Raw genomic sequence first — 72089 nt, 5'->3', positions numbered from 1 at the left:
GATAAACGTTTTAACAGTCTGCCTACAGTAAACGGAGTGTTACTATTAAGCATGGACTCTCCCATGTTGTACTCTATTTACCTTTGTTGCATAATACAGACCACAGACACATGAAATGAGACTGTTTCCGGTTTATTAACTCAAAATCATATTTTCTTACATCCCAAATAACGCTGTAATCCGACCCATATTTACAAATAAATGTCCCTTCAGTCCCGATCAAAAAGTAACAGGCAAACAGACGAACAAACAAAAAACTCCTCCTGGTGAACCCCACGCGGGATCCTCTCTCTCCCTGGGCGATCCTTGTCCATAAAAAAATGGTTATTGTCCGTACTTTTTTTTTCGCGTCACGGGTCCCTCTTACTCTCCCCAGTTTCCCGTTTTCCTTCACCTGTCTGCCACCGCTGTCCTTGGCGTCTCTCCTCCCCTGATGACAGTCCTTCGTCTCCTTTCACTCACAGCATGTCAGCTGGCAAAATAGATCACCCGACCCCCGCTGTCCTCACAACAATATAAAATAAAATATTACAAAGAATGCCGTCGCCTTGAGCGGCCTTTCTCTATAGGTAATAGGCATTAAGGGACAATGTTTATTTACAGGAAGACATTTCTATATGGCAATACACCATAAAATCTAAATAAAAAAAAATACTTATGTGGTAGTGCTTAAACGTGGGTGGAAATACTTTGATTCTCAGGTTTGGTGTTTAAACACTGCACCTTAAATAACATTAGTAAGCACCGAGTGGCAAAAGCAAAATCCACTTTGTGTAACGACCGTAACTCAACAAATCTATCAATCTATAAAAACGTCAACACAGTACAAGAGTTTACATCACACACAAACTTAAACTAGTGTCACACGGCACTGTAGCAAGTGTTTAATTACCGTACCGACTGTTTTTCTCGCTAGCTAGTGCAGAATGAATGACGACCGGTATGCGCCATACTGATTCTCTGCTCCAACATTTGTCCGCTGTGATTGGTCAAATGTTGGAAATGTTGGACAGTGGGGAAGAAATCCGCTAGCTCAGTGGTCCCCAACCACCGGGCCGGGGACCGGTACCGGTCCGTGGGTCATTTGGTACCGGGCCGCACAGAACGACTGAGCAAAAAAATATATTATTCATTATCTGAGTCTGAAAGCTGTTTCATTTATAAATCGATCAGATTCATCCGCCTGTGCCTTTAAGCACCTGCAGACGCTGGTCTCGGTCACGGGATACGGCCCCAAAATTAAGCCTAAAAGCAGCAAAAATAAATAAAAAACAAACGTCTTTGGAGAGCTTCTTCGGAAAGGGGAAAGACCTAACGAGGGGACAGAAGAAGAGGAGCCTACCCCTTCAAAGAAAAAGAAACCTGCATTTAAAAGACTATATCAGGAGTCCTATTTAAAATACGGATTTATTGCAACAGGTGATTCTCACACAAGTCCGCTCTGAGTGACATGTGGCGAAGCCTTCAAAACTGCTTTGGCACTTAAGACCAAGCACCCTGCATTAAAAGACAAGCCATGGAGTTTTTTGAAAGAAGAAAACGTGAACAAGAAGGACAGAAGCAATAAATGACGGCCAAAACAAAATGACGGAGTGGACTGGACATAAGAAACACGCTTCGGGTGTCATTGTCTCCCATTATCCCCAGATGGGACCGCCTCATTGCTGAGAAAGCTCAAAGGCTCCCACTAATTAAGCATAAGAGTAAGTTGTCATTGTATGCACTTTGTTTTTATTTTATATATTTTTTTCTGTGCCGGTCCGTAAAAATATTGTTTTACATGATACCGGTCCGTGGTGCAAAAAAGGTTGGGGACCGCTGCGCTAGCTGATTGGGTGCACCTCCAGCAATTGAAGGCTTGTGATTGGCTCTTGTGTCCAACATTTTCCAACATTGTACGGACGATCCTTCGCCAGCTGGCATTCAAGCTGGGGAACATTCGTCCGTCTAAGATGGGGAAGAAGGGGGGAGAAGAAAAGAAGAGGAAAAAGAGGGGAAAAAGGGAAAAATGAAAAAAGAAAGGAAAGCTGTGGAAACATATCTAATTTATGTACGTATTTCAGGATGCAGAAACTCAAATTGACACTTTTAGGATTTTACTTTGGACCACAGCTTGGATTCGAACCGGCGACCACAGGAATGCTAGTGTTGATCTGCATCTGCTACATTTTTGGCATCATTTTTACAAATGGACATATGGATAAACGTTTTAACAGTCTGCCTACAGTAAACGGAGTGTTACTATTAAGCATGGACTCTCCCATGTTGTACTCTATTTACCTTTGTTGCATAATACAGACCACAGACACATGAAATGAGACTGTTTCCGGTTTATTAACTCAAAATCATATTTTCTTACATCCCAAATAACGCTGTAATCCGACCCATATTTACAAATAAATGTCCCTTCAGTCCCGATCAAAAAGTAACAGGCAAACAGACGAACAAACAAAAAACTCCTCCTGGTGAACCCCACGCGGGATCCTCTCTCTCCCTGGGCGATCCTTGTCCATAAAAAAATGGTTATTGTCCGTACTTTTTTTTTCGCGTCACGGGTCCCTCTTACTCTCCCCAGTTTCCCGTTTTCCTTCACCTGTCTGCCACCGCTGTCCTTGGCGTCTCTCCTCCCCTGATGACAGTCCTTCGTCTCCTTTCACTCACAGCATGTCAGCTGGCAAAATAGATCACCCGACCCCCGCTGTCCTCACAACAATATAAAATAAAATATTACAAAGAATGCCGTCGCCTTGAGCGGCCTTTCTCTATAGGTAATAGGCATTAAGGGACAATGTTTATTTACAGGAAGACATTTCTATATGGCAATACACCATAAAATCTAAATAAAAAAAATACTTATGTGGTAGTGCTTAAACGTGGGTGGAAATACTTTGATTCTCAGGTTTGGTGTTTAAACACTGCACCTTAAATAACATTAGTAAGCACCGAGTGGCAAAAGCAAAATCCACTTTGTGTAACGACCGTAACTCAACAAATCTATCAATCTATAAAAACGTCAACACAGTACAAGAGTTTACATCACACACAAACTTAAACTAGTGTCACACGGCACTGTAGCAAGTGTTTAATTACCGTACCGACTGTTTTTCTCGCTAGCTAGTGCAGAATGAATGACGACCGGTATGCGCCATACTGATTCTCTGCTCCAACATTTGTCCGCTGTGATTGGTCAAATGTTGGAAATGTTGGACAGTGGGGAAGAAATCCGCTAGCTCAGTGGTCCCCAACCACCGGGCCGGGGACCGGTACCGGTCCGTGGGTCATTTGGTACCGGGCCGCACAGAACGACTGAGCAAAAAAATATATTATTCATTATCTGAGTCTGAAAGCTGTTTCATTTATAAATCGATCAGATTCATCCGCCTGTGCCTTTAAGCACCTGCAGACGCTGGTCTCGGTCACGGGATACGGCCCCAAAATTAAGCCTAAAAGCAGCAAAAATAAATAAAAAACAAACGTCTTTGGAGAGCTTCTTCGGAAAGGGGAAAGACCTAACGAGGGGACAGAAGAAGAGGAGCCTACCCCTTCAAAGAAAAAGAAACCTGCATTTAAAAGACTATATCAGGAGTCCTATTTAAAATACGGATTTATTGCAACAGGTGATTCTCACACAAGTCCGCTCTGAGTGACATGTGGCGAAGCCTTCAAAACTGCTTTGGCACTTAAGACCAAGCACCCTGCATTAAAAGACAAGCCATGGAGTTTTTTGAAAGAAGAAAACGTGAACAAGAAGGACAGAAGCAATAAATGACGGCCAAAACAAAATGACGGAGTGGACTGGACATAAGAAACATGCTTCGGGTGTCATTGTCTCCCATTATCCCCAGATGGGACCGCCTCATTGCTGAGAAAGCTCAAAGGCTCCCACTAATTAAGCATAAGAGTAAGTTGTCATTGTATGCACTTTGTTTTTATTTTATATATTTTTTTCTGTGCCGGTCCGTAAAAATATTGTTTTACATGATACCGGTCCGTGGTGCAAAAAAGGTTGGGGACCGCTGCGCTAGCTGATTGGGTGCACCTCCAGCAATTGAAGGCTTGTGATTGGCTCTTGTGTCCAACATTTTCCAACATTGTACGGACGATCCTTCGCCAGCTGGCATTCAAGCTGGGGAACATTCGTCCGTCTAAGATGGGGAAGAAGGGGGGAGAAGAAAAGAAGAGGAAAAAGAGGGGAAAAAGGGAAAAATGAAAAAAGAAAGGAAAGCTGTGGAAACATATCTAATTTATGTACGTATTTCAGGATGCAGAAACTCAAATTGACACTTTTAGGATTTTACTTTGGACCACAGCTTGGATTCGAACCGGCGACCACAGGAATGCTAGTGTTGATCTGCATCTGCTACATTTTTGGCATCATTTTTACAAATGGACATATGGATAAACGTTTTAACAGTCTGCCTACAGTAAACGGAGTGTTACTATTAAGCATGGACTCTCCCATGTTGTACTCTATTTACCTTTGTTGCATAATACAGACCACAGACACATGAAATGAGACTGTTTCCGGTTTATTAACTCAAAATCATATTTTCTTACATCCCAAATAACGCTGTAATCCGACCCATATTTACAAATAAATGTCCCTTCAGTCCCGATCAAAAAGTAACAGGCAAACAGACGAACAAACAAAAAACTCCTCCTGGTGAACCCCACGCGGGATCCTCTCTCTCCCTGGGCGATCCTTGTCCATAAAAAAATGGTTATTGTCCGTACTTTTTTTTTCGCGTCACGGGTCCCTCTTACTCTCCCCAGTTTCCCGTTTTCCTTCACCTGTCTGCCACCGCTGTCCTTGGCGTCTCTCCTCCCCTGATGACAGTCCTTCGTCTCCTTTCACTCACAGCATGTCAGCTGGCAAAATAGATCACCCGACCCCCGCTGTCCTCACAACAATATAAAATAAAATATTACAAAGAATGCCGTCGCCTTGAGCGGCCTTTCTCTATAGGTAATAGGCATTAAGGGACAATGTTTATTTACAGGAAGACATTTCTATATGGCAATACACCATAAAATCTAAATAAAAAAAAATACTTATGTGGTAGTGCTTAAACGTGGGTGGAAATACTTTGATTCTCAGGTTTGGTGTTTAAACACTGCACCTTAAATAACATTAGTAAGCACCGAGTGGCAAAAGCAAAATCCACTTTGTGTAACGACCGTAACTCAACAAATCTATCAATCTATAAAAACGTCAACACAGTACAAGAGTTTACATCACACACAAACTTAAACTAGTGTCACACGGCACTGTAGCAAGTGTTTAATTACCGTACCGACTGTTTTTCTCGCTAGCTAGTGCAGAATGAATGACGACCGGTATGCGCCATACTGATTCTCTGCTCCAACATTTGTCCGCTGTGATTGGTCAAATGTTGGAAATGTTGGACAGTGGGGAAGAAATCCGCTAGCTCAGTGGTCCCCAACCACCGGGCCGGGGACCGGTACCGGTCCGTGGGTCATTTGGTACCGGGCCGCACAGAACGACTGAGCAAAAAAATATATTATTCATTATCTGAGTCTGAAAGCTGTTTCATTTATAAATCGATCAGATTCATCCGCCTGTGCCTTTAAGCACCTGCAGACGCTGGTCTCGGTCACGGGATACGGCCCCAAAATTAAGCCTAAAAGCAGCAAAAATAAATAAAAAACAAACGTCTTTGGAGAGCTTCTTCGGAAAGGGGAAAGACCTAACGAGGGGACAGAAGAAGAGGAGCCTACCCCTTCAAAGAAAAAGAAACCTGCATTTAAAAGACTATATCAGGAGTCCTATTTAAAATACGGATTTATTGCAACAGGTGATTCTCACACAAGTCCGCTCTGAGTGACATGTGGCGAAGCCTTCAAAACTGCTTTGGCACTTAAGACCAAGCACCCTGCATTAAAAGACAAGCCATGGAGTTTTTTGAAAGAAGAAAACGTGAACAAGAAGGACAGAAGCAATAAATGACGGCCAAAACAAAATGACGGAGTGGACTGGACATAAGAAACACGCTTCGGGTGTCATTGTCTCCCATTATCCCCAGATGGGACCGCCTCATTGCTGAGAAAGCTCAAAGGCTCCCACTAATTAAGCATAAGAGTAAGTTGTCATTGTATGCACTTTGTTTTTATTTTATATATTTTTTTCTGTGCCGGTCCGTAAAAATATTGTTTTACATGATACCGGTCCGTGGTGCAAAAAAGGTTGGGGACCGCTGCGCTAGCTGATTGGGTGCACCTCCAGCAATTGAAGGCTTGTGATTGGCTCTTGTGTCCAACATTTTCCAACATTGTACGGACGATCCTTCGCCAGCTGGCATTCAGGTTGCAGTCTCCACTGGAGGCGTGGGTTCAAATCCCACTCCTGACAGTTCTGTTTATTTCCTCTGGAGGGGAAATAAGTAATCATTTAAATAATTTATCCTCTGGAGGGGAAATAAGTAATCATTTGAGACATTGACTGACTGAGATTCTAACCCAGACCACAGAAGCCAATTGGATGAGTTCATCTGATATGATGAGACATTACACCAAACCTACAGAGGTTCTTCCTGTTTTTTTTTGCCACTGTTGCCCTTAAGGAGGTTCAGTCTCTGGCTCTGATTGGATGACGTCACAGGCTGCTGTCAGGTTAGGGATTTAAGTCCGGAATTTTGTCTACCATTCTGGAATCCTGTCCACCATTCTGGCATGGATGGATGTCTATTCTGGTATGCTGCCGCTCGTTCTAGATTTCTGCCTTTCAATCTGGAATGATTTCTTTCAATCTGGAATGCTTTTCATTCCAGAATGCTGTCTTGCTGACTTTTGTCCCGGAATGTTGCCTTCCATGTCGGAATGCTGACTTCCATGACATCCCAGGCCGCTGTCGGGTTAGGGGTTTAATTCCGGAATTTTGTCTACCATTCCGGAATCCTGCCTATTATTCTGGAGTGGGTGGATGTCTATTATGGTATGCTGCCACTCATTCTAGATTTCTGCCTTTCATTTGGGAATACTTTCTTTTATTCTGGAATGCTTTTCATTCCAGAATGCTGTCTTGCTGACTTCTGTTACGGAATACTGACCTCTGTTCCAGAATACTGACTGTTATTCGGGAATTCTGCCTATCCTTCCGGAATACTGATGTCTATTCTGGTATGCTGCCACTTATTCTAGATTTCTGCCTTTCATTGCGGAATTTTGACTTTCAAATTCAAGTTCAAATTAGTTCAATTACCATAGCTTATCTGAGCATAGTCTATGGAGTTAAGTCAACCCAGCATGTCATGAGCAACAGAGAGCAAAACAACACAGACTCTGCTGCTGGGAGTGGGCTCACCTGTATGTGCGCCCATGTGTCAGCATGTGTGTTTGTGTGCGCACACGTTTGCGTGTGTGTATGCGCATCAGGCCGCTGCAGACAGCTGCAGTGAATTTTAAAAACACCACCATGTAGACAGAAACGCATAAAATAAACTGATAGCAGAGATGGCACAAGAGGACTAATGGGTGGCGCTGCCGCGAGTGCCGCAAGTTTCTAAATTCACACTGTTGTCCTGCTTGTTGTGTAGTCCGTGTTGTTGCTAATACACCAGTAAACATTCACCCCTTCACACACACACACGCAAATGTTCTCTTGCTGCCTCATATATCCACCCACTGACAGTTAACATTAGCTGTGTCCCAATTCAGGGTCTGCATCCTTCGGAGGACGCAGCCTACGCGGTCTCAGGAGGCCGCGTCCTCCTGAGGATCCTCCGGAGGATCCTCCACCGTTGGTAAATGGGACGGTCTGGCCTTCAAATCACTTCCTGATTGTGGCGCGACGTCATAAATTTTGCCCCGGGAAAAACAAAAGCAGCGACAGCGACACAACACGGACACACAACAAGCAGGACAACAGTGTGGATTTAGACATTTGGAATTTTTTAATATATTTATTTGTTGTTGGAGGAAGAGGAGAGGCGGCTCCAGCGGCAGCAAAACCTGTGACGGCTCATTTTCTTCAGGCTGGGAGAGCGCAGTGGGGAGGTGACGGTAAGCTGCTGTTTAACCATATTATTGATCATAATTAATATACCGGTTACTGAGCAAACGCTAGATATATAACCAGTAGATAGACAAATATGATTAAATGTCATTTATATTTTATTCAATCGTAAGACTTGATACAGGGTCTGTATTAAACCACTGCTTTAATGTGTCATTAAGCATCAGGTCTGTCACTGCACCAGAGAATTACTGCTGGGTGGAGGAGAGTGGGGCTCCCTGCAGGACCAGCTGTCTGTCCTGGAGGAGGTGTACTGACCATCATCACCTTTGGAGGGTGAGGATACATATTTTATAGCTTTTCATATTTTAAGCTGCGTTGGAAGCCGCTCTGTTGAAGTTATTATTTTTATTTTTGCCCTTTTTAAAAACATCTTTAGTAACATGGCAGCCGCCGATCGTCAGCTCTGCAAACCCTGATGGACGATGTGGTGGACAGAGGAGACAGACACCCCCCTCCCCCAGATGATGTCCCACTCACAGCCAGAGGACTCCAAGGTCTTCACCGTGGCATCATCCAGTCCAGCAGCACCAAGGACTCCTGCTCAGCTAAACATTTATATATATGTTCTTTGTGAATAGTACTTTCTGCTGATCTTTATAAATAATAAACTGCACATTTTCATAATGCCCACTGGTAAATAGTTAGAAATGTTCTGTGTCTTTGTAAATATTGTACATAACAGAACAATAAATGATTTACTGTGGTCACTGAGAAGTTGTTCAAAAGTTTACTTCAATTATAAATAGGTAATGAAACACATGATGTAACAAGGTGAGAAGAGTTTAAGAACACAGAGACAAGAACGATTTAATATCATCCTTTAATTTAATAAGTAACATTTAAATAACACAGAACATAAAATCACTGCTGTCCACCATCCTCTCAATGAGCTGAGGTCTGTCCGTTCTTTCTCTGCTCTCCCTCTCTCTCTCTCTCTCTCTCTCCCTCCCTCTCTCTCCAGCCTCATCTCCTCCGTTATCAATTGTCAGGTTTCTTCTGTTTCTCTCTGCTCCTCCTACAACAAAATGACAACAGGCAGAATGACCGTTTGATATAATAACGATAATATTGCTCCTCACGTGAACTATACTTTATACTATACTACAGTAAACAACAAGAAACAACATTCAATCAAAGCGTTTAGTTTTAGCACCTCGTATCAACAGGACGTCATGTTTGTAAATATAAAACTCATTTTTTTAATGCCACTGTCACTACTAGCATTTTAAAACTCTCGAACTAATGCTCTTTACTTACATTTAAATGTGAATTCGGCACTCCTGCCGCTGCCGCTCGCTTGGTCCGTCGTTGTACTATTGGACAAAAAGTAGGCCCGCAAAGCATTGTGGGATATTTAAGGCCACGAAGGATGGTAGCGATGCGTCCTCCAAATTCAGGCAAAAGGAGGACGCATTTGGAGGACGCATTTGAAGGACCCTTCGACTTTTGGCGAATTGGGACAGCCTTCGCGCAGCTTTGTGACGTAAGCGGCCTTAAAATGCGCACTCCGAAGGATGCAGACCCTGAATTGGGACACAGCTTTTGTCAGGGGGTTGTTAGAGGGAGGACACAAATGCAGACTTAGCCGGAGGTGAAAGCAAACTCAGTGTTTTATTGCAGGCTAGGTTCGGTACACAGAAGTTCAGTCCGCGAGGCAGAGGTAACACAAAGGGCAAGGCAAAAACAGTAGTCCGATCAAAACAGGTGATACACAGGAAAATCCAAAACTTACTCGAAAACTCACTGGGGAAATCACAAGAGCAGAAGGCTACTTGGATGGCTGTGTCGCAGGATAACTCACAAAACGAACTGGCAACAAGGGGCAGGAAACACACAGGCTTTATACACAGGAGGGCGGGAAGACAATTGGACACAGGTGAAGCACATTAGGGTGGAGCAGGTAATCACAGGAGGGGGAAGGGAGCACACATGAGGAAGGGGAAGTAAACAGAACTGAAACACAAGGGGGAGATCAAGTTTCCAAAATAAAACAGGAAGTGACTAGTAAAACTAAAACTAATACAAACAGAAAATGAACTACAAAATAAAATACCTGGCTGAAACCATGACAACCATGGTAACAAGATCATCAGTGCCCACCTGTCAGTGATCAGAATGTTATGATTAATTGGTTAATGTTACCTGAAATCCATTGGGGTCTACAAATTCAGTTCAAATCAAGTTCAAGTTCAAATCCTGCCAACAACGACACACGTTTTCAGATGTGTCTCTTGCCCAGATAACTTCTCAGAATTTGGATGGGGTGTCATCATTGACACTAAAAACTATGGACAGAGCTTCCGTGACGTCACCCGTTTGTTTCTGAAGAGCCGTTTTGAGGCTCGGTGGGAGTGTCAGCTAACAGATGAGTCACCTGACCACCTGGCTTTTGGTATAAATGTGGCAGTGCTACAAACAGGAAGTAAAGAGTGATGCAATCCATCGGTGATATTAGCACAACAATGATTCTTTTCCATTTGTCTAATACAATATTTAGCAGCATAAAGACTGTTTGAGGCCTCACAAAGTGAGGAAGGTCTAAAAGTATGAACTAACCTTCAGCATGATACCTTGATGCTTCACATCAGTCTTTCTGCTTCTCTTGTGCTGTCTGACATCTACTGAAGTCTCACTTTCTGTTTGAGGAACATACTCTTCCTCACTGATCTCACAAAGTGATGAAGACTCTTCTGATGTGTTTTCAGCCTAACATGAATGAAAGGTTGATTATTATTGTTCATGTCTTGGATGTTTAGTAGTTGTCAGATCATGGTTTGGAAGAGGCTCCACAAAGAAGAACATTTCAGTGCCTGTCTAAATGAACCATCACAGTGGACTTGTGTTTGTAATCAGCATGTCATTCACTGCCATGCAGCCAGCTGTGTAGTAATACTGCTGATAGAAGTGTCAGTGAGAGCAGCAATTAATTCAAATTAAATTAATTAAAATTAGTGAGAGCAGGGAATTCTGCCTATCATTCTGGAATACTGATGTCTATACTGGAATGCTGCCACTTATTCTAGATTTATGCTTTTCATTCCGGAATTTTGACTTTGACTTAACTTTCTGTGATAGCTGTCTGTCAAACGGAGACTCTGGGCGGCGCAGATTTACCTTCGAATGAAATGGAAACAAGTAAAGGAGCACCAACACCAAACTGGACAGGACAACCTGGACAAGACCATGCACTCATGGACAGAACCAACCTGGGTCATCAGACTCTTCATTGTTACCTTTTCCTAGTTGTTGTGGCCGAGTGGTTAAGGCGATGGACTTGAAATCCGTTGGGGTTTCCCTGCACAGGTTCGAATCCTGCCAACAACGGTTCTTTTCATCTCCAAGATCACTTTATGCTCCTCCATGTCTGAGGACACAGTCCATCTGACACTTCCAAAAACTGTCATTTTAAAATTGCTGGACCGAGAGCAACTGGTGTGCAATGAGGAGGCAAAGGATAAAACGTCCCAGCACATTTCAAACCCAGTTTCACCCTGAGGCAGAGACTGCTTCACCTTAAGGACAAAACACCTGGGAAAGGCAGATCTCAAGGTACTACAATAGTCAGAATGATTCATCATGTGGTGACCAGATGAAAAATCTCATCTCTGGCTCAAGACTTGTTGAGATAGCATAGACAGACACACTCTCAGTCTGTCCACTTCAGTGTCAGTGAAGATTTCAGATTGTTTATTAAGTGTTCATCCTTGAGCTTTTCCAAACTTGTTGTGGACAGCACACTTTTCATGTCAGGATGGCCGAGCGGTCCAAGGCGCTGCGTTCAGGTCGCAGTCTCCACTGTTTTATCTTATCTTATCTTCTCTTATCACTCTCTGACACAGTGCTCGAGTAGGAAATCTAGTGGTGAAAAAAATGAATTGCGGTGTGTGTTATTGGTTCATGGATTGTTTGGGATTTGGATCTCCATGCACATGCACACTAGTGTAGTCTCTTTGGACCACACTACATGGTTGAATGGTTTCAGGCTGACACAATAAAATACATTACACTTTCAGTTTCACTGCACGAAGTTGTTATACAAAGTGACATTTGAGGTCAGGGTGTCCGCGGGGTCTTAAAAAGTATTAAAAGTTGATGAATCAATAGTGGGAAAATGAAGGCCCTTAAAAAGTATTGAAAAGTCTTAATCTTAATTTGAAATGTGTGTGCAGAACTCATACAGCCCTCTCACTGCAGCCTCACACAAACAGACAGACAGACAGGGTTTAAAGACGTTTCGCTGCTGAACAGCAGAATCCGCAGTTCAGGTGAACATGCAGTGGAGGAGCAGGATTTGTTGCTACGTGGGTTTTGCTAATTTGCTGTTGACCTGAATGAGTGACGATAACGAGCCGGTCATGTTCAGGGAGGGGGCGTGATGTGCTCGTAGCTTTATAACAGACTGAACAGCAGGTCTGAGGACAGTGTTCTCTGACCTGTGTGGTTCATCCATGAAGGCTGAGTCACTCTGACTGACAGCAGTCAGCTGGTTTAAGGAGTTATAGAACATGGTTACATGACGAACGCCCATTTAAAAAGTATTGTTATTATCCTGCTATAGTGGACCATTGTCTGCCAGGATGATATCTGCATACAGCTAAAACTGTAACAGACAGAATGAAGAGTCTGTCAGCTGGAGCTCAGCTTTAGAAAGAGAGGAGACACTGAGGCAGAGGAAGAGAGGTGAGGAAGATGAGAGAAGAGATACTGTAGCTGCATTAGAAACGTGTTGAAGAAAACAAAATATATATCTCAATCACAACTATTAAATAAATAATAGTGTATATAATTTTAATCATTTTAATTCACATTGGCACATTGGTAAAAAAGAAAAAGAGATAAGACCATGTTTCACCTCTTTCTGAGCCTCATTAGTGCAGTAGGCAGCGAGTCAGTCTCATCATCTGAAGATTGTGACTTCAACCCTCACAAGGGGCACTTGTTTTAGAGCCAGAATACAGATTACAAAGAGCACACTGTATGTTTACATGTCATCCAGGTCATGTTCATAGAGAGCGTCTGGATTTTTTTTTTCTTCTTTCTTTTTCAAGTTTTTCTTGAAGATGTTTCTCTGCTCCTCCAAGCAGCTTCATCAGTTCTAACTGTTTGGTGGGAAAAATGGTTTATATGTGGTGGAGGTGGGTCTGGGTGAAAGTCACTCTTCCAAGCATGTCCATGCTTGCGTAAGTGTTCATACTAAAGTCACACTGTTTCTCAGCATAAACCACAGAATGGCCCGTACGGGGATTGAACCCACCGACCTTGGCGTTATTAGCACCACGCTCTAACCAACTCAGCTAACCGGCCCTGGAAAAGATTAACACACCTGTCATTTCGTCGGAAAACAAAAAAATGATAACCCTAGACTAACAGACTTCAAAAGGAGCACTGAACTAGTTCAGACGTGAAATCGCTGACACCAAGGTCACCCTATTTTCTGAAGTAAACATATTGTGAGTTTCTGTAGTTTACATCGAGACACCTGGACTGAAGGATTGTTTTTTGAACACTTCTCCAAGGCTACGTTCAGACTGCAGGTCTTAATGCTCAATTAGGATTTTTTGGTGAAATCCGATTTTTTGGAGTTTACAAAATAATATGTGACTGCTACCACTCTCCTGTGTGAACGGACTGTGGCCCTGAAGTGACCCGCATGCGCAGAAGAGGACACGACATCACACAATGTGTGCTTGTGTGGCTTTGTTTACGTTAATGTCCCATCGTAGCCAACATAATTATATTCAAATAATATCAAGAAGAATGCTGAGAAGGAAGAGCGCAGTAGCTGCAGCGTCTGTACAGAGATGCGTGTGGGTGCGGAGTGGTGGGACAGTGATGTGACTGCTTTTAGCGACACTGACTTCATTCATAACATTCAACATTCATAACTTCAGAATGTAATATTAAAAATATTGAGACATAACTTCAAATATGTAATATGAGGACTTAAATCATATTTCATACATAAATCTGACCAATTAAAACAGATTAAAACAGAAGTGATTAAATAACATGAATTATATGTGACAGATTCATTATAAAGCAGTTTTGTTATTTGTTACATGTGTGTAAACTTTATATATAACTTCATATTATAACAGTGGATTTTTCATAGTAACCAGTTGTAGGTCAGCTACAGTTTATAGTTAAATGTCAGAAGCTCATAAATTGATGTTTTATTTGCTTTTAGCTTCCTTAAAGTTCAGAATGTTTTATGTGCTTGTTCTTATATTTAGTCATCAGATGCGTCATGTGACATGTCCTCCAACATTCCAAGACGTGCATGTTAGGTTCATTGTCTTTGTCTTTCTGTGGCAGCCCTGTGATAGACTGGCCACCCATCAAGGCCTGTCTCCCACTGACAACTACTATAGACTCCAGCCAGAGGTGAGAAACCATTTTGAAACCAAACATGTGGCAAATGTTTTAGTCAAAATAACGATTTAACTGTTCACATCAGAACCCGTACAGGTGAGAAGCCTTTATCTAGCACAATATGAGGGAACTGTTTCAGTTATTTTTAAAATTGAATGCTATTTGTCACATGAAGGATGCATAGATAAGAAGCCATGTTTGCCAAAGAGGAAAATGTTCTGAAACATCTGTGTGGAAAAGTTCCTTTGGGGAGTTTTGCTTGAGTCAATGATGTTATATCCAAATGTTTCTGAAACGGGTGAAAGGACAAAGAGACTAAACTGGACAGAGTAGCAAAGTTCAGTCTGCACACAGCTGACAAGAGAAAAACACTCTACAAGCGATCTCAGGAACAGGTGCACAGTTTTGTGAGGAGTGTGAAAAGCGATGTCTGCAACGTAAGATGAGGTGGGAGATTGCTATGCATAAACGGGGATCTGCTCGTGCAGTTGATGGCTGTATGCACAGTTTTTGAACAAAATGTACTAATGACGTATTCCCTTAAAGCTTAATGAATTATTTTCAGGGTGTCTTCTATGTAATAAATATATATAAAAAGTTACAATGCTATGCGTATCCATAACGTTTTAATTAGGGATGTCCCGATCAGGTTTTTTTGCCTCATTTTGAGTATCTGCCGATACCGTGTGTGTGTGTGTGTGTCCAGAGTGCCACGCTAGGAGATTGCACACACGCAGCAGCTCATCAAGGTCTCGAACCAGGATCTCTCGAGCCAAAAGCAGCTGTCATACCCCTACACTACAGGACACAGAGCCACCCTGCACAGAAGGAATTCACTTTGAGAGTCCTAATAAATATATTCGAGTCCTGATCGGGAGGTAATGTCCGATTCCGATCGAGTCTGAAATCACGTAATCAGTCTCAATTTCCAATCACGTGATCGGATCGGGACATCCCTAGTTTTAATAGATCGCTCACTCTCTGTCCTCCTGTTTAAGGAACACTTAAGCCTCTTAAAAGTCCTCCTCTCTACTCTTAACCTTAGGACCTCTAAGGGCTTGTGAATCACTTTGATCTTAACTAGGAGTTAGGCTTAAATATAAGAGGACATTCTTAGAAACTCTAGAATTATAAGAATGTTCTTAGAATTTCACCACTAAGGGAAACTAATAATCTTTGTGAAGACGGATCCTGTCACACTCTAATCAATGCTGCTTATATATTAGGAATGTATTCTCATGTTTTTCTGTCTAGCAACCACATCTTCTTAAAAAATGTGTCACACTTAGCAACGAGGTCAAACCCGCCTCCTCACTAAGATCAAAGTTTTAGTCTGCTCCTTTCTCAGAGTCGCTCTGCAAGTGTTCTTAAATCATGTAAGCTAGGAGTTCATTCTAAGATTTTTTAGGCTAAGATAAGAGGGAATTCTAGGAATCTTTGTGAATACGGCTGAGCCACTCGGGAAAGACCTTGAGTATTCCTTTAGAGACTTCTATCTCTTCCAACCTAAATATGTACTTTCATGTAAGCAGTTTCTCCCTGGGATTCATAAAGTATTTCTGACTCAAAGGCTACAGCCATTAAGACAGATTTGACTAATTTTCACTCCCTCCCTCTGAGGAGGAGACAGGTCCTGAAGTTATAAAACCTGTGGTCCACTCGACCAGCACATGCTGAGGTTGAAGTTGCACAACCTGTAAAAATAACACCTAAAAGTTCATATAAGCTTTTCCAAAGACAATATGCCATAAGGCCAGAAGCAGCTGAGGGCATTAGACCATAAAAGCCTTCCTAGTATCAGCTGTTATAGAGCGTGTGCTTATTCACCTCTATTTCCTGTTAAAACGACTGCTCCATCTACAGAATGGAGAATGGTTCACAAGGTCCTCAGAGTCAGATATTGTTGTATGTACACTGTGAAGTGTAATAAGTTGACATTACTTAAAAAAGTTTGGTAACCGATTGCCTCAAAATGTCTAGTAAAGTATGTCATTAATTTTCAGTCAGTAAAGCTGAAAAAGATGCGTTTAGACTACTCATGCCATGACAGTAAACTCAGTATGGTGAAGTCAAAATAATTAGTTTGGTGTACTATAAAATATCAGTTCAGATGACATAAAAAGTATGAGTTATGTTAAGTAAGCACTACTCAAGTCTGAGGAAACTGATGCCTCAGTCCCTGAATGGAGGATTTGCACCATGAGTGAAGGTGGTTGGGGGAGCAGTGAAATGTCTACAGATCAAAAAATAAAAACTATGTTTTAAGGTAGCCGTTATCATCCAAGATATTGTTGTGAAATGTATGTGTGTGTGTGTGTGTGTGTGTAGAATGTAAAACTACAACACAAGGGCCACATCAGGTGAGGATGGGGGTTTACACACGCACCCAGACCGTGCTTTGTTCTGATGTTAACACGTACACATGTGTACCCTAACAGCCCTTCTCACTGATGGTACAAATCAATGTTTCAGCTATTCACTGCACTGTAAAATGTAACAGCTGACACTACGTCCCTGAATGGAGGGACCATGAGTGAAGGTGGTTGGGAGAGTAAAGATACGTCTACAGACAAACAAAAAGACTATAATTACCTTTAATTTAATATTGTCTTGAACACACTACACAGATCAATTCAACTTTATGACCACACTTTTATAGTGTCACTCAACAATGCTTAAAGTGTCTTTTTTATTTTTATTTACCAACACCTGTGTGTCAGTAGTAGGCAGTCTTGCATACTACAGCATGCAAGACTCCAAGACTTAGAGCTCCACCTCAGTCTGCATAGCCACATAGGTGGGGAGGGGGCCTTAGATAAACCAGCCAGACCTTCACCTGCCTTACTATTAGCAAATACACATATAAACAACAGCCCTCCTCACTGATGGTGCAAATCATGACGTGTGTCTTGTGGATCGTTCTTCATCACTCACAGTTTTTCAGTTAAGGTTACTCGAGGCTGATGAGTTTAATACTTTCTACATTAGAACGTTTTATTAACTAAATGTATCTTAGTGGAGTCAACAAAGTAAGTACATACGAGTTAAGACCACTTGATATTTTTAAGTACTGTTACAATTACATTTTACAGTGTAGATGATATTCTTATATATATCAGACCTCATCAGACATGAAGTTTCAAGCTGATGTGTTGATGAAGCATATTAAAGAGAACATGATTTGCATTAGTAATATAATTAACATGAATCATTGTCATTTTATTGATCGTTGTTTTCATTACTTCATATAACAGGAGGGAGTGTGTGAACAAACCCTATCTGTGTTTTTGAACAGTTGTCCTGGAGACTCCCAAAAATGTGATGTGTTGAGCTTGTGTTCTTAGTTAAAACACGATCAGTGAAAATGCAGCATGTATCCTCCCCATATGTGTTATATGGGACATGTATCCTCCCCATATGTGTTATATGGGACATGTATCCTCCCCATATGTGTTATATGGGACATGTATCCTCCCCATATGTGTTATATGGGACATGTATCCTCCCCATATGTGTTATATGGGACATGTATCCTCCTTGCAAGAATAAAAGTACTTGAGTAAATAACAGTTGTTATATTGGGTTTTATTCCTAACACAGAGACACAAAAAGTAGCAGGTGTGTATAATGTTGAGAATGAAATGAGCTACATGGAGGGTGTTACTGATGTGTGACTAAAGTCAGCCTTCCTCCACCTTTCATTGAAAGGGGCTGCTTTGTCTAAATGTTGTCATGATCCCTGGTCTCATGTTGTTCTTGGTTTTCTGTACTGTAATCTTTTTCCTCACTTCTTCTAGTTTGTTTTCCTTGTATTTCCTCTTTTATTCTGAAAGTCTTGTCTTCCTCATGTGCCCTCCGTGTTTTACTTCCTGGTGTTTTCCCTCCTTTGTGATCGCTCTCCCCGCCCTAATGTTTCTCACCTGGTCTATTTAAGTCCTGTGTGTCCTTTAGTCCTTGTCAGTTTGTCTTTTTGCTCTGTGTTGTGACCATATTAGGAAGCAGAGGACAGAGCTGGGAAGCAGTGAGGGGCAGATACCTCTGTACATGTGTGGCATCCCTGTGTCCTGATGTGTTTTTCCTCTAGTCTCCCTGAACCTTCCGTTCTCTGTGTTTACTCCAGGGATCACAGTTCAGGTTATTTTCCTGATGGACGGTGAGTTTTTCTTCACACATCAGGCAGCTTTGTTTCCTCTGAGCTCCTCATTTGCTGTTATTTTGGTGACCAAATAAATGCTGTAAGTTGAACTTTAGGCTGTACAACAATGAATATCCTGTTTGGTCAGGTTATCGGTCAGTTGAATATGTTTTAATGTAGGCACAAACATCCCTTTAATAAGAAAGCAGCATGAGTTCCACTAGGTGTCAGTAAAGCCTGGAGAACTAACTGGTGGTTAATATTTGAATACAAATGTGTTGGCATGCTGTCTGTTTTTAATCCACCATTCAACCTAAGTATAATAGTGACTACATGAACGTCTCTTCATTCAGACAGCATTGTTCACTAGAACACTGTGCAGTGACACAGCTCCCCATCAGCTTCAAGTAATGTTCTCACTGTGTCACTCATTCATGTTGGTCTGTAGGTGGAGCTTTTACTGAGCAGCAGCCAGGTTCAAAGTCTTTAATGCAGCCATAAAATGGTGGAAACCTGTGCAGTAACATGTTATCATCCATCACTGATTAACAAGCAGAGATCCAATGCAGCTGTAGAGATTGAGTTATGATGCACAGATGGTGTTCAGGAATCATATGAACATTTCTAACAGCATTCTGAGGCCGTCTCTCAAAATGAAGTGTTTCCAGAAACCTGCCTTCATATTATATAAACTGAGAATACCTCATCTGCTCACTTCTTTCATCCACCCACAATCAATCTGCTCAGATTATTCATTTTCAGGATCTGGACCACTGTGCTGGCAGAACAACCAAAGCATTGATGTGTCTGATCGTATCAAATAATAATTTTCTGCAAATTTGTAAATCTGTTCTTTGCTTCTGTCACAGTCTCGCTGTGGGTTGTGATCTAACTACACAAAGTCCTCACACAGTTTATTCATAGTAACAGTCAGATAAGAACATCAAATGTTACATTTATAGCGAGTGTAAATGATGTTTGGAGCTGATGGATTTGTTTTCACTGAAACACACTTTATTAAGAAGGTGTGTTTCTCCTTCCTTACGGTCAGATCAAGGTCTGTAACTGTAACTGATAAGAACTCTGTGCTGGTTCAGTCTGTGAATGTTTGACCTGAGCTCTTTGTTCCAAAGGTCAGAACACTGTCATCATGTTTCCTTAAAGAAGCCTTGAGTGTGACGGTGAATCCAGAGAGCTCAGCCTTTCTGTGCATCAACAGAGCGTTGAAAAGCTCCTGCTGTGAGTTCCATGTTTGTTCTTTCTCTGCTGTTTTCCTGCTGATGGACGTCACCTTCACTCCTCGGCTTCATCCAGATTCTTTTCTCCATCAGGAGGTAACAAACAGCAGTTTATTGATGAGTGTTGTTGTGTTACTGTGACTTCAAGTGTTTGCTTGTTGTGCTTCATTTGGAAGATTTATTGTATCTGTTCGTCTCGTGCCGATCATCTGATTGTTAGAGAGCTTTGTGTCATTCTAACAGACAGTGTGATTCAGCTAGTGAGAGGCGTTCACTGTCCTGTTGTGGAGGACTGCTGGCTGCTTCATACAGTCATTAAACATGTTCCAGATGTTTGAAAATGTTCACAGTCAGCATGAAACAGAAAGTCTGTCATCAAACTGCTCTTTGTAGAACAATGCAGCATCTGTTAACACTGTGTCTGCATCATGTGTTCAGTCAGACACTTTTGACTTTTTACATTCTCACTGTGTCACTCATTCATGTTAAACTGTAGATGGAGCTTTTACTGAGCAGCAGCCAGGTTCAAAGTCTTTAATGCAGCCATAAAATGGTGGAAACCTGTGCAGTAACATGTTATCATCCATCACTGATTAACAAGCAGAGATCCAATGCAGCTGTAGAGATTGAGTTATGATGCACAGATGGTGTTCAGGAATCATAAGAACACTTCTAACAGCATTATGAGGCCGTCTCTTAAAATGAAGTGTTTCCAGAAGTGATGAGCTGAAAACTCTCAGCTGTTTTTAAAGCTTGGAGAAAGATGGAGGTCCTGCTTATAAACAGTCCAAATGCACTTTTTATGAATCCTACAAAAACATAGTTTTATAGATAAGTTACAATCCAATGTTTCAGGCATCATATGAAATCTTTAATGTAAAATGCTTCTTCACTGTTTATCATGACGTTATTTCTACACTCTCTGTACTCTGACCCATGTTTACTTTGTCTCCATCTGCTGGTAGAATCCAGAGTGACAGTGGTATTCAGTGGTGTAAGTGTTGGGGGGAGTGTTGTGTTTGTATGAAGGTGTGTGCTAGCAGGTCCCAGGTGTCTTTTTAGTCATTTCATTTTAGTCTTTTAGTCTTTAAAAACGTGAGGTCAGTCCTGATCCGGTCCTTTTGGGATGAAATGAAATAAATGATTAAACATTCCAGTCATTAAGTCACAGCATCTGCTCACGTAAACAGCTGCAGCCATTTGAAATCATTTCAGTTATTTTTTGTACGCACAGCACCCCATGTTGACAGGAAACATTTCTGCAGATGAAAAAACAAAAAGTGAAATATGATTCAGATGGTTCTAACCTTCATCTGAGTCCAGCTGTGTTTGATGATGCTGATTGGACTTGATGAGGAAAGACACACACCTGTCTGTATAAGACTTACAGCTCACAGTGCATGTTAGAGCACATGAGGAGCATGAGGTCAAAGGTCAAACTGACTCTGACTGTCTGTGGGACCCTTTGTATTTTTCATCAACAGAAAAATGATCCAACCAATTATTGTTTTAAACTGAGACTCACTGGCCCTGGCTCATTGACTGTGATGAACATATATCTGAACACATTTTCATTGACCCACACACACACATTTCTATTATATACAGGATGTTTGGGTCTACTGGACCCAGGCATATAAAAGTGTGAAAAGTGCAGTGTTGTACCCTCATACCTGGGCCTGCTGTTTTACAGTCCCAGGTAGTGAAAGTGATCTCAGTGAGTTGTTGGATCAAATAAATGTAATTATGTGCAGTTTCATTAACATTTGTGTGTTTGGTTTTAAAACCTAAACTTAAAATGTAAACTTGTTGAAGCAACACAAACCAACTAAGTCAATTCAACACAACATTGTTGAGTAAACTGACCGATCACCAACCTGATACCTACACCTGACACCAGGTGGCAGCACTTGGCTGTGTGACATGCACAGTTCCCCTTTGATGAAGTTGTCCAATTTACTTAATATAGTTATGTCGACAAGTTCCACAGAACTTAGTTGTGTTCAATCGAAATAACTAAATTATGTGAAGCTAACAAGACTGTGTTAAGTCATTTCAACATAATCTGACATTTATTACACTGACACACCTAACACCAACTAAACAGCTCACATTTCTACACTGAAATAAATGTGGATTGATATTTCCTTAAAGAGCTTGTCACGTTTTGCACTCAGAAAGTGCCTGTAATCTTTGTTCAGGAGTTTAAATTAATGAGTAAACATTAAATTAGTACATGTTGAGTACAGTCTTCTCTCTGTACACCACACACACCTCAGTGCGAGTATTTGGCCTCTCTGACCTTTGACCTCTCTGACCTCACAAAGAGGGCAGAGTCCAAAGGTCAGCACCAGTTCCTCTTGAACACACCATAAACCAGCTGATAGACTGATGATCTTTATTCTTTGATTGATCCCAAACTGGGAATTTTTTTAATCTGAGCCAACAGTCAGTTTAAACCTGTTCAGAGTTCCTAGGAAGTCATGTGACCACAGAGGTTCCTCCTATGATGAAGTATAAACACCCTGAACACTGACTGCTCTCTGCTTCGTCACAGAAACCAACAGCACAGGTAAGACTCACTCACTGTGAAGGAATAATGAGAAAATGCTTCCAACATGTTGAGTGCAGAGTTTTAATGTGGACATTAGCTGGATAGATCAATAGGAATCAATGGCTTTATGTTATCATGTTCTATTATAAAGGTGACATCATAAGGTCACAGGTAAAGTATAAAAGTGTTGATGAAGAGAGAGAAAAGGCTCAAAAGCCTACAAGTGGCTGCTTAGTGCCAAAACCACAGATATGTTTGCAGCACACTGTAGCAGCAGCAGGTGCAGGGCCCACATCAGTGCAGAAGCAGGTCCATGGAGTGCACAGGCCGTCAGAGTGCACACAGCTTTAATGAGCAGCAGAGTAGTAACACAGAGGGAGGAGGAGGAGAGACGAGAGCCAGCAGGGACCGGAGCAGGAGTCAGAATAGCTCCTGTCAGCCGGTAGAAGTACGGGAGCAGTAGATGAGTGACTGTTGCCTTTGTTGCTTTGTTTACAAATCGTGCTATGACTTGTTGTCATGGTGACTTGGTGTAAACAGCACATTACATTTAGCAGCATTTCTTTGACGGCCACTTTAGCTTCAAGATGGGAATGGTGGCCCTGTGGCCATCTCTCCCCAGATGAAAAGCTCTGAGTGTTACAAGAATGTTTTTAGCATGGCCACTCTCTTCCATGTAGTCTACTGTGCTTTATTTCATCTTTGAACAGCACATATATGCTCTGGTATGCATAACTTATAAATAACCATGGTGGGCCGCCATGGACAGAAATGCCAGGGCCACATTTTAGTCCCAGGTCAGCCCTGATAAAGAGAATGTAGGTTGGTTGTAACAGGATCAACTCATTGTAAACTGGTGTTTAGAATTTCAATAAGTCAGCTTATCAATGTGCAGCTGTGAGGAGGTTGTAGCCTACTGAGATGTGAGTGGAGCTGGATGGTGACTTCCCTAAGTGTTGCCAGGCAACAGATTCCACTGGGCTTGGTTTAAGATGTAGTATGTTTTTATTGGAAAATGATACAGTATTAAATATGGAGCAAAAATGATCTGAAGGATTCAGATGTGACCAGTCATCGATCTGTGCTGATCTGCAGTTCATTGATTGCTGAGCTCCATCTAGTGGACAGACAGTAGAAGTGAATCAGGAAATGTCTTTCAGACACTTGATGACTTTTATAGCAGATGAACAGCTGTTTCAGAACAAGTTGTGTTACTGTAGTGTTTTTCTGTTCCAGTCACAGCAGACTGTAGAACTCTCAGGTCACATGATCAGTGAGGAATGCAGGGAGTGTCAGAACCGGTCTGACAGCTGGATGACACTGCACTCATCACTTGTATCTACTGTTAACCCATTCATGGCCACAGTGGAGTTTGTATGATTTGACAGCATTTAAACACCTGCTGTGAAAATGTCGGTTTGTTCTGAGTTCATCAGATCAGACTACTTCCAGGACTGACGCCATAGAGACATACTGTAAAGACAATCAAATGAACTGGACCTTCAAGGAGGGTCAGTGGGTGCCTGTGGGGGGACAGGGCACCCTGCTGATATAATGGTAGGAGAAACACTGTTGTCTACAGCTCTGATTATCAGCCCTACACACTACAGTGTGGACTAGCTGCACCACCTGCTAAACACAAAGGTTGTAGGTCTGGTCTTAAAGGTGGAGGTGGTGTCTGCCTCTTTAATCCAGATTTACACCTGGTTCCAGAGTGAGGGCTCCTGGTGATTAAAGGCTTCCCTACAGGGATTCATAAAGTACCGTATTTTCCGGACTATAAGTCCCACTTGTTTTCGTCCTTTGGCTGGGGGTGCGACTTATACTCAGATGCGACTTATATATTAAAATATAGAATTAGTCAGCCTGTGTCCTGACGTCTCATCACAGATGTGATGGCAGCTGTTCTGTCCCTCTCCTGACTTTCTCTAGCTTGTCCACACTTTGAGCTCCGAGCATTCATGGAACGTGTGCTTGCAGCTGAGCCTCAGACCTCACCTGGCAACAAGGAATTCTATTTTCTGATTGGTCGATAGGTCGCTAAGTCCAGACAGCTATATGAGCGCACAGCAGTCACCTTTTACTCATTTGCAGTATATTCATAGGAGTTTCTGTGCGGTGAAGCTCATCATTTCTCAGTGAGGACTTGTTGAAATGTCTCACTCTCAGTGCCCTGCAGCCGCACCATTTAAGTTAAGAGGAATTCAAGAGGTTGGTGCACTATTAGTCATAGTCCGGTGGACTTGTACTCGGTGCGCCCTATAATCCAGAAAATATGGTCAATCTTTCAGTCAGTCTGGTTCTGACATCACTCCGGCCACATTGCAGAGGTGGAGCTGCTCTGCTCATGATGTCACTGCTGCTGTAAAAACACAGACACAGACATAAGAAGTGCACAAAGTGTTTTGCAGTCATGTAGCATGTGATGCAAAGCTGACAGATGAAAGTCATGTCTGAAGCAGCACAGTGCATTTCCATCTGCTCAACACAACAACACAGGTCAGAGTCACACTGTAACTGATGCTTCACAACAAGTTGTGTAACTTCTGGTGTTTTTCTTTACAATCAGCCCTCAGGTCTCATGATCAGTGAAATATGAAGGAAGTGTCAGAACCGGTCTGACAGCTGGGTGACTCTGCACTCAGACCTGTTCTATCCACTGTTAACCCATTCATGTCAGTGTTGTATCAGGTGTCCTGTTTTCAAGGAGTGGTTTCTGTGGAATTATGTTCATTGTTCATTTTCTGTCAGACAGACTGCAGCAGAACCAGCAGCTCTACACATGAAGGTGGAAACTTCTGAAAGTCAGGACTGATTCAGTAGGTGAGAGTCTGTCAATATCTGATCAGTTTGATATTTACTGCCTGTAACTGATTGATCTTTATTGTAGTTTCAAACTGAAAATCAGAACAAACGTCTGTTCTACAATCGCTCCCTGTATGAAATTCAGCAGCTTTAATACAGGGAGCATCAGGACTGGTCTGATGGCTGCATGACACTCTTTGTTCTACTGTATTTGTGTGAAGGTGTGAGCTCTGCTATGAGTCAGTGTGAGGACAGAGAGGAGGGAGTCCCTCCCTCTAAAAGCCCTCTGTGTGGGGACCATGAGAGCCGGACCAAAGCTCAGAGGTAAGAGGACCGTCTCTGACTGTCCATGACTCTTCTCCATGTCAGAGCTCACACTCACATTATTCACACATCTGTGTGTTCAAGAACAAAGCAGCAGCACACTGCACACTCTGCTGGACCTGGACCTGGACCTGGACCTGGACCGGTCGATGGATGAGCCCATTTATTTCAAAACTGTATATTTATGCAGAAATACAGAAGCTTTTACAAGCTTTCCAACACTACTGTAGCTGTTAGGCCTATATTTAGCTTGGACCTAGTCTCTTCCTCCTTCAAGTCTCAGGGTCCTGGTTTGTTTGGGTCCTGCATGCACACACCTCAGTCATGCACACCATACACTGCTGATTATGCTGACTTCACAGCCTGTACAGAACTCTAATGTGGATTCTGTATATCACCAAAATGGAGGTCCGAAACCAGACGGAATGATGATTCTGTCTGGACCCTTTTCTGATAATTCTGATAAATTCATGAGAATAAATCTTTTCATAGAGCATTTTATTCCCACGGTCGCAGGGACAGTCGGCGTGTCTACTCCAGTCTACTCCAGTTATATATGATTATAATATGACAATAACTCCCTGCGCATCAGAGCAGAGAGGAAGAGACGGGGTTGACAGCACGGCTTGTTCCAATGAATGAAGGTTGATGGGGAAAACCGTTGTTTTAAAGTAACACTGTGGCATGAAATAAAATAATATAAGTAGCGACTCAAAGCACCACTACAAAACAAAGTGCCTGAAGTCCGAGTTGCGGGGCGCAAAACAACCGAACTGCAAGCCCAGTAAAGTTTGTTGGCAGAGCAGCCAGTACAGCAGCAAAGAGTAGTGAACTTCAGACAGCACCAAAAATAAATAGTAATAGGAAGGCAAAAAGTGAGATGCTCTGCTATGTTCTTTCCTCACTCACTGCCACACTACCGACTAGCTGCGTGCAGGAGGCCTTCTTTTATGAAACACGCCCACACCACAGGTGGCTCACTAACAAAAATCAATCAACAAGTCACAAATCAAGTGTATCACAATGAAGCAAAGGGGGGAAATACATTACTAAAGAAACAATCATTGAGAGCACCGTTCAACAGATGGGCCCATGCTCACATGCTGTCGTTGAGACATTATTTGAAGGAAAACAAAAAAATACACAAGCTGTGTGAAAAATTGGCAGAGCTTAAAGCAGCTCCACCATGCCTGTAAACATTTCCTGCATTGAAAACTGACAATAGATATTACTGAAACATATGAACATGTGGACATAGGGGAAGCTAATAAGACACAAGCTAGACATCAGTTCAGACCTTTGACTTGGAGGAAATGTGAACAGCTGGACCTCAGGGACTTTAATTGAACCCCTTGGTCTAAATCAATGTGAACATATGATGACAGTGGAAGTGGAATGGAACTCTTAAAGCTGTGCTTCAGTCATTAAAGCAGCAGCAACAGGTTCAACATGAGCTGGATGTGTGGAGTTGGGATAGTTTTCATTTTTAATACAACAATGCTTGTTTGTCACCAGTCTGTTGACTGTTGTGTATCTGTTTAAAGTGAAAACACATCAAAACACTTAGTGAAGTGATTGTGTTGTTAAATGCTGATGTTTCTGTCACAGACTGCAGCAACCCAGTGTTCAGACTCCTGCTCAGGACGCCATATTTATGGTGAGTACAAACAGCTTCTAACTACAACACAACAGTCCTGGTGCTCTACAGAGACCCAGAGCCTGACCCCTGAGCAAGCATTCACAGAGACAGAACTGTGGTAGTAATACTTATAACTACAGCAGCTGTGCATACACAACACTTCATATCTAATGTTGTAGATTCAAGTAATACATGTATGAACATAAGCTGTAATATCATGAAACACTAAACTGTTATTCTGCTCCTCAAAGTCTGAGAGTTTATACTCTGTTGTTCTGTTCCAGCTGCTGGAGGAGAACATTGTCAGGTTTGTGAAGGATGAGCTGAAGAAGGTCCAGAAGCTCCTGAGTCCAGATTACCCAGAATGCTCAGAGAGTCAGAGGGAGGATGAGGAGGATGAAGAGCAGAGGAGCAGCAGAGAGTCATTAGTGCAGATCACAGTGCACTTCCTGAGGAGGATGAAGCAGGAGGAGCTGGCTGAGCGTCTGCAGAGCAGTAAGAGGATTTGAAGAGCTTTAACATGATGGAAAGAGGAAATGAAGTTTACATTTACACACTCTGCTGTTAATATGATGCAGACATCTGTGAATTCTTCTGACTGAAAACACAAACTGTTTGTCTACAACTGATGAACAGATTTCATGGAGACAGAAAATATTTATTTGACACATTTATTGTAGCGTTCACTTATTAATGACATTTATTGTTTGTTCAGGAACTCGTGCTGCAGAGTGTGGACGTAAACTCAAGTCTAACCTGAGGAAGAAGTTCCAGTGTGTGTTTGAGGGGATCGCTAAAGCAGGAGAGCCGACCCTTCTGAACCAGATCTACACAGAGCTCTACATCACAGAGGGGGGGACTGCAGAGGTCAATGAGGAACATGAGGTCAGACAGATTGAAGCAGCATCCAGGAAAGCACACAGACCAGAAACAAGCATCAGACCAGAAGGCATCTTTAAAGGCTCACCTGGAAGACAGGAACCAATCAGAACAGTGATGACAAAGGGAGTGGCTGGCATCGGGAAAACAGTCCTAACACAGAAGTTCACTCTGGACTGGGCTGAAGACAAAGCCAACCAGGACATCCAGTTCACATTTCCATTCACTTTCAGAGAGCTGAATGTGCTGAGAGAGAGAAAGTTCAGCTTGGTGGAACTTGTTCATCACTTCTTCACTGAAACCAAAGAAGTAGGAATCTGCAGCTTTCAGCGCCTCCAGGTGGTCTTCATCTTTGATGGTCTGGATGAGTGTCGACTTCCTCTGGACTTCCACAACAATGAGATCCTGACTGATGTCACAGAGTCCGCCTCAGTGGATGTGCTGCTGACAAACCTCATCAGGGGGAAGCTGCTTCCCTCTGCTCGCCTCTGGATAACCACACGACCTGCAGCAGCCAATCAGATCCCTCCTGACTGTGTGGACGTGGTGACAGAGGTCAGAGGGTTCACTGACCCACAGAAGGAGGAGTACTTCAGGAAGAGGTTCAGAGAGGAGGAGCAGGCCAGCAGGATCATCTCCCACATCAAGACATCACGAAGCCTCCACATCATGTGCCACATCCCAGTCTTCTGCTGGACCACTGCTACAGTTCTGGAGGACATGTTGGAAACCAGAGAGGGAGCGGAGCTGCCCAAGACCCTGACTGAGATGTACATCCACTTCCTGGTGTTTCAGACCAAAGTGAAGATGATCAAGTATGATGGAAGAGCTGAAACAGTTCCACAGTGGAGTCCAGAGAGCAGGAAGATGATCAAGTATGATGGAGGAGCTGAAACAGATCCACAGTGGAACAAAACCAACAGGAAGATGATCAAGTCTCTCGGAAAACTGGCTTTTGATCAGCTGCAGAAAAGAAACCTGATCTTCTATGAGTCAGACCTGACAGAGTGTGGCATCAATATCAGAGCAGCCTCAGTGTACTCAGGAGTGTTCACACAGATCTTTAAAGAGGAGAGAGGCCTGTACCAGGACAGGGTGTTCTGCTTCATCCATCTGAGTGTTCAGGAGTTTCTGGCTGCTCTTCATGTCCATCTGACCTTCAGCAGCTCTGCTGTCAACCTGCTGGAACAACAACAAACAACATCTCTGTGGTTTAAGGTCTTTAGAAACAAACCTGAACTAAAACACCTCCACCAGAGTGCTGTGGACAAGTCCTTACAGAGTCCAAATGGACACCTGGACTTGTTCCTCCGCTTCCTCCTGGGTCTTTCACAGGAGACCAATCAGACTCTTCTACGGGGCCTGCTGACACAGACAGGAAGTAGCTCACAGACCAATCAGGAAACAGTCCAGTACATCAAGGAGAAGATCAGTGAGAATGTGTCTGCAGAGAGAAGCATCAATCTGTTCCACTGTCTGAATGAACTGAATGATCGTTCTCTAGTGGAGGAGATCCAACAGGCCCTGAGATCAGGACGTCTCTCCACAGATGAACTGTCTCCTGCTCAGTGGTCAGCTCTGGTCTTCATCTTACTGTCATCAGAAGAAGATCTGGAGGTGTTTGACCTGAAGAAATACTCTGCTTCAGAGGAGGCTCTTCTGAGGCTGCTGCCAGTGGTCAAAGCCTCCAACAAAGTTCTGTAGGTGGATTTATGAACCATTTCAAACATGGCTGATTTTTATATGAACAATAAAACATTGACTTTGTGTTCATTCTTTTTTTTCTCAGACTGAGCAGCTGTAACCTCTCAGAGAGAAGCTGTGAAGCTCTGTCCTCAGTCCTCAGCTCCCAGTCCTCTAGTCTGAGAGAGCTGGATCTGGATAATAACGACCTGCAGGATTCAGGAGTGAAGCAGCTGTCTCACGGATTAGGGGGTCCAGATTGTAGATTGAAGACTCTCAGGTCAGGATCCAGCTTGTTGATCATCAGTTAAATTCTGCTTCATGTTCATGTTGAAGATCTGTTGGATTTTCATGTTTTGTACCTCCAGTCTGTCGGGTTGTCTGATCACACAGGAGGGCTGTGCTTCTCTGGCCTCGGCTCTGACCTCCAACCCCTCCTATCTGAGAGAGCTGGACCTGAGCTACAATCATCCAGGAGACTCAGGAGTGAAGCTGCTGTCTGCTTTACTCAACAGTCCAGATTGTAGTCTGAAGACTCTCAGGTACACAGAGACCACAGAGCATGAGTCCTCCTCAGTCTGTCAGTTTAGCTCATATATCCACAGCTGTTGATGGATGGACTGAAACTGCAGAGAAGAAATAATCACTGATCCCTGATGTTCATCTTCCTCCATCATTAAGTGTCCATCATGTTAACTTCACTTTTCTTTATACACGTTCTTCATGTCAAAATACAAACAGACTGATTTTCAGTCACACTTAGTGCAGATCAAATACAAAATGATGCCCTACTTATTAATGTCCTCAGCTGTAAGAACCACTGAATTATTTCCACAAACAAATGTTCCTGAAACAATCCATATGTGAAGCTTCAGAGGAGACAACAACACAATGGTAGAAGGAGGAGTTCCTTCAGTCAGAGACAGAGAGCAGGGAGACACTACAATATTATCACTGTAAAAACTACACACAGACATGAGTGAATGTATTTATTTGAAGTGTGTCAGAAACTCTTCCATCCATGACACATGTGAACCAGGCTTGTGTTTGCATATAGAGTGAAAGGAACAAACAGTCAGAGACAGTGTGGCTTGTTTGCTGCTTTGGATAAATGCACAATGCTGAGATCAAACCTACACTGTTGCTGCATGAAGAGGATTTTACAGTAAAGCACTGACAGAGAGCAATATTTCACAGAATGGAGGACATGAATAAACACAGAGCAGATCAGGAGAGACTCTTCTGGAGTCGACACAGATGAGTTTCAGTCTGTTTGTGTGTCTCTGACAAACTGAGGAACTCTGCTTCATGTTGATCAGCAGTTTGGACTCATGTTGGTTAGAAAATCATTCTGACTGTGTTTCTTCCTGCAGGGTGGAGCATGGTGGAGAGCAGTGGTTAAAACCTGGGGGGCTGAGGAAGTGTAAGTTTGACTCAGTCTTTCCTCATGTTATTGTGCATGAGTCAGTGTTCTATCAGTCCATCAGAGCTGTTGTAGCGCAGCCTCGGCGGTTGGATTTCTTTGGTGTTTACTGGAGTTTATTACTCCCCAGCAGGAGTTTTAGGTTCCAGCTTTGTCATTGGTTTTCCTTTTTTCTCTTGTTAGGGAGCTTTAGTGTGTTGTAGTGTCTCTGTTTGTTTGGGCACTGCTCAGCTCTGAGTTCATGAACTGCAGCCTAACACTGAAACCAGCCTGTGTAGCTGCCGATCTGAGAGTGGGGACGAGTGGGGAGGTGCAGACATGCTGTGTGTGGGTTTCCCCTCAGCCTGGGACATAACAGAGACAACCAAAGCAGACAAAAGACAAAATCCAATAAGAGACCACAAAGGGTTGAAAAGGTCCAAACACAGGAAGAAACAGCTCCACAGTCCAAAAGCAGGCAGGACTCAGACACAAAGAATCTCATCCAAAGGGTCAGACTGGACTGATGGACTGAAGAGTGAAGACACTGAGACACTGAGCTGTGAGCAGCATTATTAGGGTTAGGGTTAGGGCGAGAAACGCCACTGTTTAAGAAAACGAGTTACCACCAAAATAAGTTTCACACGGGGTCTCTGTTTAAGTTTTTAATCAATTTTAACAAAACACTGTCAGGGCTTGTCAGAGGAGCGGACACAGGTGCAGAACGCAGATCGGTTTAAAGTTCAAGAGTCTTTTATTTAAGGCCAGGAGGGCAAAAAGAAGAAGTCCAAAATCAAGAGAAGAGTCCAAAATAACTAACTAAAAATCACACTTGCGTGGCAAAACTAGATTAAGGAAACCCGGCACATGGCGAAAAAAGGCGAGAACAAAAGACAAAGCATCAACAAGGCTTCTACCTGGAGCATGGTGAGGTCAGGCAGAAGTACATGACATCGAAGGCGAGGATCTAAGCATGGCATGGCATGGCATGGACGAGGCGAGAACGGAAACAAACCCCACACCGGACAGGACGAACTAGCAGAGAGTGCAGGGAGGACAAAGACTAAATACACAAGGGCCAGGGAAGACAGCGATACACAGGTGACACACATGAGGGAGGGGCAGGTGATCAACAAGGAGGGAAAACACAGGAAGTAAAACACAAGACAATACACAGGGAGGACAGGACTACCAAAGTAAAACAGGAAGCACAAGACACAAGAACTAAACAAAACACTAGAACAGGAAAATAACAATAATTAGACACAGATTAAACTAAAAAACCCAAAACAAGGAAAACAAAACCAAAAATACACCAGGTCGTGACAAACACGTTATCCACCATGTTTCCCTGCACTGTTTCTTCCCTTCTTTATATATATATATATATATATATATTATAAGTATAATAATTATAATATTATAATAATAATAATAATAATAATATATTATAATATTATAATTATTATTATAGTTGTGTGTTTGTTCATTCAAACATTAGTGACAAAAAGTCTGATGATAAACTTTGTATGAATGAACAACACATCAGTCAGTAAAGACAGAATGAAGCCATCAGATGTGTCAGATGATAAACTGCAGCTGTGTCTTTTTCTCTCCATCAGATTTCTGTCAACTTGAAGTCGACACAAACTCAGTGAACACAAAGCTCAAACTGTCTGACAACAACAGGAAGGTGACACATGTGGAGGAGGAGCAGCCATATCCTGATCATCCAGACAGATTTGATGTGTGGGAACAGCTGCTGTGTAGAAATGTTCTGACTGGTCGCTGTTACTGGGAGGTCGAGTGGAGAGGAGCGGTTAAAATATCAGTGAGTTACAGAAGAATCAGAAGGAAAGGAAACAGTGATGACTGCGTGTTTGGAGGAAACAATCAGTCCTGGAGTCTGATCTGCTCTGATGATGGTTACTCTGTCCGTCACAATAACAGAAGAACATCCATCTCCTCCTCCTCTGTCTCTCACAGAGCAGCAGTGTATGTGGACTGTCCTGCTGGCACTCTGTCCTTCTACAGAGTCTCCTCTGACACACTGATCCACCTCCACACCTTCAGCACCACATTCACTCAGCCTCTACATGCTGGGTTTGGGTTCTGGTTGTATCCTGGTTCCTCAGTGAGTCTGTGCTGTGTGTAGAAGCAGAGTGTGTGGAAGTGACAGCAGCTTCAACTTTGTGCTTTAAATGTTGATGATGTTTCACTTTCATTTGAATCACTGACTGTGATTTCAGGTCAGAACATGTTTTTGTCTTAGAAGCAGTGAAATGAAGAATGTGAAGCTGAATTTATGATCATGAACTTTGACATGTCCTCACAAATGAAACCCTTACATTAAGAAATGCATGATTCCATGTTGTTATGGCTCTGATATTAAAATGTAGTATTATAATAGGAGTTAATGGACCTAAGTGGAAAACACCATTTAAAACTGCTGCAATACAAACACTAATAACTCCAACTCAATATTTTGGCTAAACTTTGACATGACAGATATAAAATAATGCCTGAGCCTCCCAACTTGTAAAATAACTTGTTTTGTGCATGTTTACATGAAATATTTGCATCATGCAATCTAACTGGCATTTAAAGCGTTAAACTCCTCCAATGATCTTCCAATTGATTTTAAACATGTGGTAAAAGCATAAATTATTAGTAAAACACTGCTTCAAACTAAAGCTGTGGAATCCAAACATGTTCAGGGACATTAGTGGCAGATGTAGCCAGGTATAAAAAGACCATAAGACCATAAGTGTTATTGAAACACTGCTCACATGAACAGTAGTGAATGTTTGAGCACTTTAATGCCAAGTTCTCAGAAATGATATACTTAGATGTACTGAATGTTGTACAACTGAAAGTTAGATTTGAGATTTGAATAGAGATTAAGATTAATGTCAGAGTTACATGGAAAGACTTATGTTTCTGACATTTGATGTCCTGAATGATGCATCTGAGAATTCATGGTGTTGAATGTCATTTTCTGACCTGGTCTGTAGGTCAGGGTTTTTTTTGAGGACGGATGTTGTCCAGGACCAACATCTGTGCTGAAACCGATGGCGAGCCAAGTCCCCTGAAGAGATTCCAGCACCGAGTAGATATCCACGTATACACACCCATTCACACTTACATCACAGAACAAGCATCCTTGGAACAAGGTGAACTGCCGTAACTCTACAACCCATATACCTGAGACCATTTTGATTTTGGTTTAAGGGCCCAACGGGAAATCTGTCATTTTTATAGTGTGCACACTATTTCTTTTTCTTTTCCTAACTCTTTGAGTTACTTGATATTTTTGTACAAACCAGACAAATGATCTTGTCATTTGTAATAATATAAGAGTGGCTGCTCAACTGTTCCTCTTGTGTCTGCCTCATTATTGCTGCTCAGCACAGTGGCTCCTGTCCAATTTGGTTTCTTCTGGTTCTGGTCCAGATTTCATCATTATTATACTGTAATTCACTTTTATACTGTTAGAACTGGTTACACAAACTGTCTGTTCAAATACAGTCCTTCATTTAAAGTGCACTTACCTGCATAGTGTGCTAAGCTAGCTGCTAAAATATGCACTGTCACTTTCATCTTTCAATTCTGAACATTTGTTTGTATGTTTTTTTGAGGTTTTTCACCTGATCTGATCTGATCTGAACCTGATTCTGACACTACAAGATTCAATAAAGCAAAGCAGAAATAAAGCGATGACTGAGTGGAGTCCAGCTGACCTTCAGTCACAAAGAGTCATCCTTTCAAGTGGAAACACTGCAAAACCATATAACACTGGACAATGTGTCTAGAGAGAGTCTCTGTTACACAAACTGTGCCATATGCACCAACACAGATACAATGGTGCCGGGTAAAGAGGCAAAAATACCCACTGGACAAAGAAGTCCACAGTGACCTGAGGGTTAAGTGCATCCAAAACCTGCTCACACTGCAAGATCTGTGTTCAGGTGTGTACAGTGAGTTGCTGTTAAACTCTTCTTAAGGTGACAGCTGCATTTGCAGACTGAGTAAAAGCACATTCAGGGATTTTTCTACAAAATATTTGATGTGTTCAAATGATTATTTTCTACCTACAGTTCTCACTGTTAATGTCATTTTAAAACATGTTCTGGTCATCTGGAGTATTGTTGCTTCCACCAACACTAAACACATTTATTGTAAATATGTAGCTCATGATAGGACCAACAAGGCAAAGTTTAAATGTTGCTGTGTCAGACATTTACAATAAGTTTAAATACATACATGACTTTAACAGCTTGCAGCGTGCAGTTTGGTACTAAGTGCATATGTGGCTAGGATTAGTGTGAAGTACATGTATTGCATTAAGGATGCTGCTGGAGTGCAGTAGCATTGACTTAAACCCAGTCTGCACTCTCATGTATGTGCTCATCAGCCTTGTCATTTGGCTTCAGACAGTCCATGATGCACTGGGGCAGGAACATACTGAGACTGAAAAGTAAACAAACAAAGGTTTCTGGTCATTTTAAATGCTGCTGTGTGCTCTGTGTTCCAGATAATAATAACAAAAAGATAATATAATATATATATATATATATACACTCAACAAAAATATAAACGCAACACTTTTGTTTTTGCTCCCATGTTTCATGAGATGGACTTGAAGATCTAAACTTCATTCCAGATACACAATATTACCATTCCTCTCAAACATTGTTCACAAATCTGTCTAAATGTGTGATAGTGAGCACTTCTGCTTTGCTGAGATAATCCATCCCACCTCACAGGTGTGCCACATCAAGATGCTGATCTGACATCATGATTAGTGCACAGGTGTACCTCAAACTGCCCACAATAAAAGGCCACCCTGAAATGTGCAGTTTTGTCTCACAGCAAAATGCCACAGATGCCACAAGCATTGAGGGAGCGTGCAATTGGCATGCTGACAGCAGGAATGTCAACCAGATCTGTTGCTCGTGCATTGAATGTTCATTTCTCCACCATAAGCCGTCTCCAAAGGCAAAGATCACTGGCTTAAAATGTCTAAAATGTCGTGCAGCCTCTACTTTCACTCCTGCCTTACAGCCCCTGTACTTCTTCCTCAGCTCTCCCTGGACATGGGTCCTCAGTGCAGTGCAGTTCTAGAATGATTGCTTCTAAGAGTTTGAGCAGACAGCTGTTTACAGGGACTAAGTTGGAATATGAACTTATGTGCTGTAAATGTAAACATGAAGCAGCCATCCTATCTACTGAAGTTCAAAGATGAGGGCTCGTCCGGGATTTGAACCCGGGACCTCTCGCACCCGAAGCGAGAATCATACCCCTAGACCAACGAGCCATGTGTGACATCTCTTTTTTCATGTTTCAGTCAGTGGAAGAACAACACAAAGCACATGTTCTTCTTAGTTTGACATTGGTAAAGATATGAACAAAGATTTCTGGTTAGGAATATAAAGCCGCTGCATTGAAGTTCATGGCTCATGTTGTGTGTTTGTGTTTTTCAACCCTATAGGAGGGCAGCTTACACGTTCTGAAGACAGGAGCCCAGCGATGTGGGGGTTTCATCCAACTTAATTTGGTATATTGAAATGCAAAGGTTTATGTCCTGGAGGAATGTTATGCACCTTACTGTTTCTATTTCTGCTGCATTTATTGGATGGAAAATTCAATTTAATTGAGTTCATCCAATGAGTATAGGTTAAACAAATGAGTGTTATTTAATCACAATAAATATACAGCAACGCAGTGATTAATGTGATTAAAATTGTAATCATGTGACGGCACTAGTTCAAACGTTTGCGTTCAAAGAACAGATGACCTACCAGTGGATGTCATGGTCATGGTTTTCTGCAGAAAGTCTCGTTCGTTTTCTAACATGGCAACCTTCTCCTTTAGAGTTTTGATTTCTGTCAACAGGCTCTTGTTCTGACTTTTGCAACCCTCACCTCTCATTAAAGCTGGTTTCCAATGATGTGTGTCTGGGTGCGTACACACTGCCCATAGTTACTGACGGAGCCACTGCGTCACACCCCAGCTGATACATGACCGCACCAGGACTGCTGCTATGACCCATGTTGGTTGTCAGCGTTCCTTCCATTCCATTACAGCAGCATGAAAACAAGGTCCTGAGCAGCATAACAATAGATAAAGTAGAAATAAAGACTATGTACAGAGCAACCATAAGACATGCAGATATACAGATGAGAAATGTACAGAGATGTATTATGTCCTGTTATGATATCATGAAAAACTCTGAGTATTACACTGTAGGTGAGGATGTTATTGCACTAAGAGAAAAAACACTGTACTGTTTCCCCATCAGTGTCACTGGGTGTAAACATGGTGATAAAGTACAGAGGTTAGAGTACAGATGGACTGATGTTATACAGTCTGACCCCTGTCTGGACAAATGTCTGTGGCTGAAGGAGACACCCAAGGTCCCCACTGTCTCATGTTTTTATATTTGACTCATTTTCACAGCACTTCATTAGTTTGTCATAATCAGCCACCATGTACAGGTGCATCTCCATAAATGAGAATATTGTGGAAAAGTTCAATATTATAAACTAATGATGTCACACTGTGATCAGATGATGAACTCAAAACACCTGCAAAGCAGACACAATCATGGGGAAGACTGCTGACTGGACAGATGTTGAATAAATAAAAAATAGTCAGCATGGATATCCTCAGGAGCAATAATGGGAATATGACTCCCATCCATCACCCTGCACACTGAGGGAACCCATCAAGACAGACAGTTATCAGGAGAGAAGGAAACTGGCGTTTCTGGCTTGTATATGGAGTTATAGGGAGTATTTTAGCACATAACTGTGTGTCTACACACTGTGTGTGTATGTTAGAGTGTAAGGAATTAAAGATACATTGAAATATATAATAAATATCTAAATACCTAGATAGCATTTAAATCCCTGAGTTGTATCTAAAGAACATATTCACTACTGTATAAAACCTTTCCATAGTAAAGAGCAGGACATGAATGCACCAGTATGAATGTACAGTGTCTGAGTGACACTTCTACTCTTATACTCTGTACTTAACTGCATTTAATGTAACTTGATACCTCCGGCACAGGAATTTCCTTCGGGATTAATAAAGTCTTATCTTGTCTTATCTTCCAGTTCAGAGTTCAGTAGTTTGATTGAGACAGGCAGGAATGACTTCCTGTGTCTCAGTGGTGCATCATGGGAGTCAGTTTTGTCAGGACCCTCCTGTCACCCACCTCCTGCACTGAGTCCAGAAAAAAGCCAGGTCTCTCTGACTATCCTTAACTGTGCTACATTGAATCAATGTGAGAGGTCTGTAAAGTATTTCTGTCTGACCTTTAATGTTTGATCATGTTTGATATTGCTACACTAGCAGAATTGATATTATAATATAGCAAACATTTATTTCCCAATTTGACTAATAGAATATCTATATTTGTATGTATATATTTGATGATATGAGAACTCTAATTTAGAACTATTATGATATGATTTGTACTGCATTATTATTAGATAGATGGACTGTGTGCACATTAATTGGTCCTGTGCTGTGTGCAGGCCAGGGTTGATGGCGAGCTAGGATTGAGCTCTGCTTAGGCTCGAAGAATACGATTCAGCTCAACGTCTGGATCTGGCCCAGATCTCTGCTGGTTGGAGGAGTGGTAGGAGGCTCCTGCAGCCCCCTTTATTTTGAACTTTTGTCCCCTCGCTGCGTGTGGCCCCCCCATTGCTGGGTTTGTTAACTGTGTGTCATTTAAATATATATGGTACTTCAGCAAATCTTCATCGCCCTGTCTCTCTTTTACTCACTCCCAGAGCTGCTCCTACACTTCTGAGCCACTAGTCCAGGGGTCGGCAACCTGCGGCTCCGGAGCTGCATGAGGCTCTTTCATCCCTCTGTTGTGGCTCCCAGGCAGCGAGCTCATTTTTGGAAAAAAATAATAATAATATGAATAAATAATGGCCGTTTAATTTAAATGTATTTTATTTTATTAATTTAGTTTTTTCATAGTAATAGTTGTTTCTTTGGAGATTGAGATGCTGTCGTGATTAAAATAAAACTTTTAATATTTTGTCAAAATATGCGCCACGGTCGCGTCCTGTGCGCAGCACCTGTGAAACCGGACAAACTGGTGTTCGACAGCCTGCATGCAATGACATTCCCGACACTTATATGAACATGGAAAAGTTTGCATTTGGAGTCCTGTCAATCTTTGGATCCTCATACTTGAGCGAGCTGGTGTTTTCCATCATGAACTACATTAAAAGTAAACATCGCTCCAGCCTCACAGATCAGAGCTCAGTCCTTCGTGAAAATCAAAGCGACGTCTTCCAGCCCTGAAGTGGATACGATACGCTGTGCAGTGAAGTTCCAGAGCAGAACTCACATTAACCAGGTGAAAGAAATAATTTAACAAGCTGTTATTCTGAAAATACATATTTTTATATCGGACCCTGAACTAACGTGCTTCATATTCAGGTTGACTACTGTACTATGACGGCACACTGAAATCAAAATAACATATAAACTGGCATTTTTTGTTCAGATAAATATTATCTATATCTATCTATATTAGGCCTATATATAGATTCATTTTGCCTTTAACTTAGTCAAATAGGTGTAGATTAGTAGTTAGGGGTTTGTGGCTCCGAGTGTGCTTTATTCAGTGGGAAACCGGCCCAAATGGCTCTTTTAATGCTGAAGGTTGCCGACCCCTGCACTAGTCCAACTCAATACATCCAGATTTGTAGAGTATATCATATACATGCTACACAAATTAATGTGTGAGTAATCCAAGTATTCAGAATATGTTACTTAGACTGAGCAATGTTAAGTTTTAGGGCCTGTAATCTGTATTCAGTAACTGAATACTTATTAAAAGTATTCTTCCCAACACTGTTAGTAACATACGACACCAGGAGATGGAAAAAACAGGCATTCACCTGGCAGTCCCCAAACACAGTGGAAATGAAATAAGGAGACAGACACAATAATACACTGCAATGGAACTCAGAGGAGGAACTACAGCTGACCTCTTTCTCAATATTCTTCTCTTATGAAACCAAAAGAACGTATCAGGTGGAAGACAAGTTATCTGAGTTTGTGTGAATATCTGTAAAGTGGCCCAATTGCATTTTTATGATGAAATGAACCTTATATTAGTTTACAGCAGCATAAAAAAGAGCTAACTCCTTTAACTTCTCTCATAAATACATCTGCAGTAAACACATGTTCTGTGACAAAACATAAGACAGAAAATACCTGAAAGTCTATACTGACAACAAGCTTTGTAACAACACAATTATCTTCTTCAGAGTTGAATTTATTTCTCCACCTGTCATAGTTTCAGGGACGTCATCCAAGCCACTTGTACATGTGAACTACTATGGATACAGGTCTGTGTTAATAAGCCTCAGCAGAGGAGGCAATCTGAGGGTCGAAGGCATAAGGCTACATAAGGCTTTGTCTCCCATATCTGACCAACCTTAACTGTCAGTTTCCTCAATAGCAGGCGGAACAAGACCATCATTTGTGAGAAACATGCTTATTCATGTCACATCAGTGCCTGAGAACACTGAAAAACAACAACGCTGATATTTTATAAAAGTACAAACAGCTGGTGTGCTGAATGCCAGATGTCCTTGTGTGATGGCAATGGCTTGCTGTATTTGATGCATATGTGTGTGTCAAGTAAGAGCGTTTACTCAGACACAGAACTAGCTAAAGCCTAAATGTGAGGGCGCCTCATATTGGAAGTACATATACGAATACAAGATTCTGCCCCGTATCAAGTCTGAGTGAGCATACGATATAGAAGCTAGGGTACCGTTTCATCACAAACCAATGTATATGTTCTGGGCAACAGCATTTATAAAATATGCCTATTGTATTATAACATACAGACGGATTCTTGGAAATGTGTGTGTGTAAGATGATGTCACATTTTTGCATCATTGCTTTTATTACAGCAGTAGCCCCTACAGGTGCATTATGAGGCACTTGTCTGTTGATGTTGGGAGGACTGTGAACATGAGAAATCAATCCATCTCTCATACTATCCAGTATAATTTATGATGTTGAGTGACTGAACAAAGCAGCATCTGCAGGGATTAATGAGGTTTTTCTGATTCTGCACAATATGCACTTTAGGACAGATTTAAAATGGTGGTCAGCCTCCACTCTATGAACCAGCTATTCACATTTCTTATATACATTTCTTGTTTACAATCTTCCAGTTTTTTTCATTTGACTCCCACAGGCTGCATGCACTCCCACCAGTCTCCTGGGCTTGAAATCTGCCATTTACAAACAGTAAGCGCCAGAGAGGAGGAAGGAGACGGCAATACCTCAGAAACAGCTCAGTCATTTCAGGGTAGGAGACTTTTCACAATTCCAATTAAGTCATTCAAATGGAAATATAATGAAATATAAAGAAAATAGAAACCTAGTCTGAAGGAAATATTGGCATTTGTAAGTCATACAAAATGTATGGTTTGTAAAAAAAGTATAAAGCAAGGAGCAAAAACAAGTAAACACAGCGCTCAGAACCTGTGGCTGCGCCTGGCGTGTGGAAACGATTCGGAATTAGAAAATTCTGAATACAAGTTTGATAGAGCAGCATCTAATGAGCGTTTTAAGACTAAAATGGAGTCTGCAGCTTGAAATTTCTAGGAGGAGATACATTTGGCAGATGACACCGAAATTGCTTAATATTTGAAAAACTATCATTTTTGGAAAAAAACGTGAAGTTGACCCGGAATGTCCTCTGTGAGATGAACAACAGATGAGCAACGGCAATCAAACAAAGAAGAAGAAGAAGAAAGAGGGTGAATAACAAGAGTTGATTGCCCAGCAACGGCAAGTTGCCTAGCAACGGAAATCAAACAAAAAAGATGAAAGAGGGTGAATAACAAGTGTTTTATTGCCTAGCAACGGCAATCAAACAAATGAACTGAACAAGGAGAAGGAGGGGGAAGAGGAACTAGAAAGACGAGCACAGCGACAGCAGAAGTTCAACAGAAGTTTTCCGCTGTAAGTGTTTTATTACATCTGAATGGCTGCTGCTGAGTCTCTGAGAGCTTTTATCAGCGAGCGGCTAACTGCTGCTGCTGCTGAAATATTGGGAGTGTTTGAACAAACTATCGTCCAGTACGAGGGAGAGCTGGACCGTCAGCGCAAACTGCTGGATCTGCTCCTGAAGCCTGAGATCAAGCTACACAGAACAGGTATGTAAACATGACAATGTCACGGAACAACAACGGCTCTGTGTGAAAAGAGTGACATTCAGCACATAGTGTTTCTGACAGGAGGACACTGACTTCATGACTTGGAGCTACAGATGTGTCCCTCCAGCTGTTCTCTCTCTGCTTTAGCTCCTCAGAGCTCTGTGCTTTGTTTATTTACCGTTGAAGTTACCGTCAGTTAGCATCAGAGATGCAGCGATTGATCGGCCATGACCGGCGTCCGCAGATCAGACTGAGATATGCCGATTTTATGCCGGTCAAGCGCGCCACATGATCGGTCGCGTCACAACCGTTAGCTTACCTTAGCTTAGCTTAGTTTAGCTTAGCTTAGCTTAGTTTAGCTTAGTTTAGTTTAGCCTAATCCACCAGCTCAATCCGCTGGTGGAAGTGTGCTCACCTGTATGTGCGCATGTGTCTGCGTCCTATGTGCAGACTGTATGAAGTTACATTTAATCAGTGAATTAATTAATGATTTGCTGCCTGTCAAATAAGATAAATAGCATAAGGCTGTTTAGTTTGTTTCATTAGTTAGCAGCACAAACATGTTCATCTCTCCAGTTTCAGACTGCATGGTCTCCTAAATATACACATTGTGCTTCTTATCAACAGTAATCTGTTAATCTCTGTATTATTTGTCTGTGCTTAATGTTAACTAGGAATCCCGATTCTGATTTCCAGTTTTTGATTGAGTTTGACCTGCTGTTGATTTTAGCTGATTACGATTTCATTTTTTCAAACCACTTTACAGTAGAGCTGCCGGACCCGAGCCTGTGTGCCCCAGTGTGGGCTTCACACACTAATAACTCTACTGTAATTGTTATAACACAGACCATACACATCATGAAAGTGCAGTTATGGAACAACATATTGCAAACTTACCAGTGTTTCCCCTGCCATTATATATGGGAGCAGCTATTTTCTATATAGCAGCATTAAATTAAAATGGGCTCCAGCCTGAATAAATTACATTTGCATGCTTGTTTGTTTTCCTCTCTCTTTCTCCATGTCAGAGAGACTGGATGACAAAAGGCGTCACTCCGGTGCATCGTAGTATATAAGGTGTGCAATGTCTGGCCGTCGGATTTTATATGGGCAGTTCTTATTTTTTTAAACTCATTGTGTAACGTTTAGGTGAAGTTCTGAGCAGACTATTGTCAGCTCACTGTCTGCGTCGCCATGATGCGTCACATGGTGCTGTAGAGCTTGGACGCTGGGTACAACAACTGTTGGGTGAAAGAATTTATTCTGCATGGTGTTAACATGCAGTGTGTTCAGATATATAAGTATTCATGTTTATATGTGTTTATCACTTAATAATGTGATTTTCATAAGTGTTTATGTGTTAGGAAGTTTTATAGAAAATCAAAGTAATTTGAGGATACTAAATGTATTAAGAAGTAATTTCATAGTGTGTCATATAACTTTGTTTTCTGCAGTTCAGGCTGTGGCAGATGAGATCAGTTGTTTTTCTGCTCTCTGGAGAGAGCTCCGGTTGGTACGAGATGGTCATAAATTCAGACTAAGGACAGCAGCACCTCTGACCTGATAAAAGCCAGATTCTAAAGGAATGTGTTTTTCTCCTGAGTGCCCCATGTTATGGTCATCCCTAGATCAGCCTCACAACCTATGAGATTTAAGAAATTGAAGTTTTACCTTATTTGGCAGTAAACACTAATGTTCTATTCGCTGTATGACCCAGGGTCTGCAGGGGGGCTAGTAGATGCCCCTGTGGGCCGGCAGGCGGAACGCCCATGGGGTATATCAATGTGTGAATTCCATGTCCAGTTGTTGTTGCGTTGTTCGTTGTTGCTGTGTGGTTGTTTGTTCTTGTTGGTTGTCCTGTTCTTGTGTTGTTCTTGTTTGGTTCTTTGTATCTCAACAACCCAGAGCTCTGCGACTCAGAATTTGCCTCATTGTTTAATAAATTATAATTTTGATACCAGAATTTATCCGCTCCTTCCTTACAAACTAATTCAGGGGGTGATCAGAAGGAAACAAGGGGATTTTCACCCCGACATGACACAGTTCAGAGAGGCTTTCTGAGAAAGTACTCCATGTAAAGTCTGCTCAGATGCTGCTAAACCAAAGCTGTGCGTTTGTTTGCATGTCGAGCTGAACTGTTCTCTCTCAAAAGGAGTTTTAGGTGGATGGCTTTGTTGAAGTTTCACCTAAGATCTGATGCTGCTGATCAATATGAAGCAGCTGCGCCAAATTAACGACGTCACGGTCACCTCGCAACCAGTTAGAGACGTCTGAGGAGAGCCATCCCACAGCGCCCCTCTTCCTTACAGCTAATTCGGACCATAGCATGCTAGCATCCTGCTAATGGCTGCTGATTGGTTAGTTCAGATTAGGACTGATGGTGACTGATGCTGTACAGTGGCTTGTGGTGATGTCACCTTGTGTCACATTTTCCTTTGAACAGGAAAAGCAGCAGTTTTTTTCTGTAATTAAAGAAGAGAAAATAGAGAAGAGTTAAGTGATTGATTATTGGCACAGTGACTGTGAATTACCTCCATACCGCTGGCTTCCTATGTTGCTGCTCTGTGCTTGTTGTCATTGAGCTCTACCAATGTGCTGCTGATGCATGGGGCCGAAATCAAGTTTTAACACCAGACTGGTCATCGGTATTGATCGAGTTTTATATGAATCTGAACAAGAAACGTGGTTTAATGTCTGACCCCGTGTGCTGATTGGCTGATTGGCTGTAAGCAGCTGGTTGCTCAGCTCCTCCTCTGCGCCTCCTGCAGTCTCAGCTCCTCTTACCGTGTCCGGTGCGTGTTGTTAGCACAGCGAGAACACGGTGAGCCAAAGCTGTGAATGAATCAATAGCTCTCAGCTGAAAGGCACCAAAGTTCCTCAGTGTCGTTCCTCGCGCTGCATATCTTTATCTGCTCCTGTGTGAGAGCGCTGAGAGCGGTGCGTCTTGGGAGGACAACATTAAGTCAACGGGGCTTGTTGTAGCTTGTGAGGGGAGGTTTGGGACCAAAGATAAGGGTCCTCTGAACAGGCTGTGTTCTTCAGGAAAAGGCTCAGGTGTCAGCGAGGTTTGAAGCACAGAGCACTTAGCAGTTAACAAAGCAGAGGGAGCAGGATGCTGTTATATGACCTGGATCCCACCAAACATCTGGCTGCATCCTGATACGTCTGCACGTCCTGTGCTGTGGAGCTCACACCTCCTGACGGTCTTTGTCCTCCTGCAGCACGTCTCTCACATTCAGCGAGCCGCCTTCAGCTCTGTAGAAGAAAGAACATCGATTGAGAGCATCGTATGAATATCGACGTGCCGCTCCTGCTTCTGCCTGTCCTTGGCTCATAAAATATTCCCACGCTTATTTAAATCATGACCAGTCACCTGAGGACTCTGATAGAACCTGTGGAGGTTTATATAGACATGTATATATTTTACCAGCTCATGATTCTTCTTGGCAGAGAGTGATTTATGCTGTGGATAATGAGAATGCAGCCCTAAATGTGTGGAAATAGGCTTTCATGTGCTCCAGTCTAATGATTCTTTATAATGCTGGTTTCCTGGTGCTCCTGTCGTTCTCAGATATAACAAGCTGGGCCATCATCATCATCATTTATGAATAACAACATTAGCGGCCAGATGTAGCAAGTAAACAGTGACAGTGCAAGCTGTGCAGGCCTGCTGCTGGAGGTGCTGTTCAGTCTGGATGTGCTGCTGCAGACATGCTGCACATGCTGCTGTGTCCCTGAGCACAGCCAGGCTGGTCCAGACCAGCTCCGGGTGAGGACCACACAGCTGTGTCCCACTGCAGGTCCTTTAAAGGACAGCTGCTCCTGTCACACGTGTTCCATTTGTTTATCATCTTTTGGTCATTAAGTTCACTTTGTGCTGTATAAAGGTCTTTGGTTCTGGTTCAGATGATGGGTGGGTGGATGTTCTCTTGTGTTAAGTTGGTTCTGTTTCAGTTTTTTTCTACTTCCTGTTTTGTTTTGGTAGGCAGTTTGTTTTACTTCCTGTTGTCTTTCCTCCTCTGTGATTGGCTGCCCGCCCTCGTTGTTCCTGCCTGGGTCTTGGTTCTGTGTATCCTCCATCCTTTTTATTCGCAGCATCACCATCTGTGTGTGTTCTATGAAACCATAACAACCGCCGTCTCTGAGGAGACTGCAGCTCTGCAGCCCACATCTGCACAGGAGAATGAAGAAGTGAGCCGACTGTCTTCAGCCCACAGTGCAGGTATGAACACAGACAGACACCCCTCGCCTCTTATTCATTCAGAATATCTTTGAAAGTCTTCATCACAGTAGGGCTGCAACGATTACTTTACAAGTACTCGAGTAATATTCAAGGGCAAAATGCATCGACAACTAATTTAGTACTCGATGACTCGTTAGAGACGTCATTGGAGGGTTCAAAATGTGTAAACTGTACACACACACACACACACGCGCGTTTTGGCGCCCGGCATGGAGGCGGTCACGGCCTGAAGCAATGACACTGCAGCGGTCCAAAGCAGGTATCCATTAGCTGTTAGCTGCAGCCGTATCTATGGGAAAACTATGACATTTACGTGTGATCCGAGTACTCGAGTATTCGCAAAAATAATCGCCGAGTATCAAAATACTCGTTTGTTGCAGCCCTACATCACAGTGAGGTGGTTCAAAATGACAAAAACTGCAGAACCTGACCTTTCTGAGGACACACACTGCCGGCCTGTGTGACGGAGCGCAGGCAGGAGATAAACTGATGAGAGTGTCACACAGCAGAGCCTCAGTGTTACAGCGCTGTGCTCTCAGGCTTCTCTTCAGCACTGTGATCTACAGTGTGCTTCTTTTGTCCAAATGTCTCAAAATGTCCACCATCCTGGGCTGATGTGTCCAGGTTCCATCAGTCCCCTGAAGTGTACTCAAAGCTGTCACTGCAGGTTAGCTAATACTGACATCAGTGATGTCATTGTTTCAGCTGTACATGCTGGACGATGTGTAACTCAGTCTGACTGAGACCTTGTTACACAGGTATGTGTAAAAACGGAGACTTTTCCTTCCTTTGTGCCTTTTATTTACACATAAACGGAGTTTTCACCTATGAAAACAATTCTTTCTAAAAACTCTGTGTATTCGCGTTTGAACTGACAAAAACAGAGTTTGCAGCAGTGCGTCAGTTGGTACAACCTTTTTTTTGTGTAGTATGGCTGCAAGAGCAGCTGTAGTCTAGTAATGGAAGTAATGGTAGCGTTTGCATTTGCAAATACAGCTCCTCGTGCTGTGTAGAAGAGCAGAGACATGTTAGGTCTCGAGTTTCAGCAATTTTGGAACAACGTCTGACACAAAGAGGCAGACTGCTTCGATGAGGCTTCTGATTGGCTTGCACGGCTTTCTCCTTCTGCCAACACTGCCCCCACAGGCCTGGCGTAGTCATGACGGCTCTCTGAGCGTATTTATGCGGGTTAATGTAAACAGAAACGTTTATGAAAACGATGATGTGTGCACAATGTTATTTTGGAAAACGGAGGGAAGGAAATGTTCGTTTTCACAGATACCCGTGTTTGTGGAAACGGGGTCTGACAGGTTAAACAGTGTTTCCATGATTCAACTGTCAGTGTTTCCTTTGACTGCTGCAGCAGTTGTTGTGCTGTCTGTTGTTATTTGGCTTCAGTGTGAAGGAACCTGCTGGCTGACATGCAGCAGGTCTGCTGCCTGTTGTCTCCACAGAGATCCACAGTTAACATTCAGGAAGCAAACCCATCTAGGGAGGAATTACTGTAGCCCTCACAGCTAAGAGCCAGGAGGAAAAATCATTTGGAAAATCACATTAATCAGCTGCGTGCTGCTAAATGTTTAATTTTTATTGATGCCTGACTTACTCACACTATCGACAGATGCGGGCCTGAGAGCCAGAAACTGAGCCAGGACTCAGGTCATCGTCCAGGAAGTGATGAGGAGCTGCCTGAGGCCACCGACTGATCAGGACCAGCAGACATGAGCTGTGAGGTTGAAAGTTAACCCTTTATTTTACCAGAATTCTCCTTAAGAGGATAAAGGTTAAATAATGGTATAAAGGTGAGATAAACTAACACACACACACAGAATCATGATGGACTATTAGCTTTAAACATCCATATGTATAGCATGAAAGTGCATTTAACCCTTTGAGCTCCTCTTCTGCTGCCTCTGATCATCAAAGAGTTCTTTCAACTCATTAAGTTTCAAAAGAAACTTGAGCAGCATTTGAACAGACTTCCCAGCATGCACCAGCATGCACCTCTCCTCCTTTAATGTGTTCAAGAACAGTGAAATGATGGAAATGTGTTTTAGGTGCAGAGCTGGAGGTTTGTAGCTGTGAGGTGTAAATGAAAATATAGATCACAATTAGCACGTTCACACTGACACGCTGTTCATGTGTCCGCGAAGGGCTCTCAAGACTTCAAGTGTTTCTGTGTGAGCTTCCACTATATTGAATACATTATTTGATCTATACTAAAATCATGAATGACACAAAGACAAACACTGCAGTGCTCCCAGGTGACTGGTGGATGCTGCTTTTGTTTTACCTACAGAAGCAAACACTTTATTTTGTCATTGTTTCAGAGACAGATGAGCTGAGCAGTTCTATTTTCTGATTGGCTGATAGGTCGCTAATTCCAGACAGCAGCAGTCTGCCTTTGACTGGATTGTATGACAGAAGTGAATCACTCCTCTGTGTGAGAAGTGCCCTGTGTGGCTGCTGTGTGAACGGCTTGAATAGAAACTACAAAAGGCATTTTCTGAAGAAAATGCAAGTTTGATTTCAGAAGCTGCAGCATTGCTTTGAAAGCTTATCTGAACGATTGCTTTGAACTCTAAAAATATGAAAAACCACATCAGAATGCATATGAATAGAAGCTGAATGGCAGAACAAGAGCTGAATTACTCTGAACACAAGCTGAATCAGTCATAAGAGCAGCTGAATTCATCTGAACAGCAGCTGGATAATTGCTTTGAATAGGAGGTGAATTGTCTGATCTTGGAATAATAGCTGATTTTGATGTGGACATGTAGCAAACAGCTCCATAGCGATAAATATGGCAGATATCATGTGTAATGATTGACAAAGAAGTAGCCGAATACTATACAGGTGAAGGATGATCAATATGACAGATATAATGCCTAAAGTCTGATGAAGACTACAAATATGGCTGTTTTGTATGCAGTTCTTGTGTGACAGCCTGTCACCATGGTAACAGCTCTGCCTGCCTAATTAAGCTTAAGTTTCCTGACATATATATCCAGTGCGAATGAAGCCGTTTCTCTGCCGTGCTGTAACACTTGGAACCGTGTCTGTGACTCTCTGTACATGTCTCTTATTCTGCGTCTGCAAAGCTCCGTGTTTCCTTATGTGGAAGTAAATGAGGATTTCACTTTGAACATGCGTGCGCACCCTCTCATGGAACAAGTCACCTTCCACAATATGTTCTTTCAAGTGCACTATTACATCTGACGGACTCCGGCGCTCACACAACTGTATCACGCATTTATAAGAACTTCCAGCCGACTCGATAGCAGCTGGGGCACGTACAGCATTTCAGCTAACTAAACAAAATGCCTCACGTCAGTCAGTCAGTTCTTCTAACTTTCGTCTTCTGCGGAAACGTAGTGTAGTAACGTATAAGCGCCCCCTTTTGGTGTGGAATTTGAGTTGCAGTATTTGATCTAGGATTAGAGCTTTTTTTAAATAAGCATATTCAACAATTAATAAATGGCAATATATATTGGAAGTATATAATAAATAAATAATACAATCAAATAAATAAATTTGTGTTTAAGATGATAACTTCACTAAGAAATCATCTAGTTTATAGATGATTGCTTTGTGAATAACAATAACTTTGCAGCTGTAAGCTTTGCTTACCTTTGTAAGCGCCTCCCATTAACACACTCATTGACACTGCAACTATTAAAAGCCTTACACAAGCATGATGCAACCTGCAAATTCAAATAGTTGTTACAGTGTTTCCAGAAAAAAAATCTGACACTATACTGTAAGTATAACACTACAAACATCTCATTTTGTACAAATGAAGATGTGTTTTTGAATGGTTTTGTTCTGTAAATTTAAAAGTAACAAAAAAAATCCGTCATTTCTTCTGAATATCACTGCAAATTTTACAGCAATGACCTCTTTGTGACAGCATAGTGTTTCCCACTTATATATACGGCTGGCCTGGGAACGCCTCGGGATTCCCCCAGAGGAGCTGGAGGAAGTGTCTGGTGAGAGGGAAGTCTGGGTGTCCCTGCTTAGACTGCTGCCCCCGCGACCCGGCCCCGGATAAGCGGTTTGAAGATGGATGGATGGAAGTCAAGTTTATTTATAAAGCACATTTAAAATAACAACTTTCATTGACCAAAGTGCTGCAGACAGTCAGTCATGTATTAATAACATCAAAGTAAAATAATCAAAGTACAGGAAACAAGATAAAACATGCATAAAAGTGGTAAAAGCCAAGGTGAACAATGTAAACTAACAGTAAGGCTATAAACTGACATGACAGACACACAATGACCAGAACAGGACATGAGTGGGGGCTGTAATTGCAAACATAGGCCCTGATATGAAAGAGTGGAACTGAATGAATGAAGCAAACTTATGTGGAGAGTGGAATGGCTAACAGTGAATGAAGAATTTTTATTTATTCCGGAGCAGGAGAACAGTGCTGGGAGATCACAGCCACATCAGTACAACTAAAGCACAAATTCTGGTCGTGTAGGTTGTCCTGGTCTAGGTAGCCTTGATCGTGTATGTGGAACAGCCTGTCCCATTTGTGTTCTGGTGTCTCTGCGACACATTCTTTCTTTGGTGGGTTCTGTAATTTTTTCCATCTTGGAGCAAGGAGGATTTCCTGCTCTCTGTCCTCCAACTGTGTGGCCTTGGCCTTGATCTGTTCTGGTGTCTATGTGACACATTCTCTCTTTGGAGGTTACAGTGATTTTAATCGTGTTGGCAGTCTTTCTACCAGCTCTTTGGTCCCACGGTCTATACTTGGCCCTGCTCTTGGACAGTTGGTTGCAGGGATCCTTGCTCTCAGCAATCTGGTCACTGTCACGTTGCTTGAGCTCCTCTGGTTCGTTTGCTTCCTGCTCCTGTTTCAGCTGATCTTCTAAGGAGGACCTGTCCTCTGACAGTTGGTTTATTATACTGTCTTTTTCCTGGATGGTCTTGTTGGCCTTCTGTAGGTCACACCTCAGGATGCAGACCTCGTTGGCCAGCTCCTCACACTTAGAAAACCACTGGCTATATTTTTCGGTAGCCTTTCTGTGGTTTTCACTGAGCTGTTCCCACTTTACCCTTGACTCTAGAGTCACCTTTTGCTGCAGAGTCAGAGACTGGTCTACACACTCCTTCAACTGTCTGAACCTGGCCTTGCTCTTGGCCAGTTCGTTGCAGACATGAGTGTTTTCAGCAGACAGGTCAGTAATGACATTAGCGTGATAAACCACCTCTGAATGAAGTTTGCTGTTATGTTTCTTGAGCTCATCAAGGTATATCTCAATGCTTTCTCTTGATTCCTGCTCACGTTTCAGCTGATCTTCGAAGGAGGACCTGTCCTCTGACAGTTGGTTTATCACACTGTCTTTTTCCTGGACGGTCTTGTTGGCCTTCTGTAGGTCACTCCTCAGAGTGCAGACCTCGTTGACCAGCTCCTCACACTTGGAAAAACACTGGGTATATTTTTCGGTAGCCTTTCTGAGGTTTTCACTGAGCTGTTCCAACTTTACCCTTGACTCTAGAGTCACCTGTTGCTGCAGAGTCAGAGACTGGTGTACACACTCCTTCAACTGATCTTCTGAGGAGGACCTGTCCTCTGACAGTTGGTTTATCACACTGTCTTTTTCCTGGACGGTCTTGTTGGCCTTCTGTAGGTCACTCCTCAGAGTGCAGGCTTCGTTGGCCAGCTCCTCATACTTGGAAGAACACTGGGTATGTTCTTCGGCAGCCTTTCTGAGATTTTCATTTTCTTTTGTGAGGACGGTCCCGTTGGCCTTTTCCAGTCCAGTGATCAAGCCGTCTGATTCCACAATAAACTGCTTCACCGTCTGTCCTTTCTTCTCGCGCTTCTCTCGTTCTTTGCACTCTTTCTTCTCGCGCTTCTCTTGTTCTTGGCGCTCGTTCTTCTCGTGCTTCTCTTGTTTTTGGCGCTCGTTCTTCTCATGCTTCTCTTGTTTTTGGCGCTCTTTCTTGTCGTGCTTCTCTTGTTCTTGGCGCTCTTTCATCGCATGCTTCTCTTGTTTTTGGCGCTCGTTCTTCTCGTGCTTCTCTTGTTTTTGGCGCTCGTTCTTCTCGTGCTTCTCTTGTTTTTGGCGCTCTTTCTTCTCGCGCTTCTCTTGTTCTTGGCGCTCTTTCATTGCACGCTTCTCTTGTTCTTGGTGCTCTTTCATCGCACGCTTCTCTTGTTTTTGGCGCTCTTTCTTCTCGCGCTTCTCTCTTGATTGCAGAAGCTGAAGCATTGCTTTGAACTCTAAAAATATTAAAAAACACATCAGAATGCATATGAATAGAAGCTGAATGGCAGAACAAGAGCTGAATTACTCTGAACACAAGCTGAATCAGTCATAAGAGCAGCTGAATTAATCTGAACAGCAGCTGGATAATTGCTTTGAATAGGAGGTGAATTGTCTGATCTTGGAATAATAGCTGAGGCTTAGGGAGACTAAATGATTTTTATGTGGACATGTTGTTTTGCGATTCTGGAATCAGATCTACTAATTCCAGCCTGTAACCCTTCTCCTTATGTCCATTGCAGATATGGCAAACAACAGATCAGCCAGATAATACCATCTACTGTAACTTTAAGTAGACAACAGCTTCCTCCCAGCTTTTTTTTGAGTTGAGTCTAACATCAATGTAACACAAGAAAAATCTCCAGGGGCCACATTTGTGGAAAACACAGGATGTTTCTCAGATAGCTTGGTGATGGGGAATATAACATCCCATTCCATGCATTTTTTTTAGGGGGAACCGAGCGAGTCATAACTGGTATAAAACAGTCAGTGGTCAGATATGCTGACACCACCTATAACAAAGGTCTGGGTCCCAAGCAGACCACACAATCAACTTGGAATGCATTAGCTGACTGTTCAGCTAATAAAAGCCAATTATTCCTGTAGCCAGTGACACCTGTAGCAACCTGAAACCATTGATCAGTAGGCAATCCTTCTGTTCCTGATACAATAACAACCCCTCCTGAATTAGCATTATTCTTACCTGTCACTAAGCTTCCCTGCACTGCTGAACTCTCTGGGATTGTGGAGGTGGTTGTATTAGGCAGACTATGTGTTTGCCAAAATCCCACCTTCCAACAGGGGTCATGACCTACAAACACAGCACAGGCAAGGAACCATGTGCCATTCTGTGTTTCGGGAAGTATTAGTGGAGTTAGTGCATGGATCGAATAGTACAGTGTGTTGACCTATCTGTAGCAACACATAGACCGTCAGGAGGAATAGAACCACAATAAAACCAATAGGATAATATAAAAGTAATATAAGTACAAGTAGAACAGTATAGAGATTAATATAAAAATTAATATGTAGTTTTATACCTCTGTCCAGGGAACTCGCAGTGTAACCAATAGATCAAAGAAATTATGAACAACCCTAATATGGTTATCCCAACAAGAAAACAAATACATATTATACATCATAGTATGTGGGGGTATTTTAATCGGTCGGTCTTTCACCGTTCCCGCCCCCAGATACTCCTAACAGCTCAAATGTAATGAAAATTGTCCTACAGTAAGAATGTTCAAAATTGTGTTTTATCAGTTCATGTATGTGTTCCTGTCCGTCTGCCTCATCGTCCAGCGCCCCGCCTGGTTCTCTGGTCCTCTCGTCCTCAGGATGTGTTTTCTTTCTTCAGATCCCTGGGGTTAGACTACCCGGGATCCTGGATTCCTGTCAGGGGATTATTCTGCCCCTTTTGTGACAGGATCCGTATCTGAATCAGCCGATTCAGACTTCTGCGCCCTCAGATCAGCGTGGACGTCCTGTAGAGATCGTTGAGGCTCCTCTGCAGCTGCACTGGCTCCAGTGGAACCAGGTGTCCCCCTTTCCTCTCAGCCGAACTGCGTGTGAGGTGCGTTCCGTCACCTGATAGGGACCTGTCCACCTTGTTCTCCGACCACTTCCTTTTGATGACCCTCAGGAGTACCCACTCGGCTAAATACTAACACCAAAGCTTTAAATTCATTATGGTTTATATACTACATACTCTTTCAGTCTCAGCCGGCCAGCTGGTCCAGGAAACTATCAACCTGTAAGAAGCTCATAAGGTGTAGATTATATGGCGTTATTACCAGAACATCAATACAATAGATAATACTTGAACCCATATAAATTTGGTCTGTGCACAGATTTTAGCCAATTTTTGTTTTAGGTTTGATTCATCCTTTCCACCTTTCCTTGCGACTGTGAATGTTAAACAGTACCAAAAGCATACCTCAGTCCCAACATAGCCTCCACCTGCTGGAGGTCTTTATTTTTGAAATGTGTTCCATTGTCAGATCTGATTTTTTCAGGAAAACCATGTCTAGGAATGTAGGTGTTAATCAGAAATTTAATGACAGTTTGTCACGACACCCCACATGGCCTACCCCATGTGCTTCTTCCATGGCAGTTTGTCTCAATCCAGGTGGCAGTATGGGTCGTCCATCCTCCATACTCCTCCTGTGTCAGTTGCCCCCCTCGCTTTCCACAAAGTCTTTTCCTGTGGAGAGGCTTTGTTTTGTAGTTGTGTTAAGTCATTCCAGTCAACAGGTAAGTCCGTTTCTGAACACATCAAAATCATCTGTTCAACATAGCCTGCTGCCTGCTTTGCTGCCTGATCTGCTGCATTATTTCCTCTGGTGATCCTATCAGTGCCTGTTCCATGACCTTTGCATTTTATTACAGCTACCTTGCTAGGCAACAACAGGACCTCTGCAAGTTCTCTCATTTCTGCCTCATGTTTTATGGGTTTGTTATCTGCAGTGAGAAATCCTACTCTAAGCCACTGGCCCAACTCCACATGTACTGCTCCTGCTGCATATGCTGAATCAGCGAAAACATTGATGTGTTGTCCTTCCCCTATTTTGAGTGCGTCAATCACTGCTCTCACCTCTGCTCTCTGTGCTGACTGCTGTCCCTCCAGTCTTTCTGCTTTCAGTGTTCTCATCTCTTCCCGTGTGTCTTCAACAACTGCGTATGCTGCTCTGAGTCCTTCTGTGTCATGTCTAAAACAGCACCCGTCTGTGAACAGATTTCTAGCCTCTGTTAGTGGTGTGGCCTGTAAATCCATTCTGACTTTTTCATCTCTGGTTACCCTCTCTGCACATGTGTGTGGCTCTCCAGCTTCTATCTGCTCTGCCATGTTTATACCATCATGTGTGAAGGTAATGTTTGGTGCTTCCAAAATCTTGCTCATTCTCCTTTGTCTCAGTGGGGTGAGTGTGAGTGTCTCTGAGTTTACATATGCGACTACACTATGTGTTGTGAGTACATACAGCTGGTGTCCCATGACCATGTGTTCAGTTTTCTGAATTAGCTTAGCTATTCCTGCTGCATGTTGTGTGCACTGAGGGTGTCTTTTTTCCATGTATCAGTATTACTCTCTCTCCCCCTTTTCTCTGGAACAGGATGCCGTTTGCACAGGTATCCGTTCCAGAGACATCTAAATAGAATGGTAAAGTGTAGTCTGGTGTGGCTAGTTCTGCTGCTGTAGCCAAAGATGGTTTCAGTTCAATACTAGAGCGTTCAGCTTCCTGTGTCCAATTTAGGTGGGCTGTTAAATTACACATGCCATGTTCTCTAACTAGGTCTCTAAGTGGCTGTATGAGACCAGTGTAGTTTGCAACGTAGTTTAAAAAATATCTCTACATTCATGAGCCAGAGGAAGACAAAAGAAAGCATTAGCCAAATCTAATTCACAAAGGTTCAGATGTGTAAACCCGGAATGTCACAGGCTCACAGTTCACTAAGCCTACATCAGTGGGGCCCTCTGCCCATAAATGTGTCGGTAAGTCATTAATCAAGGCCTGAGCAAGAGGGTGATCTCTTTTTTCTCTTCCATGATATCTGGCAAGCTGTTCGTGTGCTAATGTAACAGTGTTAGTAGCTGAAACATGTAGGTGTAGGTTGCCAATCTGTTTGAGCTATGGCACGTTTAACCATGCCACCTAATTCTTTTGCCTGATGTTTTGGATGTACAGCTAATGAGACGTGGGAATGCCCTTCGTCAATGATCATATACCAAGCCTGTTGTTCTAGTGTAAAATCCACACCAGCTGCTACGCCCTCAGATGTCACAAAAATATCTCAGACTAAAATCAACCAGTTTTTCTCCTCTATGGAGCATGTGAAGTTATCATGATACCAATCAGTTTGCCGCCTGTCTTAAAACAAAGTCACATGAGGGGGGTCAGGGGGAGTGACATATGGCTCGAGCTGGGCTATCCAGGGCTTCCACTGCAGGTAGGCAGAGAGGATTCCTGGGTCGTGTGGTGTTTCTGCATGTAACAGACCCCAGTAGATGTCCGCACAAGGGTCAGCTACAGGTCTCACAAGATACTGTCCACCTGTGTCAGAGGCATTACAGTGGAACATGGTGCCGTCCGGCAGTGTCACTGTCAACCCGTCAGGGCTGCATAAAATAGATGCTCCAAACTTAATCAGGAAGTCTTTCCCCAGTATATTCAGAGGCACTGTGGGTGAATATACAAAACAGTGTAACACAGTCTGATGTCCCAGCTGAGCAGTCATTGGAGTGGTTATAGGCAGAGTCTGTTTCTCCCCAGAGAAGCCCATCACTGTGATAGAGTCATTTGACAGTTTCTTAGAAGATGTATGAATCAGAGTAGAACAGGTGGCCCCTGTATCTACCAGAAAAGGCAGTGTCTCATCTTCTACTCGCATAGACAACATCGGATCTACCGTAACAATGTCATCAGAGCTGCTCTGTGGGGAGTGTCATTGTCGGGAGATGTTATCCCCTCCCTGTTCCCAACCGGAAACAGAAAACTGCACCTTCCATGGAGCTCCAGCAGGGCGGAAAGAAGCCCCTTATGGACCAGATGCTGCACGCCCTCGACTGTGCTGTCCCTCTCAGCTGTACTGCCCCATAATGTATGGACAGTCCTTTGTCCAGTGTCCGAGCTCCTCACAGTAGTAGCAGCGGTCACGACTGAAGTCTCCCCTCAGCTGTCCCCTAGGCGGTCTACCCCTTCTGCGCCGGCCTCCCCAGCTGCCCCTCCCTGGTCCCTTGCCCCTGTATGACCCTGTGGGCGGCTGATCATAATTAGGATAAAATAGCTGTGGCACCCAAGGTGTGTCAGGTGGTGTAGTGGAGCCCTCAGTGGCCACCGTGACTTTATTAGTTTTGTCTTTCTTTTTGTCATTAGCTTTTTGTCTGGCCTCAGCCAGTTGCATTTCTAATAATTGAGTCTATAATTCCTGTACATCCTTACTTTCTGTGTGTGCTGCATCCTGGGAACGAGTCAAATGATGCACTAAAAATCCATGTATCATATATTGTCCCCATACTGCGTACTATACTCTGATTTGGATTATAGTGACACTTATATACTCTTATACTCTGTACTTAACTGCATTTAATGTAACTTGATTCCTCTGGCACAAGAATTTCCTTCCAGATTAATAAAGTTTTATCTTATCTTAGATGTCTCTCCCCACACATTGGAATCACAATCTGCCATGTCTAGGTTACTTTCCATGGCATTTTTCACATTCTCTGGGACCCCGTTTAGGACGGCGGTCCTGTACCACACCCTCTGAATGCCTGATTTAGCTGGATGACAACCTGTGTATCTAATCCATGCATCTTTACTTTGATTAATATATTCTCTTGGACTCTGTTTCAGATCCCATTTTAAGGTGGGGCAGGCTGCTCCACTAGGCAAAGGATATAAAGGGGAGTATATTAGATTGTGTGTAGGGGGAGGGTCGCTACTCTTTTCTGTTTTCCCTTTCTTTGCTTTGGGCTTTCCTATCATGAGGTGATTTACACCCTGACATACCAAAGCCCATCTTGCCCACTGAGTTCTTCGCTCCTCCGCCTTCTCCTGCTCCTTTCTAAATTTTCCTCTCTTAGTCCAACCACACTGCTCTGCACTTTCCTTGGCCCTCTCTCTGTCTTACCTCGCTTCTCCCTCTTTTCTCCAAAACTCCTTCTGCAAACTTCCTCTATCTTTCACACCTCGTCCTATCTCTACCAACAACTCATCTACAGCATCCTTCATAAGAATCACTTCTGCCGCTGCAGTCTTAGAGTCATAAGTCTGGTTCAGTATGTCGCCTAAGACCGTCAGCTGTTCTTCTACCGTCTTTAGTGGGCTGTGCGGACCCCACCCATCGTCAGTCATGTCTCTGTGCACACTTAAGTCCATGTCGTCAGTCATTAAAGTCTTAATCTTGTGGTCACGTAGGAATTACAAAACTATAGTTTAAATTCAAATTTACAAAACTGCAGTTACAATGTTTCTATGTCCTCTACCAAACTATGTACACATCAGAAAAAAAAAAAACTAATCCAGTTCGTGAGTGAACCTACTTCAACAGACCACTGCTTTACGTTAGCACCAGTTAGGTTTCCAGCAGTGCTGCTGCTTCAGCTCACACGTCCCTGGCACTCATCCACATTTCTCATTCATGCATTACCCGTAATATGAGCGCTCAGTATGTGTGTGTGTTACAGCTTCACTCTCAGCTGTGTGTCTCAGTAAGGGGTGCTTTTGAACTCACAGGACTTTCCTCTGTTCTTGTAGCCGGTCCAACTACTCACAGTTCATCTGTTCTTGCCGTCTCTCTTTTAGACGGCTCACAGTCATAACAGTGTTCTTCACTGTCTAGATTCAGGCCGACTGAGAAATATGGCACGCTATGTCCCTAGTACTCAGTCCAGTGGATTTGAGACTAGCCTCTCTTCCACGACACCAGAATCTTATACGTCTGTAATTTGGAAGCCTGCAGACTTACTACAACTTCCGCCTAACTTGTGCGGTCGTTGTTTCAGTTTCCAGTCATTCCAACATCCATACCATGTGTTTGCCTGTTGTTCTTTTCCTCTCTCTTTTTTAGTGATTTAGGGTTCCTCAAGCCCCGGGACTCAAACCCAGCTTTTCCGGCCTCTCGTCAGAGCACCGGTGGAGTCGCCACACTCAGGATTTTCTGCTACCCCTTTTTCCTTTTCCTTTCTCTTATTCTTTATCTTTATTCTTACAAGAATTCTTTAACCTCTTTTTTTTTTTTTTGTTTCAGTCAATGTTCGTATAATTTACAGGCAGATTACTACTAAGACTCGGGACATGTTAAACTTTAGAGTAGTCAATGCAGATATAAAAGGTCTCCTCACCTTATTGTTGGCGCGCCACATGTCCTCTGTCTGTTCGTAATCAACCCCTGTGTTCAATTGACGGATCTGAGAAAAATATAATTACCTTTAATCCCCGTACGGGCCACCAAATTGTCGTGACCTTTCCTGGTCACCCCGGATTGTCAGATTCCGTCTCCTGTATTCAGAACATTGAGTGAAAGAAAATACCCTGGGTTTTGTAGTTTCGCCTTTTGCAAAAGGGAGAACACAGTGAACACAGGCCTTTCAGTCTGCTTCACTCCCGTCCATACGTGTTCTGCCCCTCCCTGGACACAGGCTAGTTTTATTGAAAGTTGAGTTACATTTGCATAATAGATAAACAGTTCTTCAAGACCCTCGTTGGTATTCCCATATTGGGACACGTTGCCCTTTTATCTCCACCTACTAATTATAATAATGTTATTTATGACTGTGAAACACTCTGTTTCCCTCCTATGTTGGATGATTTATCTTACTTCCACCTTCACCAGAAAAAGGGCTCCAGTAATGTAAACATCCTCCCTAACTCTCTGTAAGAGTTATAGATGTGTTTTTCTCTAAGTGTAAGCTTATATAATCAAATACATACGTGGTCTGTATCATGTCATTGCGTAAATAACCTTGTATACTTCACACAGGGCACACAATCGCCACTGCCTTCATCATACATGTTTTACAAATTCGCCCTCGTTAAATGGTTTTGAAGCCATTGCGATTTCATTAGCACTGAGGTAGCTAGCTTTAACTGCAGCGTCACTGATGTCGCGGCTGTGAGTAAACGCAGACTGCTGTTTTTTCAACAATTCATTCACCTTCTCTCTTCTCCACTGTCCTTGAAAGCTGTCATATTTGTCGGCATGAAGACTCACATAGTGCACTGCAACATGCTGTGAACACACCAACCATACAGCTTTTCCATTCACTTCCATGAATAAATAGGAGGATGACCCTTTTTCTTGGAACACTCTGCAATCTGCGTCCACTTTTCTCTTTTTTGACAGAGACATGTTGGGACAAAGAGGGTGCCAAAGCACGGAAAAGTAGAAGCCATAATAAATATCGCAGGCAAAACAAAGTAGCTCATCCAGACTGGCTGCACTTGCTTGACCTACTTGCTCTGCCCCGGTATTACGCCATCCGGTGGACACAATTGGAACGGCGGTTTCTTTTATTGAAAAATTGCAGCTTATTTTTTACTTACAAAATCATCTCGGGGGCCGGATTAAACCTGTTTGCGGGCCTAAGCCTGTACGTTTGACTCCCCTGGCCTAAATCATCTCTTGTCTTTTTGTCCTGTGGCATCAGGAAGCATGAGAGATACAAAATACAAACATTGCAACACTGGCACGACTCTAAAGCTGGATCCATACTCCGCGAGACAAAGAACTTTTTCCCCCGTGCAGACGTTACGCCCACGAACTTTGTCTTTCAAGGCTGTGCGGCAACCATGCTGTGATTGGTCGGAGTTTATTGTGGGCATGATGAAAGTGGAGAAGCGCAAGAGCCTCTCCAGGTATATAGGTAGGTGTATAAACAGCACTGATTCAACAGATTTAGATAAGACCATACCGGTTTTGAATGATGAGCAATAAAAGAAAGAAAGAAAGGCAAGTCAGGGTGATTTGTCACCAATAACTCCAGACAGCCATTCACACATACCAGATGGTGACTGTTATTACCATTCTATATACTCCTACATACCCGGGCATAATAGGCTCGTTAACAATGTCTGTATATCTTTGCTATTGTTACTTTTAATGTCGCATCTTCACAGCTCATCACCGGACAGTTTGAAGTATCACAGGCACATTGGAACACAGTAGATGTGCAAATGTGGTCATGAAGGCACAAACACTGAATCTTTGCTATTGTTACTTTTAATGTCGCATTCTCACAACTCATCGCCGGACATCTCACGCTGTTGCAGGCAACCTCTCTGTATAATGCCCTCTTGCCATGGCACAAGTCCTTGTGGTGTGTTAAAAAACTCAGTAAAGTCTTTCCTTATAGTTTAGTGGGCGGGCCGTATGAGGAGTTCTGCACACACACACGTCTCGTGGAGTATGGTACCTCAGTGCGGAAAAGACCTTTTTTATTTACCTCTTACCACCCGTGGAGCGCGTTCTCCGCTCTTTGTCTCACGGAGTATGGAACAGCCTTAAGGATTCAGGAAATGTATAATTTACCCATATTATCTCATTCTGAGGGGCTTATGTCAGGTGGACAGTTATTCTAAGAAAGCAGACCAAACAGTAAGCAGACCAGATTCAGTGAGATTACACTCATTTTATGCATGTCTTCAACTCAGTGGCAATATAGAATAATCATTTAGCTCACAGTGAGGTTACAACTATACAACTTAAATAAATAATTGTATTAATATATCTGATATATTACTACATTTGGTAGTCTGTTTAATCTGTATGAAGTACAGTATTTGCACTGGCAAGATTCTTGCAACACCACCTCTGCACTAAAACAGGGTGAACACATCATCCTAGGCTCTTGCGTAAGGTAATGTCTCATGACATAATGAGGTAAGCAGTCGTGGTGATTTTTAATTACAGTTTTGTAAATATATCAAAATCAAGTAAGCTGTTAATGTACATAGTATTATGGTTTCTGTTTCTAGTTAACTGAATTATCATGGCCACTAAGCAAGTAAATAACGGTCCAGATCCAAAGCAACGAAAAATGGAATGCATCATCCACTACTCTGATGACAAAGACAAGTTTATTTCACTTCAAGGAGTTGACTCTTGGAAAACTCTGCTCAGGGCAGCTCAGATACAGAATCACACACCGGTTTTAGAAATATTGGAAGACCTTCCTGAGGGTCAGAATCCTTCACTCTACTACCACAGGAAGTGTTGTAATATCTTCACTATGAAGAAACTTCTTGATGGCATTCTTAAAAAAGAAAAACAATGTGCTAGTGGTTGTAGTGAGGAGAAAGAATGTAAGAGAGCATTTAGAACCACGACTTAGAATCTATGACTTTTGACAAGTGCATATTGTGTCAGAAAACTGGCAAATGTGTAAAAGTAGACAAAATAGAAGAGCCATTGGTACAGTGTAGAGAACTGCGAGCTGATGAAAAGATCCGAAGGGCAGCCACAAAGACAATGGACAGTAGTATACTGGCTATAATGAGTAGAGACCTTATAGCAGCTCAGGGACACTAGCACAGGTCTTGCTACAGATTATACACAAAACAGGACGTCCCTAAATATGTGTTAGTCTGTGATCAATGTGATGATGTTGATGGTGCTTCAGCCCAGTATGAAGCTGCTGTAAAAGAATAATTTGATGAGTTATTCCAGTTCATCAGGGTGGAGCTTTTTGCCAATCCTAAAGTGATGCCTATGGCTGAACTAACTTCTAGACTGACTGCTTCAATGAAATCCAAAGGAATGATCCAAGTCAAAGAAACAACCAAAAAGCACATACGGCGAAAGCCCGAGCATGAGTTTGTTGGAGCCCTGCACATCTTCACTGATGATAATGGAAAACTCCTGTCAGGGTTTGTGGTGTGGGAGGACACAGTTGCAGAATGCAGAGCGGTTTAAAGTCCAAGAGTCTTTATTTAAGGCCAGGAGGGCAAAACAATGCAAAAACCAAAAATCTCACTCAGTGTGGTCAGAGGAAAAGTACAAAGTAACTAACTAAAAATCACACTTAGCGTGGCAAAACTAGATTAAGAAAAAACAGGCACATGGCGAAAAAGGCAAGAACAAAAAACAAAGCATCAACAAGGCTTCTACCTGGAGCACGGTGAGGTCAGGCAGAAGTACATGACATCGAAGGCGAGGATCTAAGCATGGCATGGCATGGCATGACATGGACGAGACATGGACAGAAACAACCCTACACCAGACGAGACGAACTAGCAAAGACAGAGGGGAAGACACAGACTATATACAAAGGGACCAGGGAAGACAACGAGACACAGGTGACACACATGAGGGCAGGGCAGGTAATCAACAAGGAGGGAAAACACAGGAAGTAAAACACAACACAATACACAGGGAGGACAGGACTACCAAAGTAAAACAGGAAACACAAGACAAGACTAGACAACTAAACACAAACCCAGGGAAACAAAACACCAGGACTACAGGAAAATAACAATAACTAAACACAGATTAAACTAAAAACCCAAAACAAGGAAAACAAAACCAAAAATAAACACCAGGTCATGACAGAACCCCCCCTTCAAGGAACGGCTCCCAGACGTTCCTAACAAAAATACAGGGAGCCAAAGTTCCAAGTCTCTGAAGTTCCAGAGTTCATGAAGGCCCAGGCCATGGGCCAACAGGGGCAATGGAGACAGAGGTCCTGTAAAATGAGAGTCTGGGGTGCTTGAGGGACAGAGTCAGAAATGGAGGGGACAGGGACCTTCCGGGGTCCAGGCGGAAGTACAGTCAGCGGAAGTACAGAAGGACAGTCTCCTCATGGAGGACAGTAATATGCAAAGTGTTCAATCTTTGTTGACACAGTTAGAAGAAATCTTTGTTCATATCTTTACCAATGTCAAACTAAGAAGAACATGTGCTTTGTGTTGTTGACTCTTTTCAGTTCCTCTCTAACTACCACACAGCTTTACAAAGCTAACAAAGTTCTATTCAGACTCATCCCAATCCAGAGCAGTTGTTCCACAGTAACACCTGCAGGAGGACGTCATCACCCAGTATGTGACCTGCACTGTGAGCTGTAAGGTCTTATACAGACAGGTGTGTGTCTGTCCTCATCAAGTCCAATCAGTATCATCAAAGACAGCTGGACTCAGATGAAGGTGTAGAACCATCTGAAGGACGATCAGAAGAAATGGACGCACCTGAGTTCAATATATGAGAGTCACAGCAAAGGCTCTGATACTTAGGACCATGTCATATTTAGGGCCCGAGCACCGAATGGTGCAAGAGCCCTATTGAAACCCTTAGGATTATTATTTAGGGCCCGAGCACCGAATGGTGCAAGAGCCCTATTGAAACCCTTAGGATTATTATTTTTTAGGGCCCGAGCACCGAATGGTGCAAGAGCCCTATTGAAACCCTTAGGATTATTATTTTTTTTCCTTCCCCCCCTTAGATCGCATTTTTGGGGGCCTTAACATGCCCAAAAACTCACCAAACTTGGTAGAAAAATTCATTCGCCCAAAAAATTTTGAAATTTGCTGACATTTGAAACGCACATAGGAAAATGACTCTATAGCGCCCCCAACGCGTAGCCCCTCTGGCCAGTTTGACACAGGATTATGAAAATTGGCACACATATGTATCACCTCAAGACGCACAAAAAAGTCTCTTGGACCCCCCCTCCAAACCCAACAGGAAGTCCGCCATTTGAAGGTTTGTGGCCATTTTTGGCGATGTGTGACCCTGCTGCCAAACTTTTCACGCCTCGCATACTTCAACGGATTGAGCTGAAATTCGCCGTGTCCACTCAGGACACCATAGGGAATAGACGCATTCCAAATCTCTTACAAAAGTCTGACGGTGTGGCCGGGGCGTGGCCTCAAAGTTTGACCATGTCTGAGGACACAGAAAGTCTCTATAACTTCTTCGTTTTCTGTCCGATCTGTACGAAATGTCACATGTATGATCAGAGTCTGACCCTAAACACATCTATACAACAATATTGAGGCTTTGACAGCACGCCACCTACTGGCTACACAAAATGTTGTGTTTTCATAGGTTTTTCTGCCTGCCCCCCTGGCCTGTTATGAGTAGGGTCATGAAAATTGGTACACATGTGTATCACCCCAAGATGCACAAAAAAGTCTCTTGGACCCCCCCTCCAAACCCAACAGGAAGTCCGCAATTTTGAAATTTCTGTTAATTTTTGGCGATTTGTGACCCTCCTACAAAACTTTTCATGCCTCGCATACTTCATCCAATCAAGCTGAAAATCACTGTGTCCACTCAGGACACCATAGGGAATAGACGCATTCCAAAACTCTTACAAAAGTCTTACGGTGTGGTGGGGGCGTGGCCTCAAAGTTGACCATTCGCCATTACAAAAGAACTCCCTGTATTTTTTGCCCTAACGCGTAGCCCCTCTGGCCAGTTTGACACAGGATCATGAAAATTGGCACACATGTGTATCACCCCAAGACGCACAAAAAAGTCTCTTGGACCCCCCCTCCAAACCCAACAGGAAGTCCGCCATTTTGACTTTTGTGGCCATTTTTTGCCTATTTTTGACCCTGCTTCAAAACTTTTCACGCCTCACATACTTCATGCAATTGAGCTAAAACTCACTGTGTCCACTCAGGACACCATAGGGAATAGACGCATTCCAAAACTCTTACAAAAGTCTTACAGTGTGGTGGGGGCGTGGCCTCAAAGTTGACCATTCGCCATTACAAAGGAACTCCCTGTATTTTTTGCCCTAACGCGTAGCTCCGCTGGCCAGTTTCACACAGGATCATGAAAATTAGCACACATGTGTATCACCCCAAGACGCACAAAAAAGTCTCTTGGACCCCCCCTCCAAACCCAACAGGAACTCCGCCATTTTGACTTTTGTGGCCATTTTTTTGCCTATTTGTGACCCTGCTTCAAAACTTTTCACGCCTCACATACTTCATACAATTGAGCTGAAATTCACTGTGTCCATTCAGGACACCATAGGGAATAGACGCATTCCAAAACTCTTTCAAAAGTATTACCGTGTGGTGGGGGAGTGGCCTCAAAGTTGACCATTCGCCATTACAAAGGAACTCGCTGTGTTTTATGCAGTACTACCCATATACTTTATGCAATGTGGACAAAATCTTACAGTACTGCCATGGAGCCGAGTCTAAACAGATATATATGCTAATAGGATGATACGGTCATAGCGCCACCTACTGGTAGCAGGAAAGTTTGGTTGTAAACATGTGTTTGTTGTATATCTGTGGAAATGAGAGGAGAGCATAGCACAGGAGAGTATAGGAGACGAGAGCATAGGAGAGAAGACTGCGATGACCCCGCGGATCGCAAGGTGCGCGAGGGCCCGCAATGCTGCTTGCAGCTTTAATTAGGGCCCGAGCACCGAATGGTGCAAGAGCCCTATTGAAACCCTTAGGATTATTAGGGCCCGAGCACCGAATGGTGCAAGAGCCCTATTGAAACCCTTAGGATTATTATTTTTCATTTTTTTTTTTTTTCTTCCTTCCCCCCCTTAGATCGCATTTTTGGGGGCCTTAACATGCCCAAAAACTCACCAAACTTGGTAGAAAAATTCATTCGCCCGAAAAATTTTGAAATTTGCTGACGTTTGAAACGCACATAGGAAAATGACTCTATAGCGCCCCCAACGCGTAGCCCCTCTGGCCAGTTTGACACAGGATTATGAAAATTAGCACACATATTTATCACCTCAAGACGCACAAAAAAGTCTCTTGGACCCCCCCTCCAAACCCAACAGGAAGTCCGCCATTTTACCTTTTGTGGCCATTTTTGGCGATGTGTGACCCTGCTGCCAAACTTTTCACGCCTCGCATACGTCATCGGATTGAGCTGAAATTCGCCGTGTCCACTCAGGACACCATAGGGAATAGACGCATTCCAAAACTCTTACAAAAGTCTGACGGTGTGGCCGGGGCGTGGCCTCAAAGTTTGACCATTTCTGAGGACACAGAAAGTCTCTATAACTTCTTCGTTTTCTGTCAGATCTGTACGAAATGTCACATGTATGATCAGAGTCTGACCCTAAACACATCTATACAACAATATTGAGGCTTTGACAGAGCGCCACCTACTGGCTACACAAAATGTTGTGTTTTCATAGGTTTTTCTGCCTGCCCCTGTGGCCTGTTTTGAGTAGGGTCACGAATATTGGCACACATGTTTATCACCCCAAGACGCACAAAAAAGTCTCTTGGACCCCCCCCTCCAAACCCAACAGGAAGTCCGCAATTTTGAAATGTCTGTTAATTTTTGGCGATTTGTGACCCTGCTACAAAACTTTTCACGCCTCGCATACTTCATCCAATCAAGCTGAAAATCACTGTGTCCACTCAGGACACGATACAGAATAAACGCATTCCAAAACTCTTACAAAAGTCTTACGGTGTGATGGGGGCGTGGCCTCAAAGTTGCCCATTCGCCATTACAAAGGAACTCACTGTATTTTTTGCCCTAACGCATAGCCCCGCTGGCCAGTTTGATACAGGGTCATGAAAATTAGCACACATATGTGTCACCCCAAGACGCACAAAAAAGTCTCTTGGACCCCCCCTCCAAACCCAACAGGAAGTCCGCCATTTTGACTTTTGTGGCCATTTTTTGCCTATTTGTGACCCTGCTTCAAAACTTTTCTATCCTCACATACTTCATGCAATTGAGCTGAAATTCACTGTGTCCACTCAGGACACCATAGGGAATAGACGCATTCCAAAACTCTTACAAAAGTCTTACGGTGTGGTGGGGGCGTGGCCTCAAAGTTGCCCATTCGCCATTACAAAGGAACTCACTGTATTTTTTGCCCTAATGCGTAGCCCCGCTGGCCAGTTTGATACAGGGTCATGAAAATTAGCACACATATGTGTCACCCCAAGACGCACAAAAAAGTCTCTTGGACCCCCCCTCCAAACCCAACAGGAAGTCCGCCATTTTGACTTTTGTGGCCATTTTTTGCCTATTTGTGACCCTGCTTCAAAACTTTTCAATCCTCACATACTTCATGCAATTGAGCTGAAATTCACTGTGTCCACTCAGGACACCATAGGGAACAGACGCATTCCAAAACTCTTTCAAAAGTATTACCGTGTGGCGGGGGATTTGCCTCAAAGTTGACCATTCGCCATTACAAAGGAACTCGCTGTGTTTTATGCAGTACCACCCATATACTTTATGCAATGTGGCCAAAATCTTACCCTACTGCTATGGACCCGAGTCTGAACAGTTATATATGTTAATAGGATGATACGGTCATAGCGCCACCTACTGCTAACAGGAAACATTGGTTGTAAACGTGTTTATTGTATATTTGTGGAAATGAGAGGAGGACAGCATAGGACAGGAGAGTATACGAGACGAGAGCATAAGAGAGAAGACTGCGATGACCCCGCAGATCGCAAGGTGCGCGAGGGCCCGCAATGCTGCTTGCAGCTTTAATTATTTTTTTTCCTTCCCCCCCTTAGATCGCATTTTTGGGGGCCTTAACATGCCCAAAAACTCACCAAACTTGGTAGAAAAATTCATTCGCCCGAAAAATTTTGAAATTTGCTGACGTTTGAAACGCACATAGAAAAATGGCTCTATAGCGCCCCCAACGCGTAGCCCCTCTGGCCGGTTTGACACAGGATAATGAAAATTGGCACACATATGTATCACCTCAAGACGCACAAAAAAGTCTCTTGGACCCCCCCTCCAAACCCAACAGGAAGTCCGCCATTTGAAGGTTTGTGGCCATTTTTGGCGATGTGTGACCCTGCTGCAAAACTTTTCACGCCTCGCATACTTTATGGGATTGAGCTGAAAGTCACCGTGTCCACTCAGGACACCATAGGGAATAGACGCATTCCAAAACTCTTACAAAAGTCTGACGGTGTGGCCGGGGCGTGGCCTCAAAGTTTGACCATTTCAGAGGAAACAGGAAGTCTCTATAACTTCTTCGTTTTCTGTCCGATCTGTACGAAATGTCACATGTATGATCAGAGTCTGACCCTAAACACATCTATACAACAATATTGAGGCTTTGACAGAGCGCCACCTACTGGCTACACAAAATGTTGTATTTTCATAGGTTTTTCTGCCTGCCCCTGTGGCCTGTTTTGAGTAGGGTCATGAAAATTGGCACACGTGTGTATCACCCCAAGATGCACAAAAAAGTCTCTTGGACCCCCCCTCCAAACCCAACAGGAAGTCCGCCATTTTGAAATTTCTGTTAATTTTTGGCGATTTGTGACCCTGCTGCAAAACTTTTCACGCCTCGCATACTTCATCCAATTGAGCTAAAACTCACTGTGTCAACTCAGGATACCATAGGGAATAGACGCATTCCAAAACTCTTACAAAAGTATTACGGTGTGGTGGGGGCGTGGCCTCAAAGTTGACCATTCGCCATTACAAAGGAACTCCCTGTATTTGTTGCCCTAACGCGTAGCCCCGCTGGCCAGTTTGACACAGGATCATGAAAATTAGCACACATGTGTATCACCCCAAGACGCACAAAAAAGTCTCTTGGACCCCCCCTCCAAACCCAACAGGAAGTCCGCCATTTTGACTTTTGTGGCCATTTTTTGCCTATTTGTGACCCTGCTTCAAAACTTTTCACGCCTCGCATACTTTATCGGATTGAGCTGAAAGTCACCGTGTCCACTCAGGACACCACAGGGAATAGACGCATTCCAAAACTCTTTCAAAAGTATTACCGTGTGGCAGGGGAGTGGCCTCAAAGTTGACCATTCGCCATTGCAACGGAACTCGCTCTATTTTATGCAGTACCACCCATATACTTCATGCAATGTGGACAAAATCTTACACTACTGCTATGGACCTGAGTCTGAACAAACATATATGCTAATAGGATGATACGGTCATAGCGCCACCTACTGGTAGTAGGAAAGTTTGGTTGTAAACATGTGTTTGTTGTACAGCTCTGCAAATGAGACGAAAAGAGAGCATAGGACAGGAGAGTATAGGAGACGAGAGCATAGGAGAGAAGACTGCGATGACCCCGCGGATCGCAAGGTGCGCGAGGGCCCGCAATGCTGCTTGCAGCTTTAATTAGGGCCCGAGCACCGAATGGTGCAAGAGCCCTATTGAAACCCTTAGGATTATTAGGGCCCGAGCACCGAATGGTGCAAGAGCCCTATTGAAACCCTTAGGATTATTATTTTTAGGGCCCGAGCACCGAATGGTGCAAGAGCCCTATTGAAACCCTTAGGATTATTATTTTTTTTTTTTTTTTTTCCCCCTCCGAGTTCGCATTTTTGGGGGCCTTAACATGCCCAAAAACTCACCAAACTTGGTAGAAAAATTCATTCGCCCGAAAAATTTTGAAATTTGCTGACTTTTGAAATGCACATATAAAAATGACTCTATAGCGCCCCCAACGTGTAGCCCCTCTGGCCAGTTTGACACAGGATTATGAAAATTGGCACACATATGTATCACCTCAAGACGCACAAAAAAGTCTCTTGGACCCCCCCTCCAAACCCAACAGGAAGTCCGCCATTTGAAGGTTTGTGGCCATTTTTGGCGATGTGGGACCCTGCTGCCAAACTTTTCACGCCTCGCATACTTCAACGGATTGAGCTGAAATTCGCCGTGTCCACTCAGGACACCATAGGGAATAGACGCATTCCAAAACTCTTACAAAAGTCTGACGGTGTGGCCGGGGCGTGGCCTCAAAGTTTGACCATTTCTGAGGACACAGAAAGTCTCTATAACTTCTTCGTTTTCTCTCCGATCTGTACGAAATGTCACATGTATGATCAGAGTCTGACCCTAAACACATCTATACAACAATATTGAGGCTTTGACAGAGCGCCACCTACTGGCTACACAAAATGTTGTGTTTTCATAGGTTTTTCTGCCTGCCCCCCTGGCCTGTTTTGAGTAGGGTCATGAAAATTAGCACACATGTGTATCACCCCAAGATGCACAAAAAAGTCTCTTGGACCCCCCCTCCAAACCCAACAGGAAGTCCGCGATTTTGAAATTTCTGTTAATTTTTGGCGATTTGTGACCCTGCTACAAAACTTTTCACGCCTCGCATACTTCATCCAATCAAGCTGAAAATCACTGTGTCCACTCAGGACACCATAGGGAATAGACGCATTCCAAAACTCTTACAAAAGTCTTACGGTGTGGTGGGGGCGTGGCCTCAAAGTTGACCATTTGCCATTACAAAAGAACTCCCTGTATTTTTTGCCCTAACGCGTAGCCCCGCTGGCCAGTTTGACACAGGATCATGAAAATTGGCACACATGTGTATCACCCCAAGACGCACAAAAAAGTCTCTTGGACCCCCCCTCCAAACCCAACAGGAAGTCCGCCATTTTGACTTTTGTGGCCATTTTTTGCCTATTTTTGACCCTGCTTCAAAACTTTTCACGCCTCACATACTTCATGCAATTGAGCTGAAATTCACTGTGTCCACTCAGGACACCACAGGGAATAGACGCATTCCAAAACTCTTACAAAAGTCTTACGGTGTGGTGGGGGCGTGGCCTCAAAGTTGCCCATTCGCCATTACAAAGGAACTCCCTGTATTTTTTGCCCTAATGTGTAGCCCCGCTGGCCAGTTTGACACAGGTTCATGAAAATTAGCACACATGTGTATCACCCCAAGACGCACAAAAAAGTCTCTTGGACCCCCCCTCCAAACCCAACAGGAAGTTCACGATTTTGAAATTTCTGTTAATTTTTGGCGATTTGTGACCCTGCTACAAAACTTTTCATGCCTCACATACTTCATCCAATTGAGCTAAAACTCACTGTGTCAACTTTGG

General features: G+C 43.0%; 1 protein-coding gene and 3 non-coding genes across 4 annotated transcripts; 2 read left to right on the top strand and 2 right to left on the bottom strand.

Annotated features, from left to right (window-relative positions):
* Positions 1-11277: 11277 nt before the first annotated feature.
* On the top strand, positions 11278-11359 carry trnas-uga (transfer RNA serine (anticodon UGA)). The gene has a single exon. It is a non-coding gene; the product is annotated as a tRNA-Ser (tRNA).
* Positions 11360-13264: 1905 nt separating this feature from the next.
* Positions 13265-13339, bottom strand: trnai-aau (transfer RNA isoleucine (anticodon AAU)). Its single transcript has one exon. It is a non-coding gene; the product is annotated as a tRNA-Ile (tRNA).
* A 16447-nt stretch (positions 13340-29786) lies between these two features.
* Positions 29787-33197, top strand: LOC114429847 (stonustoxin subunit alpha-like; the record flags this gene model as incomplete). Its single annotated transcript, XM_028398463.1, has 3 exons — positions 29787-29944; positions 30033-30159; positions 32712-33197. Coding segments are annotated over 3 exons (771 nt in total), but the record flags the coding sequence as incomplete, so codon positions are not given.
* Positions 33198-36311: 3114 nt separating this feature from the next.
* On the bottom strand, positions 36312-36383 carry trnap-cgg (transfer RNA proline (anticodon CGG)). The gene has a single exon. It is a non-coding gene; the product is annotated as a tRNA-Pro (tRNA).
* Between the last annotated feature and the right edge of the window lie 35706 nt (positions 36384-72089).

Source organism: Parambassis ranga, unplaced genomic scaffold (assembly GCF_900634625.1).
Source record: "Parambassis ranga unplaced genomic scaffold, fParRan2.1 scaffold_21_arrow_ctg1, whole genome shotgun sequence".
Classification (NCBI taxonomy): Eukaryota; Metazoa; Chordata; class Actinopteri; family Ambassidae; genus Parambassis; species Parambassis ranga.
Note: the sequence above shows the minus strand (reverse complement) of the source record. Positions and strands in the feature narration are given on the sequence as shown.